The sequence below is a fragment of the Coturnix japonica genome, chromosome 2 (genome assembly GCF_054131305.1).
Source record: "Coturnix japonica strain WE chromosome 2, WE-NBRP24, whole genome shotgun sequence".
Classification (NCBI taxonomy): Eukaryota; Metazoa; Chordata; class Aves; order Galliformes; family Phasianidae; genus Coturnix; species Coturnix japonica.
This window is the reverse complement of record NC_140664.1, coordinates 39,471,622-39,543,710: the sequence shown is the minus strand read 5'-3', so window position 1 is coordinate 39,543,710 and position 72,089 is coordinate 39,471,622. Positions and strand designations below refer to the sequence as shown.

The following is a 72,089-nucleotide window of genomic DNA, read 5'->3' as shown; positions in this document are numbered from 1 at the left end:
GCTTGCCTATTTTCAAAACCATTACTCCAACACAAATAAACTCTTATTAAGTATAATTTTGTATGTTTAATTTTATAAGCAAGCTGATTCAAAATTGCATGATTTTATCTTCAACCATTAATGTTTCCCTTATTTTGCAAAAGAGCTTATATAAGTCATGCAAAAATAACAAAATAAAAATGGTCCACTAAGAGTATTGTGTCTACACATGGAAAAAGTTCATGAGGTTGTCCTTCCTTCAGGCACAAAAAAATGCACAAAATCCATAAGCACTGGCTTCTGTGGGAGAGTGGAGTAACATGAAGTAACTTCTGTGTATTTTAAAGGCACTGCTTGTTTTAGTTCCCAGGCACCAGCACTTCCCAAAGGCTGTTAAATAGCACAGCAACATTTTTATCTTTCAATAATCTTATTTTTTGTCTATAAAAAAGTGAAACAAAATATACCTTCCAATCATAGAGATTAAACTTTCTTTGCTTATATAGTGTTCCCTACCTCAAATGCTGCATAATTCAGATTGTCTATCAACATTCATAAAACTCATTCTTGACAAAAGTAATTATGGAAGACAATGGGAAAAGGGTTCTTGTTTTGTTATTGCTTTTTTTGGTGTTTTTGTTTCATTTTGCTTTGTTTCTGAGAGGGAAGGTTACGAGAAGAAAAGCTTTTTGTATTCATTTTTTTGAGCTGATGGCAGCCATGTGACAGTTCAGTACAACCCTGGACTAATAATCACTGTTAAAAAAGTCAGATGTGTTGGCTCTGTACCATATGCATGTGGCTCTATAGCTTCTGATGGGCACAGGGCACAAGCCTTTCTGTGAACAACTAAGCAGACACATGTTAAATAGCATTACCTGGTAACATCTGCCATACTAATTAGGTCCTGCCTGAAGACTAGCAATGTCTCTAACAACAGCTGCTCTGGTTCTGTTCACCCAGGATGGCATTAATGTGAAAGAAAAGGTTACCTGCTTTCTTTTACAGGTTGTCAGGGGATAGCAGGTTTCACTAAAGGGAGCCAGGGTCTATAAAAGCTTTCTTTCATAAATCTGTACTGGCCCCCTGTAATTAGTTGCCTAGCAGCCTCCACAGCAGGTAAGTGAGCATCTGGCTCCTAAAAGGTTACTTGTTGTTTAGATCTGATCCTGGAAAGCACAGCATCAATGAAACAGAGCTGGACAGCCTTAAGAAATGATTCAGCAATGAAGCATGATTGTAGGAAGAAAAGCAAAAGGATGTAAGTGCTTGCAGATAAAATGTACATATATTAATCGGGAAGCCAGATAGAAGTTCTTTCCTTGGTCTGCTGAACCCTTAGTGGGATTCTTGGGAAGGAAGTATGGGGATTCGTGACTGTTTCTGGCTAGGAGAGGAGAGTTATCAGTCAGAGAGAGGAAAGAAAAGGTTTCTGCCAAACAGAAAGCAACTGAACCTACCTCTCTGAAGCGATGCAGAAATATTTGGTTAAGATTTTCTCCAAGAAATCTGCAGATATACATTCTCCATTGACTTCCTAATAGGGCACAGAGCTGCTCAGTTTCTCTCAAGGCATAGCCCTTTTTGAAAATGTATTTACCAGATATATAAAGTAAGCTGGCATGGGGCCCACAGATTTTGAGACACTGTAAAGGATAAAGGTGGATGTTCAGCTGTGTCTGTTGTGCTAGTTCTTGCATATGTTTGTCTGCATTGTATTATTCATAGGTGTACATATATTTAATTACTTCTCAATTCCTCAAAGCTTATTTTTTTTTAAATACCTTATCTCTCTTTTCAGATCTTCTGCTGAAGTTATTTCTTTTAAATTAAGCCCCAGCCATATTAGTGCTCCAGCATGTTGACCTTTTACTGTCTAAAATAATGGTAGTGAATGGATCAGCATTGCCACTCACAAGAAACCACTGCTATGGGAACAAGAAATCTTTAATTTTCCATCTGAAGGAAGCAAGGTTTAGGGTTTTTTTTTTGTTGGGTTTTTGTTGGTGGTCATAGTTTTAATCATAAAAGCAGAAGTAACAGCCCTCCGGTTACAAGCTGGGAGGTACTAGCTAATGTCTTATCATACCATTTGCCTTATTGCCTTTGGTTGTCTGATTACAACAAAACTGAGTGAAAAATGTCAGCATATGACAGTGTACAAGGGAGAGGAAACACAAGTGACAGAATACACCAAGACAAAAAAAAATTAGAAGTCAACTTGGTGCTTCTTGGTCTATTCTTCTCATCTCTCCATGAGGCTAATAAATGTGCCTGAGGTACACTACTGTGCACAGTGAGTCCCACAGCAAGTGATTGTGCCTTCTCCTGTTAAATTACAGGAACAGCTTTTGTTTCTTGACCTTAAATTCTAAGTGGAGCTAGTGAAAGCCAAAAAAAGAAACTATACTTCAAACTGAAATTCAGACATATTCCAGGTTCCAGTTAGAACATGATTTTGTATGCAGCTTGGAAAGGAATGACTTAAACTTTCATTTTGAAATTCTTTAGGAAAACAATTTCTGGATACCAAAGCTGTTCTTCTCTTGACCTGGTCTAAAAAGGTAACAGTGCTTGAATTCCCAGTTTTCTGCAGCTTTTGTGTTATCTGCTCCAATTAATTTCCACTGAAAACAAATTCATGGGCTTAATACAACAAAAATAACACCTATTTTGTTTTTAATTTAAGTAAAGGGAATTAGAAGATGATGATTATTTTCAGCCTTTAAGAAATTGTTTCTCCTCTTGACATGCTGGCAAAAACAGCAGTTGCATTGCTAGTAGATGAACTGTTGTGCTTTGACTAGCATCTCACAGTCTTGGCAGAGTCAGTAAATGTGACAGCAAGAGATTCTAGTTACAGTTGTGTAGTGCTAAATGTCGGAGGGATGAAAGAGCACACATTAAAGTTCCCTGCTGATACACTGGATCTTATCTAGCACATACTCTTTAATAAAACGAGCACAGAGTAGGAAACTTCTTTGATACACAGTGCACAGAATCTAGGCTTTTTTCTTGCTCATTCCACCAAATGGCAGATCTTGGAGTATTATTTGAAAAAGGCTAATCTACTCTCATTGTGATATATATTGGGAACAAAAGACTTTGCAGTAAAATTTAGTCTATAATAGACAATTAACTACATTGCTGTTTTATTTCCCTGAGATGCATGTTTATGAGTAAATACGTATGCTATTTTCTGGGTTGGTTTTTTTTGCTAAACTTCTGTTTACAATTTGATTTTTAATACTGAGTGTTCAAATAGGTCTTCCTTCAACAAAAGCTCCTATTAACCTTAGTCCCAGCCTCTACTTCAGCAGCAGCTTGCCTTGTGAGACTAAATACTAAGCTGTGGAAAGCAATGTATTTTATGATGAGTTATGATTGATGCCTGCAGACTTGGGCTTTTGTTTTGTAGTATTTTGTGCATTTGGTGATTTTGTGGTGTTTTTGTTGGTGTTTTTTGTTGATGTTGTTTTGTTTTTAAGTATTTTATTTCTTAACAAGAAACAGAAGTGCTGAATTCCAGTCTTTCAATTACTAAGAATCTGGGTTTCTGAAGTAGATTTATTTATTTTTTTTTTTAGTTTAGTACATGATGAAAGATTGGAAAGAGCTTCCTTGCTACTATTTATCTAATTTCTGTGTGCAGCTCGGCTTGCTTGTCAACCAATGCAAAGAGAGACTACCCCACAGTTTTCTTGAGAAAGCTAGATACTTTTAAAAAGCAATTTGTTCTCTACAAAATTTCTACTTCAGTGGATGAAAAGAGCAGAAGTGAGTAGAAAGAACTTGGCCACCTCAATGTCGCTGTTAGGCAGTGGAAAAGCCTGCATCAACATAAAAGTACAGCAGCAAAAAAAGAACATCCCATCATTTGAATTTGAGACTGTCATTGTATAAAGGGGAAAAAAAATAATACAATAAATTTAAATCATGATGATACATTGTGAAGTGTCTTGCTTAGTTTTTGAGCTACTAATATTAATAATGACATATGATATCAGTATTTTTGGTACTGTACTGTTGCAGTATAATCTGTCTGAAGCTGTGTTGGGGTTCCATGATACCACCTTATTTAAACAAAGTAGATTTTTGTTTGGTCTTGCTGATCTAATTTTCAATGTTGTTACCAGGTAGGTTGCAAATTAAAGGTTATTTTTTACTCTGCATGTGATAACCCGACTAGCAAAATAAAGCATTACTTTTTACTGTCATAGCAGTTGTAAATAGGTCTATGTCCAGAGCCAATAACCTCATTTCAAGCCATGGAAGTGTCTGTCCAAGTTAATCATGCCTTTATGCTTATCATTTGTTTGAAACAACTTGGATGCTGTCAAGGATGAGCTGTTTGATATATAGCTGCATTTCTTACTTTGCCACAAGGATTCACTCCAACAGACCAGGGCTCTAGAAAAAAATCATAAATTCTTCGAAAGGGCTGATAATACCAAGTCAAGGGGAAATGGATTTAAGTTGAAAGAGGGTAGATTTAAGTTGGATGTTAGGGGGAAGTTCTTTACTAGGAGGGTAGAGAGGTCCTGGAACAGGCTGCCCAGGGAGGTTGTGGACGCCCCAACCTTGGAGGTGTTCAAGGCCAGGTTGGATGGGGCCCTGGGCAACCTGATCTAGTAATTGTGGAAGTTTAGTGGCCCTGCCAAGCATGGGGGTTGGAATTTCATTATCTTTGAGGTCCCTTCCAACCCAGGTCATTCTATGAATCAGAATATTATTTCATTTTGTGTGGTTTTGTCTCCTGACTGCTAGGTTCTCATAGCTGCATGATGATGTGGCTTCAAGATTATTTGTGTAAGAACAAGCTGTACAGGAAGAGAGGTAAGTAAGACATAGCCATCCTATTATTGTTATGAGGTGGTTATAAATCCTGTCTTGTTGTTCTGGACAGTTCATCTGTTTTCTAACTTGTTCAACAGACTAAATTTTATTGAATAATACTAATCACTTCTTCCTATTATAAATATGAGGCATTTTTATATGCTTTTTATTTCTGCTACCAAAACCTTCTAACAAGTAATAAAATGGGAGACTGACAAAACACAGCTCCTACAGAGGCACTGATTTATTTATTTATGATCATTCCTCCTTTAACATGAACATGCAAAACCAAATTGAAGACAGATGACCTCTAAAGCGAAAAGGCATAGGGAGGAAAAGGTTATTTATATAAGAGAGATCTGAGTTTAGTTTTGTCTTCACATCAGGATTATTTATTTTATAGTTTGGTGTGTGCCAATAGAAATGTTTGTCTTTGCTGCAGAATTGTCTACATCTCTGTAAATAACTTAATTGGGCTGTGAATATTCAGTGATTGAAACCTAATTACTTTGTGGCTTAATTTGAGTACTGCCTGACTGCGCTGGAACTGCAGGCAATTTAACAATATAGACAGTATGTGAACACAGAATGTTAAACAGTGACTGAGATAGAGTTAAAAATTAAGAAATAACTCTTGTACTGTTTAAAAGTATACATCTGACTGGGCTATTTGTACTGTCCAAGGGCTTTATGCAGACAGTTTTATGCACAGTACTTTTCAAAATATCTACGGGGATATTTTTATACATCATTAAGTAATTGCTTTCCCCTCCCCATAGAATTTTATAATCATTTTGCTCATAAAGATTAATGACGTAGCACAATGAATCACATTTACTCCTGTGAACTTCAGCTTTCAGTTTTAATAGCAGGTTAGGTATCATGCAGTTTTTCTTCCTATGAAATTCTTTAAATATTTCCACCAACAGTCTCATTGTTTCTGGAGGGAATGTGAAGTCTGTGCTGTTCCTGAAGAGGGATTTCAATCATGTTGAATTGTACAACATGCAGTGCTTCTGTGGGGTGTGCTACTGATACAAGCAAAATGCAGTCATCATTGAATATTCTTCCTGTTTAACTTTAATCTCTGTCTTCCTCGGTCATGCTAATGATAGAGCAAAATCGTTGTTCTTTTTATACACAATTCCATACCTGTAGTTTTCATCTGACTAGTAATAGACTGTTAATATGACTACTGTTAAATTATATATAGAATTAATATTTAGCTGCCTATAAAATGATGTACTCCTAAAGAAGTCTGCATTTTAAATTGCATTCTCATTTTTAGAAGTGATTAGGTAAAGTTCAAGATGGAGGGGGGAAGTACATTTGGAAAAAAAAATTACATAATATTCTCCAGTGAAAAGCAAGGGAAATGAGAATAATGTAAAAACAGAAGCACATGAATAAAGATGATACACAACACTTGTATTGTTCAGCTATTACTCTGTGAACTAGTCATCAACAGTGATGCAGTCAATAATTTACTAGCAGTTACTGACATGAATAAATAAGGATTTCCATTAATTTATCAGTTTATTAGCTAAGATTCTGCTCTACTTTCATGCCTCTCCTGGAAGATGTGTAAGAATTGTCAGAAGAATGGATTTAAGCACCATCTGGGCTTCACGACTCTGCTTACCAATTATGTTAGTTACATACTAGTTTACACAATTTGCTAACTAACTTGTTTTCTTTAGCCTAACAAAAATATTCCAGGAGGTTTCTTAAATCTCTCCTGCAGACTGTGCCATAACTGTATCTTTCTTCTTCTTCTAAGCAATATGACAAAATAAACAGTACATTCCTTTGGATTTTCAGCATGTACTTAGAAGGCTATCGTCTCCCAGGAACTTTGCAAAAATCAAAAAGAGCAAAAAATTAACTCTGGGTCCAAAGTAGCCCTTGTGACACTGCTCTTCAGTTAATATTCTTTTCTAAGATTTCAGCTTTATTAGGATTAATATGTACTGTTTAATACCTCAAACATTGTTCCTGTAATGTGTTGAAATACTTTTAGTGGTATAACTTGCAGATTTTATGGTTGTGATTTAAGTACTGTGTGGTGATAATGCCTGAGGAGATTTTTGCTCTGTTTTGTTTAATTTTATTTTGGTTTATGCAGCCTGTTATTTTCCTGCAAAGAAAGGGACAAAGCTGAATTTTCTCCTCTGGCATAGCCCAGTGCATGGAACTGGTGCTTAAACTCGCCTTACTGCAATGAAAGTTATGCAATTGTATATTTGCAATTAACTGAGATCCAGATGGCTGTAGTTGCTACTCAAGCTATGTCTAAGTTCAGGACCTCAAATTTTCCTTCTTAAAATTTTTAGGTTGGAGCTATTCTGTGAAAGGTAAAATAGGGACAGAGCATTCAGTTTGTCCACAAGACAGAGAAAAGAATCATTCATTTCCTAATGTAATGTATAAGTCCCCCAAAGAATGGTGATATTTCACTATAATATTATAAATAATAAATAAATAAATAAATAAATAAATAAATAAAAAATAAATAAATAAAGCTGCTCTTAGATCAAAGGTCTAACAACTAATTTTGTAATCTTCTATTACTTCTCCATCTTACCAGCTTTCCAATATGTCACAATATATAGTATGATAATCTCAGACCCCTCAAATCCTAAAACATAAACACTCTACTCCTGACAAAATTCTCTGTACTTCAAAGCATGTGAGTATCATCTTTCTGTGGTTGATCCATCCTTCCTTACTTCCTCCCTCCCTTGTTCCCCACAAAACTCACTGCTGCGTGGGTTGATAAGAAATGTCTCTGATACAAGTACGTGATCTCAAGCTCTTTTGGGTTTTGTTGCAAATGTTTAAATCCCTTTGTAATGCATACTTCAGCTTCAAAGTGAAACTGAGAGGTGCCTTGGATGTAATTTCTGATTCCAGTTGCCCCCTCTAGGGCTGCCTTTGACCCCAGGGAGATTTTTCAGAAGCTGTGAATAGCCAGAATGTGTCCCTTTCCAATTCTATATGGGAAACGCAACAGAAAATTTTAAACATCAGCCCAGCAGCTTTTTCTTATAGTACTTCGTAACCCTTGAGACACAAGAAGACAAGATTAAATGTTGGGTTTTTTTGCACTATGAGACCTCATAAGAAAGAAAGAACTTTTTGAAGGCAGTCAAAGCAATGAACATTCTCAGCAATTTTTTTCTTAAATCTGTAAATGCTTTTCCAATGGATACTAAAAAAGTAGTCCAGAAATTCCAAGCTTCCAGGAAATATTTCTTCAAGTTATTCATATCTCAAATCCAGATAAGGCTATGACCAAGGCTTTTGTTCCTCTGTATTAAAAAAGATGAAAGGAAGAATTGTAAATAAATGACTACGTGTTTCAGATGCTTTTTAGAGAAAGACAAAATTCTTTTCCAATGCAGCTTGATATTCAGCTTCACCACCAGCAGTGGGACAGGAGCTTTGAAACGAAGACACAGTGAATTCTATGCACACCTGCTCATGTGAATAACTGAGAGATTAATGTGTGTTGGTGTGCTCAAAGTGACATTCCTTTTCATTTACACAGCAAAATGCAAAGGTTTTGAGAAGTGACTCAAATAATTTCCATCTTCCCAAAAAGCTACGAGTTAAACATCAGAGGTTTATTCTGCTCTTGAAAAGACAATTATTCAGAGAAAATCCTAATGTAGTAATTGGGAGCATCACAGTGGTTTTGTGTCAGCTGAAACATTTGTGATCATCAAAACAAGTCAGTGAGTTACCACCACGTGTGCCCTTATGCTAAGTTGTGTCACTAAGTGAAGTTCGGGAATCTTCAGACTTCCTGCTGATTATCACTTATTTCTTTAATTAAGCTAATTGTCCTAACTATAATGTTAGTAATTGTATAATGTCAAATGTAGAGAGTGAAGTCCAGGTGGCCATTTGTTTAATGAGAATGGAAGCTGTGAAAATGAATGTGCTACAGGACTCAGTGTTAACACCACCTGATGAGAATGGGAAGTATTCTGTGCTTTTATCAGTTTCGCTGGAAAAAAAATAGTTTGGAAAGGACCTCCAATCAAAGCAAGTGTACCTTCAAAGTTACACCAGGTTGCTCAGTCTAAACATAAATCAAAGAGCATTCTAGAAAGTGAAAAAGCTTCACATATGCTTTTTATGTTTTTTTCCCATGATCCTGAGGACTCAGACTATTTCATTCATAATGTCTTAAGGGTTTTGGTCAGCTGCTTTATAATAAAAGAGTAAAATGCGTAACAAACCTGAAACATTACATGTTCCATTTCTGCTCTCACTGTTCCCTGGGTCTTTTATCCTTGATGTGCTTCTGTATAACACAGTGCAAGTAACAAGAAAAGGCAGCGGTATTCTCACAGGGAAACTACAGGTATTTGAAATTAACCTGAGCTCCTTGTATTCTCCATGAAGAGAGCTTCTACAGAGTACTAGAGGTGAATTCCTGACCCGAGTTGTCCTCTGGAACTCTCCATCTCTTTTGAGTAGAACATAAATTTTCCAATTTAGGCCACTGTGAAAAATGTACATGCCTCTCAGGGTGCCAGCTGGTGTTACAACAGAATCCCAAAAGGCCGAGGTGGCCTTGCCACACAAGAGGTCATGTATTTATAGCGAATATTCCACATGTTTTCAGTGTTTATTTGTTTGTGTATTAACAGAGTAATGCAAAGATTATTCAGGTACATACAAGAAATGTGGATTTCCCAGCAATCAACAAATTATATAAAAAGTTTTGAGTAATTTTTTTTTTTTGCCATTTGTAAAACAAGTGACCATTTTTTGAATCTATTGCACACCCACCTCAGACAGAGAAAAGCAATGGATGAGTCTAGAAATTATGCTTATTCTTATCCATTTGATCTACCCTTACCACTTTTGCAGCAATTGTGGGGTAACCTGTGAGTGATTAGCTGTTTCTTTCAAGTGTAATGACAATGTCTGTCTCTGTTCATAGCCACAGATTGCACAGCACCTTTACATGACACTAATTCCTCTTCCTCTAGGATCGAAAAACTACAGTCATGCTGTTTTACAAGAAAAATGTTTGAGCATGAGTGAAAGAGTGTTTGAACATGAGTGAAAGAAATGTCCACAAGTTATCCATAATGCAGGTAAAAATGGGTGATAAATATATTCAGTTTTTGCCCTAAGGTTGGCTGACAGCAGACTAATTGTAGTATGCTGAAGGAGACCTTTCCTACATGTCCAGTTCCTGAGTTCCTGCTGTCAGGTGAAGGGAATTTAAACCATTTTATTTCTCAGAGGGCTGCTTTCCCACCAAAGAGCAAGGAAGGAGTCTGTTTTGTACATGGAGGTTGGAGGATAAATGTTTTATTCCCTGAACTTCAACTAAGTTTGCAATTGATTAAATTGTACTTTACATTTCTTTATGCAGAATATTTCATCCAAGGCTCCCAAAGCTTTTTCTAGCTTAGGCTACCTTGAATGTCCATGGAAGCCAGTGAGCCTAAGTTAGTTGTTTCTTATCTCTGAAAGAAATTCAAAGTTCGGATTATAGCACTGTTCCATTCACTGTAATCTATTTAATCACTAAAAATTATCTACAAGCATATGCCAAAGGATATTTTACTAGAAAAACTTATTTTCCTTATCACTACTTTAACACCAGAACTAACTCTTAAACTCTGATAAAACAATCACTGCTAGGAACTGTAAGGTCGCTGGCATTTATAGTCAAACCTATGCAACACTAAACGGAATAATATTTCTTTATTATTCTGAACTATATAAGGTAACTATCAAAAGTTTATTAGCATACAGTTTGGTTTAAGGTAAAATGACTTAGAGACAGCTTCCTTCACTAGGCAAATTCAGAAACAAGGTCTGTTATTTATAGTGTGTTTCAGTGCAGCTATTTCTGTTCTCAATTACTTTTTTCTTTTCTGATTTGCCAGTTTGCAGTTAATCTATAAAGCACTGCTATATGTAATCATTTTCTTCCTTTCAAAACACAGATACTATCAATTGCTTAGGTTATTCTCACAGTGCTAGGGGAAAGAAATGCAATACTTTATCATTCTGAGTGCCATAAATAAGTAGCATAAGATAGTGAAAAAGAGAACACCAGTACTTCTGGGAGTAAAAAAATCAGAAACCACAAGATGCTTGTCTGCTATTACTGTCATTTTTTACCTTGTTCCCTAGTCTTTCCTTTTAACTTGATTATGCCTGAGATTGCTATGGGAAGTTATGCATCTTTACCTTCAGTTTTCATTTATAGACTGCAAAAAGTAGCAGTTCTCTGAAGCACTGTAGCAGTTCTGAAATAGGAGTTTCTCTTTTTTTTTTTATCTTCATACATATTCCAAAGGATTGCATGGTGTTTTTCATAAGCTGTTTTAAGAGGTGTCTACTAAGACCTTTGTCTCAGCCATGCAGAACATTCTAATATAGCCAGTGAAGGAACAGCATTAATATTACATACAGCATTAACATTGTAATATTCTACCCTGAGACAATATTTGGCAACATTTGGACTTAACATTTTTTGTTCAATTTCTTTTTCTAATATCTTTTAGCAATCAAGAAAAAGATACAGTTTTATTTATGGGAAATCTTCCTTAAAGAGAAAAACATTTATACTATTTATTTCTGTTATCTTCCAAGCATGCATCTTTTATAAATAAACATACTAACATTGCAGCAAGCCCTCTATCAAAGTACATTGGATTGTTAGTTTGTTTGGTTTTTTTTTACAGAGGCAGTCTAAGATTATTCAAATACTGTTCAAAAGAAACATAGATTTTCTTTAAAATTAAGTTCTCAAAGGGTGACTGAAGAGCTCAAATTGACACTTATTAGGAACCTTGAGCACAAGGACAAGTAGATAAAGTTTTTGGTTATTCTCCCTTCAGTGGTCATTATGAGCAAGTCCAGAAGTCACAAATATGATGTGACTGCTTTTGAGAAGATTTTTCAAATTTTCCACAGTTTTTTTTCATATATGTAATATGTTTCTCAGCATTTATTGGTGGACCTTTTGTTACCTTAAGGGTGTTTTTTTGTTACCCTATAGGGTGTGCAGTAATTTTTCTTCCTCTTTGCCAGAATAACTAGGGATGAGAAGTTCAGATACACTGATGTATTTGCCAACTTGGAAGTAGGAGTGGAATTTAGCCAATTTATGGTTGTAGAAAAAAAAGGTTGTGATTCTACACCCTCCCACAAGACCAGAAGAGGGAGAAAGCAGCATGGATAGGGACAGCAATGCCAACAGCCTTGTCAATAACACAGAGACTTTTAGACTCTTTTTTTCCATTTACTTTTATTTTTTCTCAAAGCATCAGGCTGAAGTAGACGTTGCCAGAGCCATGCTCTGATGGTAATGGGGTGATGGCCTAGTAACACTTCGAGGGCCGCCCTCTCTGGGGGGCCCAAGAGCCCCCCATGTAAACTGTTTCTGCCCTGTTTGGAGGGGCCTGCTGCTGCCACCTGCTCCGGTTCCTCCTGCAGCTCCTCTGCTGAAGATGCAGTGGTGGTGCTGGGGTGTGCAAGTCCCCCAGTAGAGCTGCCAAGCAGCTCCTCAGTGCCCAGGAAGATCCTGATGGGAGGCACTGGGGATGGGGCTGGCTGCAGAGCTGTCCTCTCACCCACCCGCAGCATCGCCATCCCGGTGGTCTAGCTGTTGGTAGATTTTGGGGCCATACAGGGCTGCGGCAGTGCTGATGAGGTGCCTTACAAAGGATATCACGTCACCATTGGTGATCAGTGCAGTTCCCTCACCAAAGCTACCTGGTCAAGCCCATGCTGACAAAGGAAGTTCACAGTGGCCCACTGTCCCACTTATACTTCCAACCAGTCATCGCTGTTCACCTCCTGGATCTCTTCCTGCAGCCACTGGAGCAGGGGTGCAAGGTCTTCTGGATGTTCATCAAAAAAGGCAGCCCAGACCTTGGCCGGGAAATTGTGTTCAGGTGGACTAGATGATCTTGTAGGTCCTTTCCAACCTCATGATTCTCTCCATATGATTCTATGATTCTACTCATCCATTACAATTTCCTCCCAGAAATAAAGATGAGATCTGTGATTCCATAACATCCAAACTGCTTCCACCAAGAGGAACACCATCAAAAGCCATGCTACTAAGATTTCTTTTTTTCCTGTATCTGTTGATAGAAGAACTGACACAGACTGTGAGGAAGGCTGTGCCATAGCCCACATTCAGGAATTCAGTACCTTAAAGAAACAACTGGTGCCAGTACAATATTTAAAATACTCAGACTCCCCAGCAGTAATACCCCAGTGTCAAAGATATGGACAAGAAACACCTGATACATTAACTATGTACACACCGAGAGTCAATTACATTGCAGTTCTTTAGAAAGGTATGCAGTGAGTACTTTAAAACTATCCCTCACTGTAACCACTTTGTTACTACCCAATTTAATCATCTTTAAGAGTTTCCTATAATTTTTAAGAATCTTCCATTTTGGTTTATTTATTTATTTTTTTCCTTGCTTTCAGCATTTGAGATGTAAGACCCTCAGCATTTTTAAACTTTACACGGGACTCTCGTGTTCAGTTCAAGCTCTGGGTAGCCTTCTGTTTGCTCATCTTCATTTTATTTCCCACAGCAGCCACAGATAATCCCTGTATTTAATTCTGCTGCCTTGTTACTCTTAGTAGACTTTGCCTTACAGAACTTCTCCAAATCTATGGCTGTTTTTCAACATCTTAATTACACATTTGTTTAGAACCTTAAAGGCTTTTTGAACTCTGTTGCTTAATCTTCCAGCTGTCCACTGACACCCACAAAACCAGGAAGCCACGATGTCCAGTTCTGTTGTTTTCCTGGTACAGACAATATCTTACAGCATGCTCATATCAGTTATCATGGTATGACTCATGCAGAAAACCAGTATTTCCCAACTTCTTGGAGAAATTTATTCCTATAATGACAATAAATCAGAATTTCTTTTCCCACCTTCACAGAAAGTCTGAATGTATCATATCTGTATCTTCCAATCAGGTAATTCCTTCCTTGCAATACCACGAAGAAAGGCATTCATGAAATTTATCAGTATTAATAATATGAACTGGTCACTGCTCACCACATTTAAAATGAAGCATTCGTCTCTGAAAATAATAATCCACAATGAGAAATGTATAAGATGCAAAGTTACATCATCACCAACTGACTTATTCATTCTCTGCTGTTTTATGTGGGGGAAAAAAAGTAAGAAATTTACTAGAATTCATGAAGATTTCAGAGAGAGAAAAATAAATTTAAATTAATTTCATGATATATTATTCCTATACAATATTTAGCCACTTTGATTTATAATAAAACTTTAAATGAAGTATCCTTCTAACAAAAAGCAGACAGACTGGTTCCTAATTACATTGTACATTCCGAAGCCATTTAGTCTTTGGGGTTTTGTCTGTATCTCTTCTCTGAGAAGAGACATCCATACAAAACAGCTGCAGCTCCAAAAGGACTTTGAGTGGTAAATTGATTTGATTGATTCAATTTTGATTACATACTGGAAACACATTTAGTTCAAGTTAAGCACATTAGCACACATAAGCCAGAATAAAATTCCAATTGCTTCTTTGTTATTCATTAATGGAACTTAATGACTCCAACAAAACATTAATGAAGAAAAATATTGGCTTGCATAATTCATTTGGAAAAAATAAATAATTGTTGTATTAAGGGCAGCCTCCTTCATATAATAATTACTGCAGCTTCAGTGGGGAATTGGTTCACGATGTTTATTCTGCAAGCTGTTGTTTACTCCTTTTCACATTATTTTCTTTATGCAGAATGTACATTTTTCTTGCAGAAGGAAATTAAAAATATTTCAAAATGATGATCATATCTAAGTATTTGTAGTTGATAGGGTGACTGCATTTTTACACTCAGTCTGTCAACACGATGTTTACTACAGTCAACATCTATTGGGGAGATGAGAAAATTTGTCCAGATACTGTTAAGAGATCTTAATATTAAGGCAAAGCATCTTATAGAAAAAGGGTGAGGATAAGGCTATATCTAAAATTAAAACAGCAGTTACTACAAGATTCAGGTAGTGAAAGTTGCAGTCCAGTGCCCCCTTCTTCACATATATTTTCATCCTATGGATTTTCTGGGTCTGGTGGAAACTAAATGCAATATAGGTGTGACACTGGAGTGATTTTTGTCTTTTGGTTTGGTTTGATTTGAGGGATTATTTTTCTGTTTATTTGAGGGTTTTTTTCCCTTCCAGCATGGAGAACTGTGCACTGATCAAGGTCTTTATCTCTAGAATTACACTCATATGGGCTGAAGTTTTCATATTGTTGATGTTTCCTTAGGATGAAAATCAGATCACCACAGTAAGGCAAGGAGGAGACTTTGAGGAGAAGTGCTGTGAAATTCCACCTATCCATGGACAGTTCCAGTGTCCACCCCATAAGTTAAACATAACTGGGCACAAAAATGCAAGGTAGGCTGTACCAAGGAAAATGCTGCACAGAAAATTTTCTCTCCTTTTTATTCTAGGTATAAGGTTAGGCATGCAGATTCTCTTCCTTTATGTTCATAATTAATAAGCTTAAGAGGAAAATATAAGCCAAGAAACCATTCACAGAATCACAGGGGGTGGAAGGAACCTCAAGAGATTGAGTTCAACCCCTCTGCTAAAGGAGGTTCCCTGCAATAGATTACACAGGTAGGTGTCCAGATGGGTCTTGAATATCTCCATAGAAGGAGATGCCACAACCTCTCCAGGCAGCCTTTTCCAGTGCTCTGTCACCCTTAACATAAAGAAATTCTTCTCATGTTAGTATGAAAACTTCCTATACAAGTTTTAGGCCATTACTCCTTGTCCTATTACTACACACCACCAAGAATATCCTGGCCTCATCCATTCAACTCTCCTTCTCCCCAGGTGAATACTGCATGCTGTTTCCTTGTGCAATCACAGGTCCCATTCTGTGGACAAGGCAAATAGAAGCTCAGCGTGTAATTCCTACATGCACAAGAAGCTCCGTTATTTACTGGTGATAACCCTCAGCTGATAAAATTCATTTTTAAGTACAACCAAAAATAAAAATGATTTTGAGCTAAATAGCAGTTGGTATCATTATGGATAGCAAAAACAAAGTTAATTAGGAGGGATACAGATGACTAGAGCCATTTGAGTAAGTGTCACTCACCTATCAATTGACAGCCAGCAGAAAAAAATAATGAAGGAAAAAAAGGTAAGGGAAAGGACTTCTTTTAGTTGTTTCCCTGAGAGGAGCAGGGTTTTTGTTTTGTGATTTGTTCCCGTATCTGGAAAATAAACGTTGTTTTTTACCACTGTCAAGTGAGAAGGAAATGTGTGAGTAACATTACGGACTTCTAACCAGTTTCCCAGAAGAGTCGGTTCATTGAGCACTCTGCAGGCTCTAGATGTAAAGAGGAACCATATGTTACCAAACTGATGAAACTGCGCAAAATAAATAAATCAGAGTTTTGTTCTATAGTTGGCTTCTCATTGCTGCATAGAAATTGGGTGGTTTGGATTTTTGTTTGTTTGGATGAACAGTGTTCGTTTATGTAATTAATGCTTTAATCAAAATGCAAAAGCTGCTTGTAACTCTTTTTTCATTTTGATCATAGGGCATGCACCATTTATGTCTTGGGTTCTCTATTTTCCCATTTAAATTAATTTGGAAACTCCTACTGCCTAACCAGCAATGAAACTACCAGACCACAGAAGATATGACCCAAAGCTGTCCATGATTAATGTGATATTCTCATTATGTTAAATGGGACTTGCATTAAAATCTTCACTTATCAGTACACATGAAATATAGCAGAATAGAAAACAGATATTGGAAATTGTTAAAATTCTCTAGAAATAGATTTTTAGGCACCTAGCTTCTTACAAATGTACAGTTGTCTTGTTTCACTGCTGAAGCATGAGATAAAATACAGTAGGTTTGAGGGGATTCAGGATCATTTTTTCCAATTTCTCCTGTGTTAATAGTGAAATGGATATATTGTTTATACAGAGTGAGGTAGAGAGTGAAACTTTACTACCAAATAAAGACACGTATTTCCTTTCGGGTGACAAGGAAACAATTAATAGAAGACATATTTTCATTAGCTTCTGGTCACTAGTATATAGATTTTTTTTCCAGTGAAGCTGAGAACAATAAGCAATATCAAACATTCAGTCATCTCTGATTTTTTGTGACTGACAAAGGTTGACCTGCATGACATGGTGAAATTTCTGCTACTCCTGGAAGCAAAAGACAAAACTGGGAATGTTTCCAAGAAACTGAAAGGTGTTAAAGGGGATTCTTGTCTCCAGTCTCTCCTGAAAAGCAATACTACAGCTGCCCGCAGCAAGAAGGAGAGGAAAGAAATAGTGGAAAACAGATGAAATATTTTATCCGTTTTCCATGAGTGAACACTTAATATACCACACGATGGCAGCACAGGCAGAAAAAAAAGATCAGAGAAGCCATGGTGCATTGTAACAGAGGTAAGCAGATAGATAACTTTGAATCTTCATCCTTGCAGACTTTGCTGATTTTTTTGCAAAGCACAAACCTAACCTTTTCCTAACACTATTGCTCTACTGAGAGTAGTTTTTTCAATAAAGACCTTAATCTCGAGATCCTATAGATAGATCTGCTTAGAAGTACAAAGAGTTATCTTTTTTTTTTTTTTTTTAGTGACTATCTTCTATTTTCTTGCAACCCTCAGTTTTCCTTACTTTCTTTAAACTTTAATTCCTCTGTCTCAAGATGCACTTGTAGCACTCTGGGATCTGCTCCACCTACACAAGCTTGAGGTTATGGTTTAGCAGGGCAGAGCTCATTTGCAGGCCAAGTCAGCTCTTAAGAGAAATCTTTACTTTCCACATGCAGCTGCTTCTTACATCTGTCCTGCTAAAAGAAGGAAAGCAGGCTACAACAAGGGAAGGCTTTTAACATCTGTTTTGTTTCTGGGTTTCCTTTAAACCCAAGCTTAATTCTGAATATCCAACCCTATGCTCTTTTCTCATTTGCAGATGATTAAGAAGTACACAGCAGACAAACTATAAACTGAACTATCAAAACAATAATCTTTGCAAATTTAGGAGGGTAAAAAAAAAAAAAAAAAAAAAAAAAAAAAGCCTAGAAATGAATGAAAACTGACTCATCATTTTATCCTATGTTGTGATACTTTGGCCTTTTCATTCTATCAAATTCTAACATGATTTGTAGGTTTTTGCATCTTAAGACCTACCACAGAGTGTGAGCTATTTTTTATTTGGTATGTTTACAGTACACCAAAAAGCAGTTTGGTGTTGGAACAGGTCTTTTCTTACTCTTGTTTTACGTCGTTTGCTGCCATCCTGAGGCAGATTCTTGCAGCACATATTAACAGTACAAGTCAGCCAAATTCAAAGTTCTGCACTTCACTCTTCAGTGAAGTATAACCCTGGATTACCATTTAAATCTGTTTACAGTCATTGAAATTTCAGAAGTAGCTCAGGAAAGCCTTCACTGTCATTGAAAGCAGATAATTTAAATACTGTTTTTAAAAAACATGCTATCTAGTAGCTAGCTAGTTACTTATTCATGCACCTGTTCTACTTTCTTCCCTTTTTTCCCCTTCTTTCTCAAGGATATCAGTAAAATTTTTTGCTGAGTAGAAACAGAGTGCCACATATTTGTAGCACAGCCCATCAAGTCAGAACTGGTGAAAGTCTGGTTGGAAGGTGTGATTTGCTGCTCTGGTTTAGTCTGTGGGTCAGGCAGATCCTCTGCTTTGGCCTGATTGGTAGGCTGGGAGTCAGAAATGTCAGCTAAGTTTTGTCATATGCTAGACTGGTAATTGATTTAGTCCTCTATCATGTTGCTAAAGTTGACAAGAAATTTCTTAACTAAGCATAAAACTCCCTGTTATTAGTTATGAAATTGCTTGCTTTCAACTAGTGTTGATCTTGTGGTCTGAAACAGAATAGTTTTAGATGTTGCCTCTGTTATCCTCTGTAGAATCATAGAATCACAAGTTTGCAAAGGACCTACAAAATCATCCAGTCCAAATTTCCTCCCACTTTACCATTGCTACCTCAAACTACTAAGCCTTACCTCCTAGCTGACACCTCTTGACCATCACCGGGGACACTTACTCCATCACATCCCTGGGCAGCCATTGCAGTGCCTGACCACTCTCTGAGAGAAAAAGTTTTTCCTTATGTCTAATTTAAACCTCTTCTGGTACAACTTGTGGCCATTCCCTCATGTCCTGTTTGTTGCATGGGAGAAAAGGCCAAAGCCCCTCCTCATCACAACCTCCCTTCAGGAAGCTGTAGAGTGCAGGGAGGTCTCCCCTGAGCCTACTCTTCTCCAGACTAAACAATCCCAGCTCCCTCAGCCACTCCTCATAAGACTGTGCTCCAGACCCCTCACCGGTTTCACTGACCTTCTCTGGACACCCAAGTTTCCCAAGCTCTCTTTCAAACTGAAATAGTTGCTATTAGAACCTTAAAAAACACTGAAATGCTCAGCAGAACATCTTGCCAGGGAGAGAGAAATATAGGAGTAGGAGACTCAGGGGCAGGAGAAGGAAAGCTTCCAAGCTCTTCCTTTTCATAAGGTTTAACTATTTTTACCTGAGGCAAGAATTTGCTCCCAAGACACTTCTGCTTCTGGGAGAACTTAACCCGTTCTTTAATCTGCTTAAGCAGAGATTCTCTTGGCAGGAAAAAAATAGCATAAAAAGAGTGATAGGGTATTAATTAATTTTATCTGCAACTTTGGCGGGCACAGATTATTCAGGCATTGCTCACTCATGGGCTTCATCATCACCCCAGTGTTACTTTACTTCTAAGGTAGTGACCCACCCACAGGGTCTAGTAAGTATTCTCAGCTGTTTCTCTGGGTTTCATGAGTGCTGTAGACAACATTCTGTATTGCTCTTAAGGAAAATATGTGTGGGGAGACGTCTTTTCATATTTGTTCCCACTGAAGTGCAAATAAAATTTAGTGGAGCTCACAAATGACTTGACAAGGAAATGGAAGAGGGGACAGAAAAAGAACTCAGAGCATGTAAAGTGATTAATAAGGAATTACATTGTAAACTAATAGTCTAATATGTTACTATTGAAAGTGAATTTCTCTTTTTTTGGCAGTTTTTTTAATTGTAATAAATGAATGTGAAGGCTTCCGTTCATTAATTCAGAGAATGAGAAAGAGGTAAATATTGGAAAGAAGTGCCTCCCTCTTGCAAGAGGTATTCTTACTCTATTCTTATTGTTCTGTATTTTGCATGCAACCATGACACTTCTGTATTTATTGTTCAGGAAGGAGTAAAATTTGAAGGAGAGAAAAAATGATTTAATATCTTTTGCGATCTGTGTTTTAATCCTTAATGGTTTGTTCTGAGGTGGTTTTGTCATTGTAAGGCTTCTGGAGCAAGCATTCATTCTGTGATACCACACATTACAAAATATATTGAGTAATATAAAGGAGCAAAGATGGTTCCAGTGACGGGTATACTTGTAGTTTGAATGCAGTTACTTCCTGGTTGCATCGTAAAGGAGTTTTTGACTAAAAAAAGGCCAAGCCACTTATAAATAGTGCTGTTTATGAGATTTATTAGATGCTGTTTATGAGATTTATTGGGAATCAGCACAGGGATTTAAACACTGTTAAAAATACACAGACCTCATTTATAGATTTAATGTAGACGTTCTTGGTCATTGAGTTAGTAAATCACTCCAAGGAGCCTTTGCTCTGGTGATGCATTTGCATTAATGCTTTAATATGCAACTGAAGTTTAAAGGAATCCTGTAAAAAGTTTTGTTAATTATCAATTTGCATTAGCCTCCTGGTCTTACTGTTGCTAGCAGCTTCTATTAGTGTATGTTTCAATTCAGCTTTTTGTTAAAGATTATCGATTTCTTTGACTTATAGTGAAAAAAATAAGAGAGTATTGACTAAAAGGGCAATGAACTCAATATATGAGCTACATCACAGCCTGTGGATTGTATAGAAAAAAATCCAGGTTTACCTGTAGCATTACCCTGCACTGGTTCCCTCGCTAAACATTTTTCTTTCCATATTACTTACAACATAATTTGATAGTTATGCATTCTTCTACCTTCAGCCACACATTACTCCTAGTTGCTTAATTACTCCTATTACATTAGACCTCAAACAAATGAGCTATTTATCACCTTCAAGTATCCCATTGCTACATATCATTATCATAAAGCAAAGCTATTTCTCCTACTAGTGTTCAGAAATAAAGTGATTTCTTCATGCTAGCAGTCACATACTTTAATTAACCTGTTTATTGACTTTTCCTGAAATACTTTTTCTTTTCAGGCTTATGTATTTCCTCAGCCATACAAACAGAGACCAGTAAGATGATGTCAGCATATAAAAGACATCCCTGTCATAAGACCAGTTTCTCACACCAGCGCCTTATCCTGTAATATGTCTCCAAATTATTTAAATGAATCTGTTACAAATGGAACTGCAGATGTCTCTAGATGTTTTCTCCACCTTTTCTTCCAGCGTTTTTAGTCAGTGTACTCTGTGACGGTGGGGACACTGCAATGGCTATGAGTCCATTTCAAGTTAAATGCTACAGCCCAGCAATTTTATTTGCTTTCAAAATGCAATAGCACAAATGTAAAAGCAACATAAGTGACATTAGGTATGTGGGGGAAGATGTAACTGCGAGCAAGTCACCAAAGAGCTTTGATAGACCTTATCACTCTGAAACCCCAGAAAACCAGAGTGTGGGACAAAGAGCAAGCAGTGTTCGTTTGTGTCCAAGGGAGGACAGGAGGTTCCTTTTGATAGGCAATGTTAATCCTGTTACTTTTAAGAAACCTTTCTTCCTTTATCAATGTTGTTTGGGAGAAGCTGGGACCAATTAACTGATTAGAAAAATTGTTAGTAAGACAGGGTTTTCTTGTTTGAAGTGAATGGTATATAAGATGTGTGTTGAACACAATAAAGGAGAACTACTCTGATGCTACAAGAAACTAAGAGAGCTCTCTAACTCAATTGAGTGCCAACAGTCTATTTCCTCTGTTGTGTTCTAGTGCTCTGGGAGCAAGATTGTTCCTTAGACACAAACTAACTAGAAATGATTTATCTGGAAATGCAATTTGATTTCAGACTACAACTCATGAGGAAAAAAAAAAAAAAAAGAAAGAAAGAAAGAAAATGAAAAATTCATTATGATTGCTAATAATGAGTAGCTTTGATTTTGAGAAATTCTCAATATCTGCATTATTAGATAGAGGCATAAGTTCTGGGATGCAAAAAGTACACCACATTTGATATGGTGTTGTAGATAATTTCAGCCAACAGGCTTGCTGCTTCCCTGATTCAAGTACCATCACCTCAAATAGACGAGATTTATTGCTTTGTCAAGTTTTTTTCAAGAAAAAGAGACAAAAAAATAATTTATTATACTGCGTTTCAGTAATACAATTTAGATGCATCATTCTAGCTTTCTCTCTCTATGTGGTGAGTTATAGTGTTGTTTCTCATAATTCTGTCCATGGAGCAAAAGAAAAAATAGAAAGTGGTGTTTTTATCTGATACTTTTTTTTCTTCTTCTCCTTATAAATGATCAAACATCCCACAATATTTGACAGCTTTGCTTTGTTCTTAATGTGAATACTTCAACAAACAAAATGCTTTTTGTTGTTTTTATAACATTCAATTTAATCGTTTTTAGCTACAGTACATCATGCCAACTCAAAAGAACTACCTTTAAAGATTCTGTGAACTTGAAATACATTATATAAATGTTATCCATTGTATTCAGTGTTTAACTGCTGGGGCCTAATGAAATTGATGTTGTATCTTAATTTACTTAGGTTTTAATACCTGGAGTATCAATTAAATTACTTTAAGTTGCTTAAAATAATTATTTCTAGATGTGATAGGTACTAAATTAATAAATACTAGATAGCAACTGTTTATGGTGCAGTACAGGCTAATAGACTATTAGTAGCAGAATTTGAAACAAGGCTTAAGCCTGGTTCAAGACTACGATGACTACGAAATGGAGCTTCAAATATAGCAACCTACATATAAATTTGGAATGAATGCATAGCAAAATCCTAATTATGCTCCTGCAAAATGGCATCTGACACAGAAGTACATATGGAGCAAAGGTATGTCATTGAATTCCTCCATGAGGAAAAAATGGTGCCCACTGACATTCATCAGTGCCTGCTAAGCATTCCTGCAGACAAAACAGTGGGTATGAGCACAGTGAATTGGTGAGTGGTGCGTTTCACAGCAGTGGTAACAGGTAATGTGAAAGACAAGCCTTGTCCCAGAAAGCCATTCATTTACATGCAGGTTCTTGTTAGCTGATGAACGTGCATAGCTAATGGTGGCAACTAAGTTGAAAAATAGTGTTTTGTAGCAGAGAATTTGTTCTAGTAAATGTAATAACATATGTTGTTGTACAATTGTAACTGTACAATAGTAAATTTCATGGATAACCAGAGGTTACATTGTAGAAAAGAAGATAAATGACAAATGCTCACCAATGTTGAGGCTTACTGCAAAACTCCACACAGGAGCAATCTCCAGAAAGAGATCCTGCCTTAGTGGTGGTCAGCTCTTTAATGAGATCTCAGAGAGGTGGAGCCAAGCTCCACCCCTTCCGGGAGCTCAGCTGAATTACCTTCACCTGTGCTCCTGCAACTGACTCATCGTTCACATCAGGTAGTTAATCAGAGGTTCAGGCTATGATCAACAGTTTCCCATACAGTTGTATTCTGTCTCTGTTGTAGTTTCCACAAAAAAAAAAAAAAAAAAAAGAAAAAAAAAAAGGCATTGCTTTCAGAGCAAACTATGTGTAAATCTATTTAATAGAGTATTATTTATTAGTACAAAAATTAAGGACTCATACTGGTCCTTTTTTTTCAGGAGGTTCCTTCATAAGCAATACAGATTTTGTACCTTAATTAAATACCAAATCTAACATTTTCCATATGGTGAAACACATATAGACACAAGAAACTATGGAAAATACTTTCCATTTCTTTACAGTTCAGTGTGTAGATTCTCTGCTTCAGACTGAATTATCAAGTCCTACATTAGAAAAAAAAAAATGTATTTAATCATGTTATTTTCATTTCTCAGGTTACCACATCGAATCATGGTACTAGAAAAGGAGCTGTTGTTTATTTCTCTAGTAATACCTTTGTGTGGTGATACAATGATCTCTTATGTATTCTAGCATGTCCTGTATTTAATCAATTTGACCTTGTGTCCTTCCAGAAAAGGAAGAAATGATTGATATTTTCTTCTTGTGGTCATTTATTATTAAACAGCATCTTAAAAAGACTTGACAGTGCCTTAATGTAGTGATTAGAGTAACATAAATTTTGGACCTTTACTTATAGGAATTACTACAAGTGAGAGTAGTACAAGTACTAAACTTTGTATATGAACAGTCATAACATAGACAGTTTACTCCCTTTCCTTAAATCCCAGTTTTTTCTGCTTTTTATAAAACTGTCATTTTTAATAGGTTTCAGAAATAGCTAGGCTTCAATAATGACACACAAAATAATGTTTGAGTTTTGTAAGTTGCCTTGGGGTCCCATAAATGAAAGATATTAAAAATGTCAGATTCTAATATCTATTTGGTATTCCAAGAGTAATAGGACTTTATTTAATATTTGTGCAATATTGTTCAGTATAAAACAATTTTTAGTTTTCTATTTTTATCTTAATTTCTTCTTAAAAATAGTGTTTATAAGCTTATGATAGGGATTTTTCTACCCCTTTTCACCCCAAAGCACTATTAAAATTACCCATTAGGGAAACAGTAATATCCTATGTAATCTACTAGTCAGCAGAAGAAATGGCCAGCTGTGATCAGATTAGAGACACCCCATGAAATAAATGTCATTAAGATGCAAACAGGATTTTTTTTTGTTACAATGATAAGAATTGCAATGCAATATAATAATATGTAATTACTACAAATGATTATATTTATAAAAAATAGTTTGCACAACTGGATAATTCTAATATTGTTGTGATAAAAAATGTTAAGTATAGTAGCTCTGAAATGTATTCCAGAATCCTTTGAAGATACATGTATACTTTTTGTTTGTAAGACTTTTGTCTAGACTAGAAGGGGAGGCATTAAAATATTTTAAATATATTTTGATTGAGAGCTGTATGTAACACGATAAATGTTGAAATCTGCTAAATCAATTTTGCTCTCTACTTTTTATAGATGAAGGAGACCATTCATTTTGCCCACCACAGTGTGCAAAATGAAAATGCTAGGATTCATGGTCACTGCTAATCTTTTCAGTAGTGAAAGTTGACAACACAGAAAGTTCTGCCTTGTACAAATACGGAGGTTGAGAACTCCTTGGTACCATGGTGTATAACTAGTGTTTGAGTCCATAAACAGGCACAGTTAGGTGGTTTCCAAATAGCTTGCCAAGAATGACTTTGTAAATTAGGCCTTGGAATTCAACACTGAGAGAAGAAAGCTGAGAACTAGTGAATATTTGCTTGATAGGTTGCTCTGCTGAGTCAATGGACTGCCATGCTCAGCACAAATATGTGTTTGGTTTTGTTTTGTTTTTTTTAACTTAGTATTTTCAGATTTTCCTGCAGAGAATTAGAATATTTGAACCTGGAGGTGGCAAATGAATGAACTTCTGTTGCTAGTTTCAAACTTTAAAAACTGTATAGTCTCTAGGTATATTTTGATAAGAAACCTGAGTTATGTGAAAACCTTAGGAATAATCTGAAGCTTTTCCTCTTCTAGCTGTGTTGTATGAGATATTTGTATACACAGGTGTTAGACTTGGCACTGAAACAACTGCCAAGACGAAGCCAAGAAGGCAGCATACTCTCACTCACTCCTCCAATGCACCTTATCATGCTCACTTTCTTCTCCCTCATCTCTCCTATAATAGGCAGCATAGCCATATTACTGGGTCAGTACTGCAGATTTGCAATCAAATTCAGCTGTCTTAATCTATCCTATGATGATGAATTTCAAAAATCTGTGTTTTTGGAGAGTTTTCTAACCAGCTAAAATGATTGAAATCTGCATATAACTAAACAAATAAATAAATAAATAAAATCCTAGGTAATTAAGATAATCATTCATCTATTCAGCACAGACAGACTTCATGCACTTTTTTCAAAATATATCCAAAATGAGTCCCAGATAAGCCTGGCCTGAAGTGAGTCAAGGGTCTGAGAGTCTGAAGGATAGAGACCCAGTTCTTTGGGGGATGATTAGGAGGAAAGAGACCCCTTTAGAGGTGTTCTTTTCTATGTTCTAGTGATGTCACTCGACTGAGTGGTGTGGCAGAAGGTCTTTAGTCTTGACTGGAACACTATTCTGGATGGATCTCAGTTGACAATATAGTCAGAGCTATTGTCATCATTTTGTGTCCTTTGTGTGAGGAATCAAAAGATGTAGGCTAGGATGAGGACAGTGTTGGCAGTTCACAGATGTATACGCATACTTGCCCTCATGCAAAAAGAACACCTCTTAAAATTAAAATAGATCAACGCAGAGAAGAATTATCATTGTACTTCTTGCAAGAGACAAAAAATGGTGCACCTTTCATTGTGTTAATTTACTTCAGATATTTAGTTGAGCTCTGCCTTAACAAAACCTGTTTATCTGAAGTAAAAAAGGATTGTCTGGGCTTTCATTTTTTTAAATTTATTCAAAACTAATGGATTACTTCAGATAAGCTTTTGTCATCAGGTTGCATTTCCTTGTAATAGAATTGTCATTCATGTAGAAAAAAATTACTTTGTTATACTACTGGTAACCCGGGGAAAATATTGCAGAGCAGGTGTATATGCAACCTCCATATATGAGAAATGCTCTAGAATTTTTCAATGGACTACGGCTACAAAATTTTGCCAGTAAAGGCGACGAACAGAGTGTGCTGTAGCAGTATGGAGAGGAGTTATAACTCAATGCAAGCCCAAAGCCAAATTTTACACAGGAGAAAATGTACACTGATCTTTATCTATATTACACAGAGTCTGCATGAAAATAAATAAGCTTTCAGTTCTCAGCCTTTTTAAAAGTATTATATGAAATGGTCTACCTATACTTGTTTTGACCTGTTGTTCAATCTCTAAAAACATTACATACACACCAGAAATCTTTGGTAGAACTTGCAAGTTTCCTTCTATACAAAAGTTAAAAAAAGAGGAACAGTTCTAGCAATTACTAGAGATCATATTCTACCAAAGAGTTCATTACCTGAGGCAACTGCAACCTGAACTTGTAGATGTCATTGAGCTTAATCACATGACTTCAAACGAAAAGAAAGAAAAATAAGAAAAAAGAAAAAAAAAGAGATGAAAGTAAGAATTTGTGTGTATGAGGATTTACTTCTGCATCATTATATGTAATAAAACATAGAAATCTTCTTCTAGACTTCTGAAAGTCTGTAATTTAGAACAAGCAAATTATATTCTATAGCATGTTATTTCCAGAATTTGTGAATTCTTAGAAAATTCTTAGAAAATGATCAGAGATGTTATGTATAGAACACAGCCTGGTCTAGTATTAGATATGGAGGTTGGTGGCCCTGCCTGAAACAGGAGGGTTGGAGCTTGATGATCCTTGAGGTCCCATCCAACCCAAGCCATTCTATTATTCTATGAAATATGAACTTGAAGGGTTCTGTTGATGTCTGGCTGAACTGTAAGCGTATTTTTGTAAAGAAATTATATTTCAGGAAAACTTTAATACATCTGTAATAAAAGGAAAATAAAAAGATAATCAGTTCACTGCTGGTTATCTACAGATATGCATCCAGATATTTAGGATTCATATATTTTTTATACTACTTAAAGTAGTATAAAAAAAACACCAAAAGTTGCCAGTTGTAGAGGGGTCGATAGCCTAGCCACAAAACATGGGTTCTACTGTTGGATATGTTTGAGATGATCCACAGGTGTATACTCAGGAAATGTAACTTCAAACTAAGATGACAGAAACACTAAATTTAATAAGGAATGCTATAATCATATTTCTGCATCAAAGTTTTCTTCTTACTCCCTGCCCCTTCTGTGTTTAATATATATATATATATATATTAAAAAAAAAAAAGAAGAAAAAAAAAAAAGAATGGTGAAGTAAAATTGCCTTCTTCCATACATGAGAACCTCCCCTATGAGGACAGGCTGAGGAAGTTGGGTTTGTTCAGCCTGGAGAAGAGAAGGTTGCGGGGTGACCTCATTGCAGCCTTTCAGTACCTGAAGGGAACTTACTCCCAGGAGGGGAGTAAACTCTTTGAAAGGGCTGATAATAGCAGGACTAGGGGAAATGGTTTTAAGTTGAAGGAGGGAAGATTTAGGTTGGATGTTAGGGGAAAGTTCTTTACTAGAAGAGTGGTTAGGTCCTGGAACAGGCTGCCCAGTGAGGTTGTGGATGCCCCGTCCTTGGAGGTGTTCAAGACCAGGTTGGACGGGGCCCTGGGCAACCTGGTCTAGTAAAGGCGTATGTTTGGTGGCCCTGCTAGGCAGGGGGGTTGGAACTACATGATCCTTGAGGTCCCTTCCAACCCGGGTAATTCTGTGATTCTGTGATTCTGTGATTCTATGAGAACGCTATGAGATCTCTAAGATCATAGCTTGTTATGAACGTATAATTACTCAAAGTGAAGCCTAAGTAAACCATAGATAATCTATAAAATATATGCTTACACCACAGAATAATGTGTGATTTTGATGTTTAAGATAGGTGTGTGCCTGTAAAGAGGTGATTGACAGCTGTAAAGCTGAACATAGCTTACCACTGAATCCATGCAGCAGGTGAGGTTCCAGGAACCTTAGGGCAAAACAACCCACATTATTTAGTCTCTGAAAAAAAGGCCTTTGTCCATAGCTGACATCAAAACTGACAACTATCGGATCTGAGGTGGAATCTGTGGTCTGCAACAAGTGAATGAGCTCTTGGTTCTTTAGCCTCCTATTCTTGATGCAACTTGATGGGAAATCAGCCCAGAGGTGAATGCTGCAAATCTCAAATGTCACAAAACTTAAAGTAATACTCACAACTTGCCCTTGCCTGCATTTTTATCTTAGATCTTAAAATCATAGAATCACCATCATTAAGGTTGGAAAGACCACTAAGATCATTTAGTCTAACCATCAGCCCATGTCTGTGACAGCTTTAAACCAGGTCACTCACTGAGATATTCACCCTTTCCTTGAAAAAATCCAAGAGGCATCTCTACTGCCTCCCTGGACAGTCCATTCCCAATACCTCACCATGTTCTGAGAAGATTTTTTTTTAATAACCAACGCAAACCTCCCCTGTCACAACTTGAAACAACTGCCTCCTTCAAGACGAAAATGAGGTCTGTGCTGTCCATCCTGCCTCACTTTTCCTGTGAAACTCAAGAGTTATTATTTAGCTCCAAGGACTGTTTGTGACAGTGTTTCTTTTACTTCTAGTCTTTGCTTCCTCTGATAGCTACCATACAACAGTGATATTTTTCATGAATATCATAAATCATTTGAGAATGCAGTGGATAGGAGTAACAATGGAAAGAAAAATATGTGATACAGCAGCTCCATTTGCATTGCACAGTACAGAGGAATAGTAACAGGGGTAGGAACAGGTTTGCATAGCAAACCAATTGATGCTGATGACCCAGCGTACAATCTGTGTGTATTTCAAGGAAGTTTATACTGAATTACGGAATACCTATTCCAATCCAATGGGCTGTGTGTTCCTGTGTGTCTCACTCTCCAACGTAAGCAGCAAAAACAGGATGATGAAAAGAAAGATTCAGTAGAAGAACAAAGCTCTTTCACAAGCATGAAACAGATTATGTTGATGACATGTAGCTAAGCAAGTTAAAATAAAGATCCACGCCTGTTTCTGAACTCCTGCTTCCAGGCTTTCACTGATCACATTTGAAGAGTTTAATCTTCCCTATAGTTTAATCTTCCTTTCAAATATCATTTTCTGATTACTGCGCTGGCCCAGTTACCTGACAGGGCTTTGTATTTTAATGTTACTTTCCAGGAGAGTTAAACTAAGGAGTCTTTCCTCTTCTGTCAAAATAGCTTTACTGAGTGTCTCATATGGCAGGAGTCAGCTTTACTTGCTCAATATCTACCTTCTACTGTTTGAGCTTGTCCATGCCTGAGTCACTGGTGAGAAAAATGTTGCAATCATTGTTCTTTGAGAATTGTTATTGTCATCCTCATTTTGATGAGAATCAATTAAACCGTGTTGGTAAGACATGTTTGGACAGTCGGAGACTGCCGTGTAGAAGAGTAATATTCAGTAAGGGCAATAATAATTCACATCAAGCAAGAAACCTCATGAACAGCTTTGTGAAGTTGTCTCCTTCTAAAAACAGACTACATTACTAAAATAGAGACAGTGTACCTAAAATATTTGTACATCTTCTGAATCTTCTGATGGTGGAAGAAATATTTCTAAATTTTCTCTTCTCTGCTCTTCCTGTTTTCTTTTTTTTTTTTCCCCTTTTTTAGGTTTTTTTTTTGGGTTTTTTGTTTTGTTTTTTTTTTTATTGCTCAATGAGGAATTTTAGCATTTTAAAGGGCTTGCTGGAATATATGTTCTCTGATCATTCCCTGTTAGTCTTTCTTTGTCCTGTGTTCCTGTGTTTGCCTGGAATGGAAAGTGGAGTCACCTGAAAATCTCAAAGATGAGCAAATTGGCAATACTGTTTCAAGAAACTGAAAAAGTTTATTTCACAACACCAAGACTACTATATTCCTTCTGTAATTGTGGAGGTGAACCTTCTAAAAGCATTTTAATTGTAAGGATATTTTACATAAATTCAAGACTGTGGACCGTGTAATACTGTTTGTTTTTTTAAATTTGCTTTGAAAGTTTCATGGAACGACGCATATTCACATGGCCATTACCTACATTTAAGCTAACCAGTTTTGATATGAGTCTTCTGCCTTGATGTTAACTACTTTTCATATTCTCTTTATTCTTAGTATTATGCTATCAGTTGTCCCAGATTCTGCATCTACTATGTCATCAAAAGTTTTCTGTGCTTCCATTTTAATATGTATACCAGTTATTACAGAGCCATAGACTTACAAGTTGATCCAGACAAACAAATTCTATTTTCCTTATGTATTTGAGCTTCATAGCCTGAGGTGCATATGACCTTGACTTGAATGCTATCAACAATTTGTCACTTGGTGATTTTGCACTATTAAACCTGTTTGCATTGTGCTTTTATTGCAAAATACCCGTCTTTCTCTGTGGAGCATCACAGATAAATACGGTAGTTGCTAATGAAGGCAACTGGAAGATATTAACTTGTGTAGCCTTTCCACATTAGTGAAATATAATAATTTCATAAAGAACTGGTCCTCTCTTGGAGACCAGTGACAAGCAGTGTTCGTAAGATACTGGGAGCATCACAGTTTAATGTCTTTGTCAATGGCATGGACAGTGGGATTGAATGCACCCTTGGGTAGATGTGCGGTGCATTCTACATGCTGGAGGGAAAGGCTGACATTCAGAGGGACCTTGAGAAATGTAAGAGTTTTGAACTTCATGAAGGTCAACAAGTGAAGTGCTAGGTCCTTCACTTGGATCGGGGCAATCTCAAGTATGAATACAAGTGAGGCAAAGAGTACACTGAGGAGGACTTGAGAGTGTTGGTTGTTGATGAATTGGATGTGAGCCAATAATGTATGCCTGCAGTCCAGAAAGCCAACTGTATCTTGGACTGCATCAAAAGTGTGACTAATAGGGCAAGGGATGAAATTGTCCCCCTCTACTTCACTCTTGTGAGGCTCCACCTGCACTACTGGGTTCAGCTCTGGAGCTCATAGCATAAGTAGGACATACATAAGCCTGTTGGACCAAATCCAGAAAAGGACCACAAGAATGATCAGAGGTCTGGAAATACAAAAACAGTCTGAAAGAACTGGGGTTGTTCAGCTTGGAGTAGAAAAGGCTCCAAGGAGACCCTAGGATCAGATTCTCATAACAATAGGAGGCCTACAAGAAAACTGGAAAGGGATTCTTTATCGGGGATTGTAAGCATAGGACAAGGGGCAATGGCTTTATTTTAATGGCTTTAAACTAAAAGAGGACAGATTTACACAAGCTATTAGGAAGAAATTATTTTTGTATGAGGGTGGTAAGGCACAGGAGGAGGTTGCCCATGGAAACTACAGATGTCTCATCCCTGGAAATGTTCAAAGCCAGACTGGATGGGGGCTTTGGAAAACCTTGTCTAGTGGAAGATGCCCCTGACAAGGCAGAGTGGTTGAAAATAGATATTTATGGTTCCCTCCTATCCAAGCTGCTCTATGATTCTTCAGTTCCATGAAATATTCATTTAGGGATAACTTCTTGCTGCATCAGTCAGAAGAGAGAGATTTATAGCAGACCTCAGATCATGCATTCTTTGACAAGCTGCTGGGTCATAGAGTTCCTGCATTGGGCAACAATGGCCCAGTCATAGAAGCAGTATTTACACTGACGTTTTGCTCTGAAGCATTTTTAAATGAATGTCCCAGTCATAGTCATCCCCACTTACTGCATGCTCATGCAGTTCTCCAACTAGTTTTGGGACAAACAAATGATTTATTTAGGAAAGAGGAAACTCAGTCAAAAGCTCTGCCTTGTGTTTCTTTCAAATAAGCTCATTACTCCTAATGGAGATAGAAAGCTTCAAACAGTGAGTAACCCTTTGAATAATATCTAATCACATGGATGGAGATGTGCAGGTCAAGCAATTAGGCTAAATTTTTACTGAGGACACCTGAAATCACCCTAACCATTTTCTATGCATAAGCAGAGGCTTTGCCACCAAGTGCTTCAACCTTGTGATTAAGTATTAGTGTACCACATTATTTAGTAATATAAATGTATTCTGAGACTGCTGCAGTCCCTGCTGGATTAAACTTTGAGGCTCTGATCAGCCAGTTGCAATAGAACCAGGGGAAATGGCTTTCAATGGCTCCTGGGGAGGTTCAGGTTGGAAGTCAGGAAAAAGTTTTTCTCCAAAAGAGTTGTAAAGTATTGGAACAGACTGCCCAGGGAGGGAGGTGGTGGATTCACCGTCCCTGGAGGTTTTCGAGAATACAGTAGATGTCGCACTGAATGACGTGGTCTAGAGCAGTCACAGGCAAGGACTGGTGATTGGACTAGGTGATCTTATCCATCTTACAAACCTTAATGAGTCTATGATTCTAAATTTGCATGCATCATAGTGTATTTTTATTCTATGACTTGACCAGTGGCTAAACAATGTTATGTTCCCATTCTTGTTGATTGGCTTTTGCGATGTCTGTTTCTATCCTAATTGTATTCCCAGCATTAATCAAACAAGCCATCTGTCAAAGCTGTTGTCCTTGTTAACAGTAGCAATGTTGCACTAATAACTCCAAGCGCAAATCACGGTCAGATGAGTTTGTCAGTCAGTCAGATCTTTGTAGATCTTCACATACATAAATGGGTGTGAAACTGAATCACTGCATGACATCTTATTACAAGTCTGCAGTTGGAAACATAACCACTGCTCCATGGATCAGCTGCTGAGACAGACTATCTTCTGTCTAAATCAAGTCATGCTTTTCCACAGCAATTAAAACTAATAAAATTGTAGTTTATTTTATTAAAATCCCTATGCTGTTCCGGCAGATTGAAATATCCCTTATCATCCTAACACAAGTAAAGGCACGGAGGTCCATCCACCACGCTAAACTCACATCAGACATGTTCTTCACCCTGTCTACCTATTTTCATCTTCTTTTATTTGTTTATTAATACTTGTATATGTGTATTCCCTCAAAAATAGGAAGGCGTCAAAAAGACCTCCAAAATTTATATTTGCCACAATGGTGGCATTGTGGTTTACTCCAGCAAAAAGTAAAAGGAGACTTTAGAATCATGGAATCATGAAGGCTGGAAAGGAGTTTTTAAGATCATCTAGTTCAGCCATGAACCTACCACCAATATGGCCTACTAAACCATGTCCCTTAGTAATATATCTACCTTTTCCTTAGACACCTCCACGGACAGTGGTTCCCTGGGCAGCCTCTTTCAATACCTCACCACACCTTAGGAGAAGAAAATTTTCACTTCTATTAAGGTCTGTTCTCCAGACCCCTCACCAGCTTTGCTGCCCTTCTCTGGACACGGTGCAGGACCTTGATGTCTTTCATGCAGTTGGGGGACTAAAATTTAGTGCAGTACTTCAGGTGTGGCCTCACCAGTACTGAGTACAGAGGGATGATCACCTCTGTAGTCCTCATGGTTACATTATTTCTGTTACAAGCCAGGATGCTGTTGGCCTTCATGGCCACCTGGACACACTGTTGGCTCATGTTCAGCCACGGTAAAATGATATTCAGATATGACTCCCATCTTCCTGAAACTTTATCAAGTGTCAGAAAATATATAGTGCTGCATTTCTGACAGTCATACAGAGCATTCCAGGCTGGACTGTGCTCTCCCATGGATACTATTGCTCTTCTATGCAGACCCTGCTGTGGCTCAGCAGCAATGGATAGATTACCAGGACACAGAGCTGAGAATGATGTAGAGATGCACACCCTTGCTGCAGGGAAGGATGAAAGAAATGAACCAGATATTCCTGCCAGAAACTCTAATTCCTGCCAAGAGGTCAGATTTGAATAAGAGTTTAAATTGCCCTGTCTTCTCATGCACTTCCTATTTGAATGGATGAGTACTACTAAAGGAGTTCTTGAAGCAGAAGTCACTTTTCTTAAGTGTTCAGTGGGATGCTTAGTAAGAAATGCATCTTCCTCTTAAATCAGTGGCTCAGAGATCTTATTCTGATACAGGAAAATAAAGTAACAAAAGAGGGGTGTAAATCCAAGCATCTAACAGAAATCAGAATAGACTTTGGCAAAATGAAATAATTTTAATGAGAATTGTTAGGTATCAATCAGTATTTACACTTGACTTCATTCAAAGACGAGGAAGGGTCATAGTGAACAAAGAAGACAATTGTATTTTTAATATTGTTCTATGACAGTTTTTCCAGTAAGAACGAACCAAGCTTTCTTTTTCTCCTGTTAATCATGTTACAGAGCAGTGTGACAATCCATGCTATTCTGTCAGCAGTATGAAAGCAACAGATTGAATCCAACCATCTTAGGAAATGATCTCCTTAGGAAGAAGAACATCATTAGAACTAGTTATTTTTTTCAGTCCTGAATCTATTCTGAACATAGGGCTAAATCAAACAACTTTTACCATACAATTTCTATAGCATAGAAAAAAAGCTAATAGAGCCAACATGGATATTTCATTATACCGTCTCACACAGTGCCATAATCTTCACATTTTTGTTTTGATATTGTTAATTTCTCCATTCAGTATTAAATGTAAAAGATTATGTATTATGCAAATGCTTGCTGGTTCTCTAAAGTGCTGTGACCCAGCAGTTCTACCTGTCAACCTGTTATTTCAAGGTAGGTGGAAAAATTAACTTGCAGAGACATAGTCACTGGTCATCAGCAAAGGCTCTTGTGATAGGAGAGAACTTAATAGTGCTGTGAGAAAATTGTGTATCTTCTGAATATTGCCTAAAGGATTTCTGTGTTTGCTGAGTTTTTTCCTTTTTGTTACTGAGGTAGTGACAGTGTGAGCTGTGTACAAAACAAAACCAAGTTATGAGGTGATCTAAGGGTGATGTTAGAGTGGTAAGGAAGTGTTGCCAGCTGCTTTTGTGTTCCAGAGCAGAGGTGGAGCATAACTCCATACTCCTTGATCTGCTCAAATTATAGCCTCCTCAAAGTAGGAAGAAAGACTTTGGTCTTTATGGGTCTATTTGATCTGTTAAAGCATTTATGTGATAAGTTTGTAGTGGCTTGATTGTAGTTATTTGGAATGTTTTAATTACAGGTTAACCCGGCAAAATTACCTGCATTTAAAATGTTGCACAATGTTTCCTTGTTTGCCCAAGACTGCTTTCAGTTACTCGGAATAATTTCAACAGATTAAGATCAAAAGACTAAATTGTTGGGGATCAGGCGGAGGCTGACTTTTTCTCCCCCCAGTTGATTTCTTACTTTTAGCTCAAAAGTATAATGCTTCCATAGAAAGTGATAATAAAAATATAAAATCATCTCCTCGCACCCACTGCTGACCTGCTTAAGAGTTCTGGTACCTGTCACTTGTAACTTTCTTTAAACAATGATCTTTATGAAGAATAATTCACCTAAAAGTGTTCAAGGTTGACCAGGACTTTCAGTTGTCAGAGTAACCATTGCTCCTGGAACCAAAGATACACAGGTGAGACTCATCCAATCAACCAGAGGCCTTTATCTCCAGTTTAAAATTCACACGACCAAAACTCTAAACAGATGCTATGAGAAACCAGAACAAGTTGCTCAGTGTGGCTGTGGATGCCCCCTCCATGGAAGCAATCAAGGCCAGGCTGGATGGGGCTTTGAGCAACCTGGTATAGAGGGAGGTGTCCCTGCCTACAGCAGGGGGTTGGAAGTGGATGACCTTGAAGGTCCCTTTCAACCCAAACCATTCTATGGTTCTAAGATTCTAAATTTTTGCTAATCATGAATTCACTGCAGGATAATTACCTCACTTAAGCATTTTAGATGCTCACTGCTAAGTTCTTTGCTTCTTCCTTACACTCTCTGCATTGCCTTTCCTGGTGTGCAGGCAGCCCACTCAGATGCAGTTGGCACAGGGGCCAGACTGGAATTCAAGAAAAAGAGAGGATAAACTGCAACAGGGAAGCTTAACATATGAAAATAAATAAATAAGTATAAAACAAAACTTCAGGGAGTGATGATGCTTACACAGAGACATGTCCTGGGGCAAGGACTGAGAACAAAGCAAGAGAGAAGGGAAAACTAGGATAAGAGAGGAACATGGAGGATAGAGCTAAAGAGGCCAAGTTTTAAATTAGTGGGAGGAAGCTGTGCTCAGAGAGCAGAACAAATTGTTCTCAGAACTTGAACATAAATTCCAGTGTCAGTTCCAAGCCATCTGAAGATGGTAGTTACAGCTTACAGATTTCTTTAAGATACTTACTGACAGAAAGCCATCATGTATAGTGCTTTTTACATGTTCCACCCAACACAAGACAAAGGCTTGAGAACTGTGCAAAATGATACATTGCTTCCGTAGATCTACTTGCATTGGGTTGCTCACCTGGCAAATCTGACTTCAACCCATAATCCTGCTCTATGTGTCTGATATTTAATGTCATACATTTATCTGAAGCCCTTAGAGATTATTAGAGAGGTTTGTGTTAATACTCATGTAGTTCCACTTAAAGTTTCACATAATGCCTACTCCAATGGATGCACTAAAGAATAATAGTCAATTAATACTTGAGTAGAAATCAACCACACTTCACTGGAAAGCAGACACATCTCCTCCTAGAAACACATATCTATTAATGCTTTAAGGCTAAAGAAAGAACCATGACACAAGACAGACTTCATTTTCCATGTAAGTCTAACTATGTTAGACAAGTTGGTGCCCTTTTCATCTGAAGTACATTGCTGTTCTAGTAATGTGTTTTTAATTATTTATTATTTATTAATTATTTATTTAACAATAAATAAAACTTCAGAGAATGCTGTATAGAATTAAAAGAACAAGAATAGCATATTCTGATAAAGGAATTGTTTGTCCCCTTCGCATTCCCATAGGAAAATCATTAAATCTGGGAGGAAAAACAAGAACCAGCTATCAGTAGAAAACTTTGAACTCCATTTGCATTGAGAAGCTTAAGTATAGACCCAGGATCACTGATTAACTCAGTTAACTCAGTTTCGGGCTCATTTTCTTTAGTAGATCCCAAGGTTTTCCCAAGTTCAAGTGTACCAGCATGGTGTATTCAGCACCATGAATGTAACAGCTTCCCTTTTGTGAGTATGACCAGCATTGCTCAGTGATGCACAGAGACCCTATAATGCTGCTCCTCCCAATAAAATCAATAGCACTGGATGACCCAGAGCTGGAAGAAGGAGCAACAGAAGCATGAAGACGATCTGAAACTCATCAACTGCCTGAATACTGAGAGCAGATGAGTACTGAGGCAAGCTCACTGCCTCAGTAAGTATACTTTCTCACTGGAGAAAACAGGGTATACTTTCAGGTCAAGTATAGTCTTGACAGACCTTTAGCCATACAGGAGAACCTGGAAGAAAAAATAACAGTAATGGGAAACTTCCTGCTGCAGTGGATGAAAGTACCCATCTGCCAACCCAAACTCCTGTCTTGCTTAATGCTGTCAATTGAGAACTTGTGATTAAGAATTAAAGAGTAGATGCTATGGGAGATTATGCAGTGGGTGCCTGGTGAGGGTCACTGAGCTGGGAATAAGTGGATGAGACCTTCTACAGATAGCTTAAAAGCAGCTTCACAGACACTGATCTGGTGCACATGGTATTTGACCACCTTGATAAGGAGCTAGAGGGCAACAGAAAGCAAGACAGAAGCAATGTGGAAAATTCCTGGAGGAATCAATTACAACTTCCTGACAAAAGAGATCGAGATGACAGTGAGGTGCTTTGCCGAATTTCATTTTCACAAGCAAGACGATGCTCACTGCGTATGTGAAAATCACAGACACCCTTAGCTGCAGTGATAAGATGGCACAGTTCAGGATCCTGATAATAGGGTGAAAAACAACAGACCTACACTTCAGGAGAGCAGACTTTGGCCGCTTCAAAGATGTTCCCGGTAGAGCCTAATGGAATAAGGCCCACAAGACAACTGGCCAGCTTATGATATAAAACAGCATAAGAAATGAACTCTTTCTGTGGAAGTTCCTTTTATTTTGCAAAAATTTACTGCTCACTGTTGTACAAAATAGTAAAACAATGTCATTGCTTGCACAACTAGGTAGTTTGGGTGTGATCTAGTTGAATAAAACAAATTTTCATAATTTTTAATGTGATCCAAGACAATAACAACCAGTGGATTTATACAGTTTAAAATATTTCATTTGTACGTTTTATACAAATATTATTTGGTAAATCAGGATTTGTAAACGTTAATGCAACATACTAAGTCTGGATGATTACTATATAGTATATGATACTATAATCATATACTACTATGATTAAAACATTCACCGAAAACATTTTACAGCTAACATTCTGAGGCATCTCAATTACCTTTCTACACTTTGTTTTACAGAAACAGTCTGTTCAGTTTAGTAATTCACTTGGAATAACCTATTACATTTGTTGAAATGTAAAAGAAAAAACATATATATCTTTAATGTAAATTAGAGTAGAACACATTGTTTTACTTTCAATAAGTTATTACTTTAACTCTGAAGTTAGCAATCATGGAAGTCAATTCAAGTTCAGATAAATTTGGTCCATTCTTTTCAAGTAACACTACTAGTATATTTTATGAGAACAGAAATTATTTCTAGGTTTCTCTGTCCCACCCCAAAAGTAATTTTCAAAGAGTGTATTTCTTTATTTATCCTAGGTCACATCCTGAATTATAGGATGCATATATAATGAAAAAATAATAAAAATAACAATAAAAGGGGAGAAAGGGAAGGATATTAACATCACCTTAAGTGTATAGCTAATAAATGAAGACGCAAGACAGAAAGTGAGAACATCACTAGGAGATAAGATCTTCACCAGGAATCAATCAACACAGCTCCACTGACATCAGCAGTGCTATCCTGACTTATACCAGCCACAGATCTGCCTAACCATAGATAACGTATAGCAAAACCCATTTATATTACTGATAAGGAAAAGTAATGTTTGCATGAGTAACGTTAACTTTTTTTTTTTTCCTTTTTTAATCAAGTTCTGGACATCATGGTTCTCATCTAAAATTCTGCTGTTGGTGACTGTCACTCCTATCACTCACTGGCAGCGGTTGTAGTTCATCTCCAATTTGAAATAACACTGAAATATATTTAATGTAATTAACAAGCTCATTCTCACCAGAAATTGCCTGAAGCCCCTTTAGAGCATGAGACAGAATTTAAAAGTATTATTTTAGAACTTTATTAACTTATATTATTATGGGTTTTCACTGACCATAATCTGAGGAACAAACCACAATCACTCAAAATCAGCAGCAGCTGCACACTGAAATTCATAGCAATGTGACTGTTGGTACAAAGTAATTCCTTCTTAGATAATAAACTATAGTAAATTTTTAAAAGTATCTAAGACATTTGTTTATGGAGCAAATGCTAAAAGCAGAATTACAAAAAAAGAGATAAATAATTGCATGAAGTTTGTCTTACTCATAGACAGGAAGACATTCTTTCACGGCACAAAAGAATTCCCAGAGTGCAGAGGACATATAACTTAACCAGGAGTGCAAATATTAAGAATTTACAAAACCTAGGAAGCAGGAATTCCAGAAATAGCTTATGACAACACTTAGATTACTGTCATTTACCATACGTATTACAAATTCAAGATACAAGTACATGCAAAACATATCACTTATTTGTATGCATATTTCTTAAAAAAACGAGTGGGATTCAGATGATCTCTGCCAGAGAATTGTAAGAATGCACACCTCTACAACCACCACATAATGCACTTTGAACAGACTATCGCAGTATACCTTTACATCTGAAATAGTGCTTCTCTAAAACACATTATTATCAAGTACATGTTCAGACCACTCGGGCTGGATCTTCTGCCAGTTCTATTTACACAAAGAGAGTCTCATGATGTCCACAACTAGAGGAGTAAAGAAGGTAGTGGTAACTATGCTGGACAAAACTCTTGGCAATGTTCATTTCTGTAATGATACATTAAAACTCACAAGAAACTGAGGTACAAACTTCTATCAAGTAAACATGAGAATTGTCTTGCATTCATTTAAAGTACAATAGTTACCCCTTGTTTTCTGATTATTATTTTTTTTAAATTTCTTATTTCCTTAAAAGAAAAATATATATGCGCATACAATGCTGATATCCTATGTGTTGTTGCCATCAATCCCTTGGGATAGCACGTTTGATGGGTAGTAACCCATTAGGAGAAAAATATATTTTTGAATATTATTTTACATATATACAATATATATATTTAACTTTCAATCAAAATATAAAATTTTCCAGTGTAGTCATCGGTATTTTTTTATTTTAACATGAGAAAGTGTTTTGTAGCTCACATATGATTGGTTCATACGTTAAAAATTAACAAGGCACTTGATATCCACCAGTAATGCTTTTGGTTTTATTTCTACAGATCTATAAGAAAACAAAGAAACAGAGATAAAAGTTTTCCTTCTCCAAAGCAGGAAAAAAAACCAAAAAAAAAATAAAATCCAGGATGAAACAATCATTAACAGCACTAAGTTTTGTATTTCAAGCACCCACAAAGAATAGGAAGTATAAACTAAATAGAAAACAGTATTACTCTATGCACGTAATCTAAAGAAAAAATGTTCTGAATCCCTTACTTTTGATGTCTTGTAGGTATAAAAAAAAAAAAAAAAAAAAAAGTCGTACATTTAATGTGTTACTTACATTCTCACTGCTAAATTAATTTTGATAAACCTTTGCCCCAGAAAGCAAGAGGCGAAAGAATCTGTTGCATTCAATTCCAAAGCACCTAATATCACAAAAGTAGGACAGCCACTTATTTACAATTTTTTTCAGCACCATGGAAGACTTGTTTATCTTTTTATACATGTTTCTGCCAATGTCCTAAACTTGGGCTCCAGCTGATCTAAGAAGTCAAGTGCCTCTTCTTCATGCTGATCACTGCAGCAGCCTACAGAGCCAGCCAAGGATCCTTTTCCTTCATAGTTATATGAAAGGAGATAATCTTCAGAATGTTTCTGTTCTTCATCCTGTCTGCATAGATGCACCTTCTGCATAGGAAGAGAACACATTATTATTTTCTTAAATTGTTATTCTAAAAAGATTGCAGAAAAATAATTTTTCTTTTGATTTACCTTTCATTGATTAATTTTTAATCAGAGTGTGTCCTCTAATGGATTCCTACATACAAAAAATGCACATGAATGGTCTATATCATTAAGATTATAAAATATAAATATTAATAAAGAAATCATTTCTACTATTTACGTATGCAACAAGACAAGAGGAAGAACCTGTTTAAATAACCAGTCAGACAAATAAAATCCGATCAAAACTGAACAACTGATACACAGAAGTAGTTAGTCTAGTAGTGAGTTTTTGATCCCCAAAGCACGGAGTAACTACATTTTGAATGTTGTACATACATTCCTACACCACTGCTAAGATAAATATCATGGCTTAAGTTAGCACAAGCAAGTTAGAATCAAAGCAAACAAATTAACAAAAATAAACTCATAAAAGGTTAAGTAATATAATCAGTGAAGTTGAATGATCTAATTGAAAAACAGCATGCTTCTTACAATTTAAGCCAAGAAAAGAAAGTCATTCATGCTTATGTCTCAAAATATATAAGAGAGCAATATTCTAAAACAGTACTCAGACAAGCAAAAGAAAAGAAAAGCAAGGAAGCAAAACAAAACAAAACCAAAGAGCTTCCTAGCCCAAATGCCTTTTCTGAGAAGACTACATGCACTGATCACAAACTGCACTCTAGGAAACCAGTGTTGGAATACTTACTTCTCCTAAACGAGGATGTGTGAAATTATGCCATTCTGAGTAGGAGTATCTACATGTGTCCACCATAGCCTGTCCTCCTCCTTCTTTGACTGACCCCAGCGTCTGATGTCCACCTCCTCCTCTGACTGATTCCAGGGTATGCCCTCTTCCTTTTACCATTTCGAATGTTTGTTGATCTCCTGTTTTTATTCCACATCCTACTTGATCAGTAGTTTGTAGAGGAATTATGTTGTGATCCTAATAAAAGATATTAATAGTGGAGAAACCTTTGTTTTATAATCATTTTTACTGTATTTTTTAAACTCAAAAGACAAGACAGCAATCAGAAACTCTCTATGCTAAAAACTGAAGTGCTCAATTTTGCACAGTGACATTTTGAACAATAAGCTACCATTAGAAGTCTATAAAGATCAATAAGTGGTCTTCACAGAAAGATCTTAAGATAGGAGGGAAATCTGTAGTTAAGTATGATACTGGACCCCACAAATCAATTTTTATCCTGATGAAAGATGCACTATAACCCAAATGCTAGTTTCTTACAATATTACATTAAATGTTTGGTTTGCAAAGTCAACCACCTGTAATTCATTGGATCAGGTATACAGTCATATAAAGAAGTTCATTCTGTTTTATTTATAAAGTTCTATACCACACACAAAAGAAAGAAACAACTAGTGCGTAATCACAGAAATTATACACTATGTTGTATTTTTTAAGCAGTAGCAGAATTATCATCTGTCATCGTTAGGAGAGATTTTCTTGGTTTTCATGTTAAGTAAGCTCAGTGGTTTTTAAAGAAATCTTTTCATTGGTGGGGGACAGAAGAGAAGGGAGATGATTACTCACAATGACTACACGATAAATTTAAAATTCCTTTTCCAAGGAACAGCAACAATGTTTTGCATACATTCAACATGGACAAAAGAGTAAATTCCTATCTAATCTCGTTTTTGCAAGTGACAGATGATAATATTCACCTGTAACTTCCAACCCAACAGTTAAAGTTTGGAAGAAACGTTTAGTGGTCATGAAGTAGTTTCTGCAATAAAACCCAGTATTTATCTTAAATGTATACGGTGCTAATAACTCTGCCTGAAGTAAGAATTTACAAGTTTTTGTAAAATATCAAAGCATATGAATGATCCCTGTGTTCATTACTTATTTTCCATTATTAAATCACTTATTTGCTAATAGGTCTTTACTCAGACTGAAATACAATGGCATCATTACATGTTTCTACATTGAAGTAAATAGACAGCTTACCATCACTTCTTCTCCTGGAGCTTCTGTATTTGAAATAATTAAGTTGTGATTAGCGCAATCATCAGTCACTTGCCTGTGCATTACACCAGCACCACAGCAGCCACAAATTGTAATTAGGATTACTGCAAAGAAGTAAGTGAGAAAGATGCTATGAAGTTTACCTCAAAACAGTTATTTACTTCTGTTTGAAAGCAAATTTTGTTGTGTTAGCCTAAATGCTTATGTATCATGAATCACTGAAAAATAATATTGTGTTTGAAAAGACCTAGACTCAAAAGTATACAAATACACACTGTTTTTCAAGTATTACATAAATTTTTCAGCATAGCATTGAACTGCAAAATGTATTTTGGTTTCCCCAGAATAAATGCTAGCTTTACGTAAACAGTCCGCAACATTTCACATTAGTATAATACAAAAACAAAATCTAGTTGAAAAATCATGTCTTATGCCTCTATGAGAACATTGTACAGAACACAATTCTTGTGTATGTCAAATTATGTCATAAGGAAATACATAGGCTGAAGGTCCCAGTATCAGAAAGTTCAGCTTCACAGAAAGGATGACAGGAATCCTGAAAGATTCCAAGTATGCTACAGTGATCAGTATAAGAGCGATCTTACTTGATACCTTGAATTCAGCTTACTATTCTTATAGAAATATTATGTGTAAGACTCAGACTAAAATAATTCTGTACAGATGAATTGTGAGCAACTAAATCTCCCTCAAAACAAAGACCTAAATATTTCATTCAGAAGGCACCTCTTTTCAGTTTTTAGCTTAAGAATAAGGAAAACCATGAAGAATAAATCAGTTCTGCCTAACTGTTCACAGAGCAATCCTCTCTAAATGTATAAGCTTCTATGGAAATTGCCCAGGAGCCACTTTGAAGCTCATATAGCAGTTGCAGCTATCAGCAAGATCTGCACCAGTGATTCTAGTGGGTCACCTCCTAGTGTTGGCAGATGTGAAGATAAGTATAAAATCACAGAGCGCAGGCTACACTGGGTAAAATCTAACCACAATAAAACAAGTACTTCTTGGCAGTGTGCAGTCAAGGGGCAATGACAAAAAGTAAGTCAACATCTCATGCTGTTCCCCTACTCTGCATCCTAACATCTGACAATTCACTCCTGGCTGAGTCATGAGTTCAGGAGTTTGACCTGAATGATAAAACATGGAACTATCTGACCTCAAACAAGTGGGCAGGTCCAAGTGTTGTATCTAAGTAAGAACAGCTAGCTGAAATTGAGAAGGGTCAAGGCAAGCTGTCCACTAATGGGAAAAAAAAATGCACTTTGAGTCATTTGGTACTATAGCATGTCCCCACATCATTAAAAGTGAGATGATGCCAGTTGGCCTACACCAGAATCTGGTAAAAAGAAAAAAACCAAGAACTTTGTGACAGCAATATGTAACAGTGAGGCCATCTCAGTGGTTAACAACAATACCGACTTCCTCAGAATCTTCATCCATAAGCAACTTCAGTAACACAAAACATACTCAAGGGTTTAGTGTGCTATGGAAATACCTAATTTGTCCTTCAACATTACGCTGGCTCCTGTAAAACTTCTTGTTAAGCAGTGTCTCAGACTCTATGATTTAATCCAGGATGCATTAACGACTACTAAAAAAGGTAGGAAATTGATTTCAGAATTCCTACAAATAGAAACGTACATGCCAAAGTCAGCTGTAAACCTTCACATGAACAAACTGCAATACTCACCTGACAGCAGGATACGGTAATTGATAGAAACCCCACCCCCTTTTGGTTAAAATGTTGTTTTTTGATCTTGCTAACATGAACACATAGAACATCATGCACAAGGTGTACTTTAAAGAATAGTAAGCAAAAATACACACACATGAACTACAAGATGAGAGCTAGAAGTCTTTGGTATTGATATAGACAAAGCACATGCAGTAAAATACTGCTTAGAGTTACACAAGAGACATGTAAAGATGCCTGAATCAGGTCTGAGCAGACAAAGTGTTTTGCATTTGGTAAAATAAAAAGAGTACTTACACAGCAATAGCAGTGATCCCAAGATCATTGCAAGGATGGCCCATACACCAAGAGTAACACTCCCAGCACTACGAGCAGCTCCGCAATCACTTGGAGTAACACAGTCACAGTAGTTAACTGTAATTTCACTGATTCCCGACCTTCCTGAACTATCAGACACGCTGACAGGAATAGTGTATGTTCCAAAAGGAATATCACCCCTTGGTGAAAGATACACCGACTTTTCTGCAAAAATAAACAAACAAACAAATAAATGCAAAACAAGATACAGTTTTAACAGTATTTGAAATCCCACTGCCGCATCCAGGCTGCAAACACAAAAAGCCAGTGCCAAATCCATATTAATTAGTTTAAAGCTAGCTTTGATGTATTGACACTGAACTACATGCAGAATGTGATATTCTGAAGAATTTATACTTTCCACACCTTCTAAATGTTAGAATTGAAAAGCAAAACCTTATATATCCTCCTAAAAACATTTAACTTAAAACTGTGAAGTTAACCCAGTTCACTAAGATAAATGATGTTGTTTAGGTTTGCTAGCAAACACTGTCAGCAGATCAAACATTTATTAAAAGGACATCCAGTAATTGGAAAAAGTTAACTCAAATCTCAGTTAATATCCCCTCCATTCTTTGATTTTGTTGCTATATCCCATGAGAATAACCATATTCAGTGGTAAGTAAAATCCATCTAGTCTGCTGCTCTGCTTAGCAAAATAAGTGGCCAGTGGCCACAGCTGAAGGACAAAATAAAACTGAGAAAAAAGGCCCAACATACCATTGTGCCGTGTTATCTTCCACATGGAACCCAAGCTACGGTCAGTCATGCGATAGACTAAGGGCATGCTGTAAGAAGTCTCATCTCCATCCCCTGCACTGAGGCAGATTGGTTTTCTGTCTCTGCACATTATATAGTCAGTTGTAATAATTCGTGGATAACTCCTGTCACAAGGCTGGATGACAACTTGAAGGGTTCCAGTGCCTGTTTTGCCATCTAAGAGATAAAAATAATTATTTTACTATTTAATATTAATATTCAGTCCTTTCTTTATTTCTAGTCCTAATCTGCACAACGAAGTATCATTAACTGTAACAGCCAAGCTAAGAAGTAAAGTGGAAAGCAGATACAGATTTGGTCTAAAGCAGAGAGGGCTTTCTCATAGCTTTTTTTTGGCCACTTCACATCTTTGCTTGGCTGATCATACAACGGATCATTCTGCTGAAAACTGCTAAATGGAATAAACCAAGGTGTCAGGATTAGCAAAGAACTTGTATTTTCTGGTTACAGAGAAAAAAACTGACACAGTCAGTGTCATTTGTGTGCTATCCTCCAGTGGGTAAAGAAAAAGTAAAGATGGAACATGTAGAAAAAGGTCTGCAACTGCAAGTTTGTCCTCTCTCGTGGATGAGTAAGACAGGACAATTTTTCAAGTCAAGTCTGCACTGGAAAAATATAAAAATAAAAATCTGAATTATAGACTCCTTTAAGATGAAGCGCATCATTTTATATAGTTTAGGATCCCATACAGAAGTTTCTTGACTTGCTTTGAAAATTGCTTATCTTCAGCTGTGTAATCTGGTCATAGTTAATTGCACCAGTGTGTATTGGTACAAACAGAAAGAGTATTACCAAATTAAAATGTCCTAAAGTTCCATGTTTTGTGTGTGTGAATTTATTTCATTGTTCACAGGCATCTTATGTGAGCAAATATATTGCTATAACAGGAAGATGAGAAAAGAAGGGTGAAAGAAACAAAGAAAAGGAGGCTATGGCAAATTGGGAGACAAAAGCAGAAAGGGAAGGCTTCCAGTATTTTTGCTCCTGGAAGGAAAATATGCTTCCCTACAACTGAATTCTCCCTCCCCTGGAAAAACACTTTCAGAAACAGTATGCTTCTTTCAGCTATGATGTGCACTTTATCAACAAAACCTACATGTAAGAACTGAATCTATCCATCCTAATCTGATTTCTTTCTAACCTAAGATTAGTCAGTGCTTGTACAAGTGTTACAGAAATTATATCAATACATTATATATTATATTATACATTATATAATACAGAAATTATATCAAATTTACTTCTTAAAAGTTTTGCTTACTTTACATACAATAGAATCCCAAAGCAATTTAAATTGCTGTAGTTCACATGTAATTTTAAGATCCAAGCTTTAGGGAAAGTTATGATACCTAGCTGTAAAGCAACTTCTCAAAGTACGTTTTTTATTCTAGCTGATGTTTTAGCACAGAAAGGCTAAAAAATAAATCCTGCCATTGGATGTATAAAGGTTATAATATTACCTAAGCATTTGATAAAACCATCCCAAAAGTAAGAAAACTAAGTGCACATCTGGTCTGAGTCACTGTAGCTGTAGCTATGTTAAATTTGCACAATAAATTCTTCTACAAACTACAAATGAAGATGACAACGTTCAGTACTCACTTCTGTCTATTGCGAGGACTGTGATATTGCATTCACCACGTTTCACTTCTCCTAGATCTCGGTCCAAGACTCTAACAGTTCTGACTTCACCTGATTTTTCATCAATATTGACCCAGTTACACTGTCCAGGTGGTATTTTGTAGCTGTTAAGAATAATTTTCATGTTTAGCTGAAGATCTCAAATACACACGTGTGTATATTTACATATACACACATGCCTACACAAATGCATGTACTTATATACACAGACATGTGAATATTCCCCCTTCCCACAGCCCTCCTTGCTTTACTCCAAATAAACTAGCAGACAACACTGTTTCATACCAGATGCCTTCACTATTTCCAGTTTCTGGATCTTCTGCTAGATATTTCCCAATACTTGTCCCAATGTCATCACATTCACTAGCGTCCATGCGGAAGAAGCAGGGTTTAAACACTGGCCCCTCATCTATGTCTAGGACATTCACTGTAACAGTGCAGGTGCTCTGAACAACTTGTTGTGAATGTGGTGCCAGCATGTAGGGTGCCTCATTGTTGACTGCAATCACAAGGATCCTTTGCTTGGCACTTTCATAATCCAGCCCCTGAAACACAGATACACATGTACACACGTATATATATATATACAAACACACGCACACACTTTTTCTCCCTCCTCCCTCCCACTTCAAACCAATATAAAACTTGGAATTCTTTTCTCATAATTATTATTAAGTAAAATTCTGCCATTCTTATTTACAAAAGAAATCAGGTATCACTCTGGAACATCCAGCTTGAGACACAGTAAACAGACAAGATATCAACAATTAACCATAAAACAAGACATGTTCTGAGTTTATCAAAGAAAAGAACATGCAAAACAGTCCCTAATAAGGAAATCGGCATCACTGTACATATGTAGATGAATATTCTGCTAGAGAATTAACAACAGAATTGAAATATGAACAAGATATGTGGAAGGACTTTCTCCTCCTACACCTAACTGGCCATATTTTCATACCAGCACAAGTCAATCACGCTTTATACCAGCACCTACATTCGTTTCCCAGTAAGACATCATATGCTGCAAATATGCCTTAATTTGTAGGGCTGATAAGTAAGTATCTACAAATGTAATTCTTCAGATACATTCACCAAGAACATCTTATGCTGCTAATAAAGTTATTTATATCCTGAAGTTATAATACACTCTGGTCTACTACAGAACTATACTACATACAAGAAATTACAGGCATGGCTTTATCATAGATTCATAGAATTGCTAGGTTGGAAAAGACCTCAAAGATCAAAGTCCAACTGCAACCTAATGATAGTACCATAACTCTAACAACCCAAATGATAAACTTTAATGGTTATCAGCAACAAAAAAAAGCACAATAGCTTCTCTACTCTTACCACTTACACCTTCAAATATTAATATTAGCTCTCTTTGCTCCTTAGATGTTACCTGTCATTGCACAGCTCTTACAGACGACAGACACTAAAAGCCAAAGGGAGTACAGGCAGAGCAAAACTTCTCACATCTGCACCCCAGGAAAGCAGACCTATACTTACTACTCCGAAAAAGAAGGCCTGGAAAATTTTAACTAAAGAGAGTAAATTTGATCAGCTCCCAGAAGGAAGATGGCTGGAGGAGGTGTTCCTTACTCCCCTGATCACACACACTCTCACTTCTGTTAAAACCCTGTCCATGAAACATTCCTCAGTTACACTCCTTCGTCTCAACAGCTGAAACCGCGGGACCAGGAAAAGTCACTATGCTCTGCTAGATGGTGAAACACAGAATTCTGCATACACACAAGTATTCTGAGTTATACATTACTGATTTTAAAAGCAACACCTGAAAATTAAAATGATACTTTACAAGTCCCATTTTTACTTACCTTAACAACACACAAAATTCCTTCATTTGTGTTTCTGTCTGTCGTAATTTCAAAGGTGTGGTCATCATTTCCTCTTATAATTTCATACACAGCTGTGGAGCCAGGTGCTCCAAACTCATCAGCATCAACAGCAGAAATTCTCAGGATGTCTACATTCACTCTGTTTTCTTCCACTTGCGTTTCATACTTGCAGTTATCAAAAGAAAAACAGTTAAATTTAAATCATAGAACACCACCCCACAATTCAGGAGTGAACAACACTGTATTTAAAACTTTAGACCACAATACTGCACTTAAACTTAAAGAGCCAATTTACCACGCTGGTGCAATGGCTTATTTCACTTCAGTGCATTAATGTACTTCCCCCACACCTCCCTCACACGCTGACCGAAACAGGAATCCTTTCCTGCCAGCATAGCTCCTCTCTTACTCCCAGCTATCAATGGTGTAAAGTCTGGAATTCTCCTTCCAGGAAAAGGAATATGAGCACAGTTCTCAAGTTACATCAGCTACAGATGCTCATCTCTGTACGGTGTAATTAAGAATGGCATTTTAAAAATGCCACAGGTTAAATAATTTTTATATATGTGTATACACACATATATATATTATGCATATATATCTATATATATACTATACATGGATATATATATAAACTAATCATAAGAACTTGAAAGGCAAAATACATCTCTACTCAAAATTGTTTATGTTAAAATGTGAATGAAGAAGGGAAGACAATGAAATGACATCTACTTCATTGACATTAACACGAGTAGTCATTTAGAGGCTGGTCAATGGTAACGGAGTCATGAAAATGCTCAGGGGTTAATCTGTACCTCCACCCCTTAAAAAAAAAAACAACAACAAACAAACAAACAAAAAAAAAAACACAAAACCATAGTATGATTAAATTACAAGATTTCTGTGATCGTTCATTACAGAAGTGAATTAGTCATGTCAGCTTTCTCCCAGTGGTCATATAAGACCACTAACTCACAAAAACTAATACAGCAGCAGGTCTAATTACCAAACAATGTAACAACCAATATGGCATTCACAAAGGTCCATGCTGCATACTTGAAGAAGCATTCACTGGGAAAATCAGAAAGGTGATAAAAATAACTTCTTCACCCTTTACAGTCACTTAATTTATGAAGACTTACTTGCAACTGTTTAAAAGTTGGCGCATTGTCATTTGTATCTTCAATCTTTATGACAGCTGTTCCTGTTGTGCACAAACCAAAAGGTTCACCTCCCATATCTCTCACTTCAATTAATAAAGTGTACGTGGATACCAGCTGAAAAGTAAACAGAAGTTTGATTATTATTATTTTAACAGCTACACACAACAGAAATTAATGTTTTATTCCTGTTCCGCAACTCAGCTCCAGTGTACACTGCTATATTTTGCAGGGGACAGGGCTGTGTCTAGAGCATTTTCCCTACTGTTCCAGAAGGAAAATAAGTAAAATAGTACTGAGCAGCACTGAGTTCAACATCTGTTAGAAAGTGTAAGCCATATCTTGTATCAAATAAAGCTCTCCAGAACATCCACAAATGCCTTTGCTTTCCAGTGTCTGATAACTTGTAGAACTCAAATAATGTGCCCTTATCTGTTTCACTCTCCCCTGCAGAGTGTTCACCCACATTTCCAGCGCTTTCAGTCTGTGGTTACTTTTCATTAAGCTTATTTCTCTCAAATCGGTCACAACAACAAAAGGGGTTTTTCCTTTGTTTGTTGTCGGGAAACACTGCATTACTGTTTAGATTTTTCAAATTGGAGATGTTTCTGTTGAGTGCAAGATGACAGGCTACATGCAGTAAAATTAGTTCATCTTCCCTGTAAAGAAGCAGGGAGTGTCCCACGTGGAGCTTCACTAGGAGGAAAGAGCAGTCATGCAATTCGCAAACAGAGAAAGAGTAAGAATCCAGTCAGCTCTTCAGTGTTGGAGAGCAGTAGAAGACTTAGATAGAAACTTGTAGACAAAGAAAAAGGTAACATAAATACTTTATCTGTTCGTTCTCATGCTAGGGACTGAAGCAAAATGTGTGCACTACTTCAGGAAACATCACCTCTCTGTCCAGCTGCGACGATGACACAGTAATGACACCTGTGTCACCATGCAAAGAAAATGCTGAAGTTACTGAAGGAGTCTGTGACACAATACGGTATTTCAAAGTAGTATGCAAAGTATATGGCTCATCTCTGTCCTCTGCGGTCACTGTTCCAACAATTACACCTGTGAACACAATATAGCAATTTTAATTTACAGAAGAAAAAAAAAAATCTACAATTAGGCAAACATTGCTTGAAGAGGTATTTCTATTTTAGATTGGTAAAAACAGCTATTGTCTGTTAGGTTTAAATATAAGTGGTGTTGAAAACAGTGTAAATAGTATGGAAAATATGATAATAGTGTAAAATGGTCTATTTTAATCTTTTATTTCTTTTTCCTGCTCAAACAATGTTGCCATTATTGACAAAAGAACAATCAAAAGAAATGTAAACAGTCTAGATTTCAGCTACTTCTAACTGAACATCCCATATACAGCTGAAGAGGAAGTTCAGCAATTTCTGACAGTCCAAACTGCAGTTCTGCCCCTTGGGGTATGTTGCTTCCCCAGTTCGTGTGCTTCTGGACTTCACTGTTAACCCATAACTCACGCAGCTGAAAGCAGAAGAGCTCAGAGAATTAAATATCACTGATGAATGTGAAGATACTGCCTTCTCTGTGAATTAAGTCAGACACTCCTCACTCTATACACCCAGTCTAGGATATAGCAGGGAATGGCAAAGCACTTCTTTCCCATTCCTTCTCTGTGGCCTGCTTTTTTTCTTGCTTTTCTTCTCTGTAACATCTGAATTCAGCAACAGGCAAAACCCTGCCCTTCTATGAGTATGGGTGCAAACAAGCCTTTAATGTGTTTCCAAGAAACATTCAGATGTGGTACTAAGAGACAGGGTTTAGTAAGGAAATATTTATGGTAGGTGGGCAGCTGGACTAGGTGATCTTGCAGGTCTTTTCCAATCTTGGTAATTCTATGATTCTTTGATCTTCTGCTGCCCAGACAGAAAGTGCCCTACTTTAATTCAAAACTTTGGACACATGTTGTAATCTTAAACAAAAGGATTCCACACCTTAGAATACCACCAACTTAGTTGTTTAAAATTGTCTTTTAAAATTGTTGCACTGCTCTGGTCTTCACAATCAAAGTGCTTAAAAGAGGCAGTTTATTGTGGATACATTTTAAAGATGTCTTCTGAATTTATTATACTGTTTAAAGAATACTGAATTATCTCACTTAAAAAAAAAAAAAATCTTTGACACGTTACTTTTCACTTTTTTTTTTTTTTTTTAATGGTATTTTGGAATTTCTGATCATTAAAAAAATTTTGAGGTGCACTTTGAAAATTCAGTCTTTGCTGTAAAGATACTAAGAAATCCCACTGAACTGGACTAAACAGTGCATTACTATGTATTTGACTGATGCTTTGTTGATCAGTTTGAAGCAATTCTTACCAGGCTTGGAGTTTTCAGGAACACAAAACTCAAAAACATCCTGTGTAAAATACGGAGCATTATCATTGTCATCCTCTATTTTGATTGTATGAACGAGGGGTACCTCCGGTGAATAACCATCTGGAGTGCTTGCAAAGCAAATGATCTGTAAGACAGAAATTCAGTAATTCAGCTTAAGCACCATGAAGCAGTATTACACTTTCAGCTCATTGCAGGAGTCAACAAAAAGAAATGCAGCATTCCAAATGTGCCCTCAAGACCAGCCACCTGGAAGGGGAAGTGACAGCAACACAAAAACTTGAACAATTTCCCCATCTTTCCATTTTTAATTTCCCTCACTAGCAATATTTGAGTCACTTTCCCCACCCCAAATTTGTCAAGCATCTCTTCCAAGTCTTTTCAACACAATTTTTCAGGTATCATTGAAACAACTTCAGCATTTCTAAAAATTCAGATATAATTATTGCTATTTAGAACACAATCAAGAAAAGCAGCAAAACTATCTGTCCACTACAACATATTTTAGTTGCACTGTTATTTCTACTAGCTGCCTTCTTACACTTCTCAGCCAGTAGAGAGAGCACTCTACCCTGTTAATGAAACAGTGAGCTCAAAAACAGAGCCGTCTGGAATTTGTCACAATTTGTTTTCTATGCAGACCTTTTCAACTCTCCTTGAAAAACTCCGGGATGACTTCAAACTTCCTAGAAGCAATGCAAATCCAATAGCTCACTGCAACTATGCTGTAATTAGAGCCTAGGCAGTGAAAAGCAAAGCTACTCTCAAGATCTGAATAACCAGCTATTTCTGTGTTTGTCATCTGTTTCATCTCTCCAACACTAGACACACCACTCTGAACAGACAGCTGATTATAGATCCTGTCTTCTCCATGTCTCCCCTGTAACCCAGCTTTCAAACACACACTATAGAAATAAAAGATGTAACTGTATTTACATTCTGGAGCCCAGTACCTGAAAACTTGGATATTGCTCACGGTCTACTGCACGAGTAGCAAAGATGTTTCCAGTTTCTCTTTCTATGTAAAACAAGCCCTTTGGATCTTGATCAATTCCCGGTCCACTTGCAGAATAATAAATGGTGTAGTTCTGAGCCGTATCTGACTGGACCTACAAAGAACACATTTTTAAGCGCAGGGTAAAACAGCAGCAGCACTCTAATACTTTCTTCCCCTTTCTACAATCACATTTGCAGAAGGAGAAGTTTTCAGTGACAAAAATAAAACTCAGTTTATTTATTTTCTTTAGCAGCTTAGGCTTTTCTGACTAGGGAAACAGACTGACTTGTAACTGCCTTCCTTTATAAGGGGTGTGCATGGGGACAGGTAGTTAATCCAAACTCAAACATTTATCATCATCGAACAATTAAAGAAATAGGAGCATGAGTAGAAAAAAATTGAATTCTGACAATTACTATTTCTATGCATTTATATACATTCATACGTAGCTGGCTTCTTATTTCTGTCTCTGCTCTAAAGATTTTAGTTTCAGTGCATTCACTGAGAATATGACTTTTAATTAGTGAAGAAAAAGCGAAGAAAAAGGAAAAAGAAAGCAACCAAAAGCTTAGTCCAGGAACACGCCAAATTAAATAGCTTCTGCGCTTCATACTAGAAGCAGAAAGGATGTAACATCAGCAGTTCTCTATTTACAAACAACCCCCTCCCCAAATACTTCCCTTATCTACTGAAAGCCAGAAGTTAGGCAGATAAGATTAGTAGAATGATAGCTCTCTCTGTACAGACTCTGTTATTACACTCATATGTAACTGCTACCAGTCATTCTGTAATCTAGAGAAGGCTAGATGCATTAATGATAACTATAGTGCTTGTATTTCTCTTTCATGTCTACTTGTTTTCATACTGTCTGTTCCTTTCCTAATAACACACAGCCCACAGTCTTAAATTCTACAGACATTTTCTCCAAACTCCAGAAAATATAAAATCGGACAAAATTTTATCTTCCCTGCATCTACTAAATCTTCTAAGCAACGTTATAGGATTTTTGTGGAGTTTTTCCTGTTTAAATTACACACTTCATAGATAAATTGATTTCCAAGCAGAAGCGCTCTCCTGTCATAATATGCCCCCCTGCTTTTTACAACTGTAGCACGCCTTCAGTTACTACTACAGCCACAAGTTATTTCAGCTACAGGATCTCAAGAAACATAAAACAAAGCAAGACTGAGAAGGAAGAGGAATAGTCTCAGTGGACAATACAAGAGTGCTCGCTTCTGTTCTTCATGCATCACAATAAACACATAAAAGGAAGTTGCACTGTAAAATTAAGATCTGTATAAAATGTACCTGCTGAATTTGTAGTGGGAAAGGTCCAAGTGAATTCTCTATCATAACAGAAGGAATTGGGCCCCATCGTCTCTTGGTTCGCTTGAGAATTGTATCTCTAGCATGCCTAGACTTCTGCGCGCAGGTCAAAATGACAAGTAAGAATGTATCCATATAACTGTACACTTTTGCTTAACTTTCATAACACTTTTCCTACACATCCACCCCATTTTTCCACACTGGCTATCCATTTTTCTAAGATCTCTATTTCTGATTATATGTGTGACAGTAATCCAAGAGGATTTTCTTTCACTGCAAACAGGATCTGCCGGAACGCCTCAAACACGGCTTTTAAGATTCTTGACATTCCTTTTTAAGCTCCTTGTTAGCATCCTCTCTTTCAAGCAGGATGTCTGCAGATTTAATCGACAACTGCCACAAATACACACCATAGTGTAGAGTGTGTTGCCTGATTATTTGAATTCTGAAATTCTAATTACAGCTACCCAACACAAAACCATTCTTTGTACAATCACACCCAAACAAGGCAGGTACCTTGGAATTAGAGGCCCACCTTTTTTTCATCTGTCTCCAAGTCAATAAGTATTTTCTTTTCTATGTGTTCTTGAAGATCTTTAAGTAATACAGTAAAAGTCCTTTTCTCATCAGATAAAGAAACAGCAGATGTTGTATACACGGAACCATCTTCCAGGACTTTGAAACTCTCATCACTGGAACTGATGTGTTCTGCAGACTGAAGGCACTCATTTAAATTAACTGCAAGAAAAAAAAGATTCAGACAATAACTCAAACAGGGAAACAATCTCAAAGAGAAAAATCATTCCCTAATTAAAATTTACTGACACACATTCTCTTTAAAAATTACATCATTTGGCATTTAAGCAGTACAAATATAGACTCTAGAACGCATCCATGCACTTCTCTTTGAATGTGTTCACACAAATTTCCACTACTGTGCTTATGAAAGTACTCTGTAAAGGAAATGGGTGATTCATGCCCACCTCTCAAAAAGATACTACTACACTGGTGGGATTCTTGAAGCAACAAGAGACAAACTAATACATTCAAATGCAACAAACACTGCAGACATGTTCATTAGTGGATCAGTGGGTATTACATTTCTCTTGTGCTCCATCCCCCACATAATCAGTGAAGATATTAACTAATGCAAATTCCCATCAGAGATATTATTCCTTGGAAGATTTGCCCTCAGGAGGAAAGCACTGACTGGGTCTATGTGATTTAGACGCCTTGGGAGGACAAAGGTCTTTAAATTATGAGGCAGACTGATGAGAGAGATACACGCTAACTCTAGAACAAATGATGGATGAACAGTTTATTAATATTTACAAGACAGAATCCCATGCAGTTGACAGGAAGCGTCAGGTAATCTTAGCACGCTTCTCAGGTACGCTTAAAGCATTTGCTGTAAATTTGTGGCTTAAAGTGTAATACACTTCACTAAAATCGGTTCACCAGATAGTAATTCTTCACAACAGTTGGGGGGTGGAAGGCAAAATCAGGATAGCCATAATTAACCTAAATAACATCAAAGCACTAAGTAAGATTGATTTGGCACACTGAAAAAGGATATAGGGCAGAGACCTAAGTGCTAGATAAAGCAACTTTGTAACACACATGGAGGTGTTAGTGTTATGTTTTAGAATCAAATACTTTTTCCCTCTTAGCAAGTGCCAAAATAAAATAGTTTGGGTTTGGTGGGGCTTTGTTTTGTTTTGACCAAAAAGTTTTAAGATGGAGAGAACTATGTATCAGCATGCCTCAATAAATCTTCAACTGTATCACAGTGGACTGAATTTTTTTTACAGCTATAAAATTCTAAGACTAGACCAAATTCAAAATTTCACCCTACATACATAGGCGATATTTTAAATAAAATTAATTTCATGGAAAGCATACTTTTAAACACGTCTCTTTTCCTCCTTCCTTACCAAGTCCTTCATTTAACTACTTATTTAAACGTTTCATAGCGTTTCTACGGTGTTGCAACATAACTCCACTCCCTTGTAAATCTATAAAGAGAAAATTTAGTTCTGAACAGAATTATCACCACCTTGTTTAAAGTGCATCATAGTGCTGCTTACTGCAAAGAAAATAACAGAATGGGTATTTTGTTTATGATGATTATATGAAACAGCATTATGTTCAGCATGCTGTTGCCTTGTGGGATCTTTCCTTTATAGTGTCTCATATATATAGCTTAAGTCAGAAAGATACAAAACCTTCTTTTCAATGAAGAAAATCCTGACTTAATTTATTGTCATGCTACAATGCTACAATTACCCTCCCAATAAACGTACAAAGAATGCCATTCAAGCATTCCACTCCTAGTTTGGGGGGGGGGGGGAAATAGTTTAAGGTCAATGTTACACAATTTCTTTCACAGCACTGTAACAATGTGAAGCTTACTTTTAAATCAAGTTTAATTTATTTAAATATAAACACCAAAAACATAGAAAACATTTAAACTGTCTCATCCTTTCATTGTATAATCTAACAGTAAGGTCAATGTACTTTCACTTTTAAAACTAGATTTTCTAAGCAGCGGCACTGAGACGAATTACAAGTGTACTGCATTTGATCCTACTGTAGAATATGGATGGGGGTTGCAGGTTTGGAGCATGCACCTCTGTTACCCTGGGACTGACACAGAGCACCTCTGAAGCCCCAAATTCAGTCTCAATCAGCAATGAATGTAGCAGCTGCCAAGACACACCTTCAAAAGCTGCCTGTTGAATACTGAATAAAAAGGAGAGTGGTGTATTGTTCAGTCTCCTCTATGAATCACCATCCCCTGCACACTGTCCTAAACCAAGACCAGGCGCACCATCCCAATGGAGTGTACATGCAGGATTCCTCCGCAACACATTTCCTCATGTGCCCTGAGCAGCCCAGCAGAGTTGAGATGTCACAGCCCTATTTCACTCTAGTCACACACAAGCGGCTTTGGAACTCTTGGGTTGTGTGGGTTTTGTTCTCTTTTCTCCCTTCCTATTATCCAAATAATTACTGTCTTCTTCAAACGACTCTGTGGGTTATGGGTGCACTGTGGAACATTAAGCCAGAGATCTGAATACTAAGCCTCAGAATTCTGAAAGCACTAAATGTCATTTTAGTTTTAAAATGCACGCTGAAAGCTGACAAGAGCTATTTAAGCACAAGTCAAATGGGTGCCCAGAGCTAGTGTTCAAACCCGTAACAAATACAGGGCGTATCCTCCACAAAAACGGCTGATCCAGCTGTTCAACTGGCTGTGCAGTCAGCCATTCATTCCATTAAATAAAAGACACACTCCTGCAGTATTAACAGCATCACTAGAAAAGAGGCCATGTTGCACTGCTACGATGGACGCCTGCAGCTTCTCACCTCTGCCAACCAACGTGTCAGCCTCAAGCATGGAGGGAACATGAAAAGTGACTTTCTTGCAAGCATCACAGCACAAGCTCAATACCTAAAATAAAAACAAATTAAAAATTAGGGGGGAAAAAACTACATGATATTTTGAATAATAACTACTGTTGCTCAAGTTGTGTTTGTTTCATCTGTTGTCACTTTGTTTTTTGAAAGACAAGCAGTTAAGATGGTCCAGAAAGCAGCCCTCAGTCGCCAGGCAGCACAGCATGCAGAGCACTGGAACAAGACCAGGCTCTGCATCTGTCCACCATTGGTGGTGTTTTCCCAAAAAACACGGCACTGACATCAACAGCAAAGCTTCCCTTAAGACTAGGAGACGTCGCCTATGCAATCAATTTCCTGTAAATATAAAATACAGCTCTGCAATACACTTTCCCCAGCAGCACTCTCGGTCAATTTAGGGCCAAAGCCTCTGAGCATTAAAGGTGAACCAGCCCTAACTCAGTGGAGTCATGGTGATGCCGAACATTAAAGGGAGAAGCGTCTTATTAAGCCCACATGACAACACATCTCGTTTTGCATCTTCAAAGCGCATTCTCAGCTGGTTAAATCTCGCTTCAGCAATTAGATACGACATAAATAAAATGCTGTGGATGACAGCAGACCACTCCCATATAACCTGTTACAAAATGGGGTCCTCCTCAAAATTCAAATGGCTTGCTGTTAACCAAGGAGCAGATAACCAGAACTCCTTACCGGGATCATATCAAAGTACAAAGATATTCCTCAGCACAGAGTAATTCAGCCCCAACTTCACATTTTTATATACATATATATAAATGATCTAGTTTTTATCCACGCTTAAAGTTGTAATAAAAAATAAAATAAAATAAAATAAATAAAATTACATAGCCTTTTAAATAGAAGAATGTAAATAAATGTATTCTGCCTTTAAAGTACATTCTTTCTTTCAGGATGAAAGTGTGGTAAAAAGGAGAGTCTACCAAAAAGATCTTTAGGATTAAAAGTATAGAGAAGAAAACAGCCAATGGTAATTCTGAAAACGACTTCTTTCTTATTAGTATTTAAATAAAAATACTTGAAAAATCTTTAAGGCATTAGCAAACCTTAGAAAAACTAAGATTAGCTGAAAAATTAAATTGAAATGGGGAGTGCAAGCATTGCATTAAAGCAATTTAAACGCTGCATCTGCATCATAAAGTTGTTCGTGCTGTTTCATATATATATATATGTGTGTGTGTGTACACACATATATACATACACACATGTGTATACACACGTATACACAAAGACATAAAAATATGCATATATAAAACACTCTTAGTTGGCATTTTCCTTATTAAGAAATATTTGGTAAAACTCCGTCCCAACAGACACCGCACTAATTTTTACATCACTAAAGTCACATAACCTTATTACATTGTTTTAAGATATTTTCAGAATCAGTGATACGTAACATTTAAACTGTAACGCTGGGACAGTCTGACACTCATCCAAAGAGCTACCAAAGGGCTAAACAAGTTGAAATGATAAGACAGATAGGAAATACAAGTACAAAACAGCTACCACGTCCTTTCACTTCATACAAAGAAGACACTTCAGCAGCTTTTGGGGTTAGGGTGTGTGCAGCCTTTCTCTCCCCTATGTGACAGGCGAATTTTGTTTTCTTTCTAATTAGCAGGATGAGTAAAACTCACCCACATTTCAGTGAGATTTAATATGAATATTGCAGCAAAAGCAGGAACGCACAGCACGTCTGCAATAGTAGCACTCCCATTGAAATATACATATCTAATGACACAAAAGTAATAAATTCAGTGCTCTGGTGCTACCGAATATCTTTTTTCCAGGCTCAAAGTATTAATGCCTGCTTCTGGCCACAGCAGTGATGCGTGGTAAGGGAAAAAATAAAAGGAAATTAAAAGAAAAAGAGCAACTCCTCGATTATCCCCGACAAAGGCCTTATTATTTGTATTAGCAGTGCGCTAATATAAATACAATTAATCCAAGGTACAGGAAACTCGGCACCAGCCCAACGGACCACTCCGAGGGGCTCAATGCGCCCCACGGCAGCGGGACAACAGCTCAGGATATTGGCAATCAAACGAAGCGCCGTTTTCCACCGCCTGCCCGCAACCGGCACCTCGACCGCGCACAGATCCGCACCCTGCGCCCCTCTCCCACCCCTTACACGCTTCGCTTCGCTGCGCACCCGCGGAAAGACGCGGAGCGACTCCGGGCCACCGCACTCACCAAGAGGCCGAGGACGAAGCGGGGGTCTGTGCGGGCCATGCTGCGCGGCGGGGCAGCGGCGAGGAGTGCGTGTCCCAGCGGCGGGCCGTCTCCCTCTGTCCCCTCCCGTCTGCCCGAGGAGTCGGCCGGTGGGGAGGGTGGGACCGCGGGCGGCAACGGCGACTTTAATTACTTTTTTTTTTTTTTTCCTCTCCTCCTTCCCTTTTCGGTAATGCCCGGCCCGGGAACGACGCTGGGACACCCCGCCCGGCCCCGCCCGCCTACCTGCGCCGCTCCGTCCCGCCCCTCCGCTTCCAACCCCTCCCGCTGTGCCTCAGCGGCGCCGGCTGCGAGCCGAGCCGCACCCGGGGAGAGGCCGGGAGGAGCCCCACGGTGCGCGCAGGTTCCGCGCAGATTCCGCGCACGCGGCTCCCAGCGGGATGATCGATCCCCGTTTCAACCTTTTTATTTGTTTGTTTGTTTTCTGTTTGCTTTCTTTTTGATCTACCCATAATAAAGCACTTCATGAGGATATCATGTAGATCCATAGATACATCTAAATACATATATTTTTTTCCATTCAAACACACAGTTGAGCAGCAAAAATTCCTCAAAACCTCTACACAGCGTTTGCACCTTAAAGCTCCTTGTGCTTTCAAGCTCAGTAAGGAGCGCTGATGGCCTAGTTGTGTCTGGAAACACAAGAGGCCACCAGTGTAGTAGGTGGCAAGAAGACAGGGGAGATGTTCCATCAGGCAGAAGCACGCTTGCACATCTGTGTAGGCATAAAGAATGCTGGAATAGCTGAAAGCACAGCAGTGCCCCTCACTAGCCCTGTAGGCCACCCACATGGTTGCATATGTGCAAGCAAGTGCATCACAGGCCTCAGTGAACAGGGGAAGTGTGAGGTGGACTGCAATAGTTCTTTGGGTATGGAGTGCAGTGCTGAGCAGTGTGTGATGCTTACAACCATGTGCTGCAGTACCCTGTGGCACGTTCAAGTGGCAGCCTGGCTCTGCTGATGGTTACACCATAAACACGTAGCATTGCACCAGACTCCATCGTATGGACTCAGGGGAAGAGGAAAAAATGGCTGCAGTATGCAATTGGTTTATTTTTTGTGAGGCCTGGTAATGCCTGATTTGTCTTGAGAAGCAGCCCAGGCCGTGAAAGGTGCTAAATATTTTAATTCATTATGCTCCATTGAAGTAATTGTGGATATTGAAAGGGAATGAATTTGTCTGGACCTGCAATTGTTTCCACACATAATAATCTGGAATACTAACCTTGCGGTCAGAAATTAGTTTCTAAAGCTTTTGAATTCTTTATTTGGGGCCAGTGTGAGACAAACCCACATCTGTCAGAATAGGTGCCTGGAGTCAGATGACCCAGACTGTCTATTCCAAAAGCCTTAATTAAAAACGTTAAACCTCTGGCCTGGCTCTGTACCACTCTTGTTTTCTTCTGCCGCAGAAAGTCCAGTTCACAGAAACACACTGGACGTGTGGCTCCTGCTACTGCTGTTGGAGTTTAAGAGAAAAAGTGGTAAATGCTGTTAGAAGAGATACATGTCGGACTAGCAATGAAGTGTGTCATGACATCCTCAATCCAGAGCTGTTGGAAGTGTCAGATGACTGCCTTACTCTTCCATTTTCTTGCTGCATGGGCTTATGGGCACTGATGGAAAAAGACCAACTGGACCTTGTAGGCCTCTGGTTCTGACAAATGTTTCTCTGTTCCTGTGTTTCTCTGAGCTTCTTCCAGAAAAATGAAGGCCTTTCGCGATGTCAGAGTTGCTCTGCTGTTCAAAAATCCAGTTGGAAAATCCACCTGAGTGAGTAAATGCCTTTTGTCATAGCAGTTTAAGAGTTGGTCATGCCTTTTTCATCTCCAGGAAGTGTTTGCGTATTAGAAAGGTTATTTGAAAATGGGCTGACCTGCCCATCAGAAGAGTTGCATTGCATAACTGCAGTAAATTCCTGCCCCATTTGATGTGTCTTTGAGTTTATAGATGCATTTTGAGGCTTTGGTTTGAACGTGAGAAATCTGGCATAACTGAGATTTGGATTACCCTTCTTTCTTTGCAGGGCTCTTAACCATGGATGTGCATGGATATGTTTATATTTGATGTTCCTTGAGGGAAATTTTAGCCTTCTTAGGGCTAGAGTGAAAGAACAAGGACAAGAGGGAAAAAGTAGTCATCATTTCAAGCTACTTTGGGTTCACAGTCACTACAGATACTTGTGACAGGATCATGTTACTGCAGGATGACTCCCCCAGTCATATTGAACTTTAGCACTTTGATAGCATTCTGAGTCATAGACTTGGAGAAAAAAACAGTGATATAAAAGAGTAAGCAACAAGACATAACTTGTAATTCAGCTTAGAGTCCCCTTTGATATACAGAATTATTAAAGGGTGGACTTAGTAGGCACATGGGCCTATATGAAATACTGGACAACGATTAGCATGACTTGCTGTATTTCATAAATCAGCCGCAATGTAATGCTGGAGCTAGTAAGAGCATTGCTAAGTTTTACTTAATCAGAGCTGGAGTGTTCAAAAAATTTCATAAATCCTATTGCCAAAAAAGGCAAATGAAAATCGCAATAAAAGGAAAGATCTTTCTGTAATTTATAGTTGGTTAAAATGAGGAAAATATATAAATTTATATAAAAAAATGTGAAACTCACTGAATGAAGATACAAAAGAATATTCCCGTATTGAGTGAGTAAATTGATAACTGAAATTTCAAATTAGTATAATGGAAAAATGAAGAGCCCCATTCCTGGAGGTGTTTGAGGCCAGGTTGGATGAGGTCCTGGGCATCCTGGTCTTGTATTATATATGGAGGTTGGTGGCCCTGCAAGTGTAAGGGGGGTTGGAGGTCCTTGAGGTCCATTCCAACCCAAGACATTCTATGATTCTGTGATTCTACAGAATTGCTAAGATGGCTATTGTTGTAAGCTAGCAGGGTGCGTGATGGGAAAGAATATTCAACATATCCTGATTTTTGCTCTTTCACTAAATACCATCTACTTTGTGCTGCTGAAGGCAGACCATTAGGCTCCTAGAGCAAGCTAGATCTTGTTAATTCCTTATGTAGTTCAGAAAACTTTCCTGGCTGGCTGTGTTTCGGTCCTCTAGATGCTTGGAAAAACGTAACATCATCACAGGATTAGGAAAGCATTAAGGCTATTTTTTCCCATGACAGTGGGATCGTAAACTGTTCTAGCCAAGTAAGCAAGGAGATGCAGCCAGACATTTATGGTGGAAGCATCCCTGGATATAATATTTCCTCCTAGGCAGACCACCTCTGGAGACAAAAGTCCAGCACATGTTTTGGTCAAGGGGTTCTGTTATTGTGCATCATCAACAAAACATATGAAGTGTTCTTAATTTAGGTCAGCCTAAATTACCCTAAAGGGGACTGAACAATAAACAACAATGACCATAACTAAGAAACTAATTAGCTTTAAAAACACAGATTTCTTAGTCACCAAAGAACACTGGATAAAGCGTATCCTTAATTTAGAGAATAATTATCATCAGTGGTCTGAAGCTTTACACATTAGTCACTTCCACATGAGGGCTGGATTTAGTAAGACTCTGGAGCCTACAGCCCCATGCTTTTGCACTTCTCTTTTTCTTATATTAGTACTCAAACACTCTGAAACTTCAGATGAAATCTCCTACTATGAAACTTCTTTCAGTTAAAATTTTGCCTAAATTTGAACTTACATCAGCTTTATATCTCAGAATAATTAAAGGTAACTTCTGCTCTTAACCTGTCTTTTTTTGTTTGGACTCAGAAATTCTCAGTTTCTCATGATTATTTGGAAATGACTATTTGCCAACAAAAGTCACACTTCTGATGATCTGATGTTGTCACAGCATAGTTTGATTTTCACCTGATCTTTTGGAAATGGAATATAATCAAATATTTCATTGTGCTATTTCAAACAAAAACTAAGTATTTTTTTTCTTTGCCATTTAATGATCTGTACTCCAAGATCTACACATAACAATCTTTTTAGAAATTGATACATTTATTAAATGCTTTGGCCTTTAATAGCATCCATTTATATAAAGACAATGCATGTTTACCTTAAATTGAAATAGTTTACTTAAAGTTGCATTGGTGTATCTTGGATTAAAAATGTCCCTTCAGGTGAAATGACAAAAAAAAATAAAATATAGTTTTGAATGTCATTTCAATTTGAAGTGAGGAATCAGAATTTTCTACCTCCAAGTGACAATAAAGAGAGTAATAAAGGGTTTGAGTTTTGAACAGATTTGCAATCCAGCAAATAACATATAGGGAAAAATAGGGAAGGATGAATTAGTCACAGCTTCTCTCAAGGTGAAAACGTGGAGGGTACCAAATGAAATAATCAGGCAGTCAAGAGAAAATGAATGAAAGCAGTCAATATTTTGCACAACAAATAAACAAAAAGTGCAGTTTGGTGATGTAACAAATAATGGAAAATGAAAACATAAATATGTCAAAAAAAGAATAAGGAGAAAATAACACAGCGTTTGCTCTTCAGTGGTTGCTCAAGACTTTGAAAGTCCCTAAATACTGATTGGCAGCACAGGAGAGCGTAGAGGGAGAAGACTGTGACACATATGCTTTGTTTTCTCCCTAAATATCAGTTTCTATCTGCTGCTGGAGCTGGGATGAGTTAGTTGGACTTTCAGTGGTATGCAGTAGAGCAATTTAATTTTATTCTCTTCTCATGAAATCTGTTTGCTGAACTTTCATGGAGATTTGACTTAAGATGAGGATGTTAAAAAACATGACATTTATTGCTTAAAAAAAATAATAATCTATGCCATGTATAAAGTATGTGCATCATTCTTTATTCTCCATTTGCCTAGTTAAACACTAAGAAAATTATTTAAGGAAGTAGTATATCAATATGTTAAAAAAAAAAAAAAGTTAAAATGAAATTAAAGAAGAATGAAAATGTCTTGGTAATGAATTTTTATTTTTTTTAATGATAATTATTTGTTCTGCATGTTTTTATTTTGTGTTACATCAAAGATGCATAGTAAAACTTCATAGGAGGAGATGATGGGAGTTGCTTGAGTATTTTTCATCCAGTATTTATTTAATGTCCTGTGCTTACTCATCTGATTACTGTATTTTACTCATGTCAGGTATCAGAATTGAAATAATGCAACTTAGCAGATGTTGAAGAGAAGATTAATCAAGAATTGAAACAAAACCAAATAAACGGAAAAAAAAATAGAAATTAAAGCAAGGAATATGGGATGATTCACATAGCTGAAAGAAAGACTACTATAAGATACATTGAAAAGAGAGCTGTCAGTTGGAGAAAGGAGAACAACGATATTTTCCAGTAAGCAACTGTGGAACCCATTTTGCTTAATATTGCTACTCATGACCCTACATTTAAAAATTAGATAGATGTTTACATTAATAATCTGTGGTATAGACAGTGCAGCACTTGAAAAATCATGCCACTGGTAATAGGAACAGGTGGGTCACACATTGATCTGGAATTAAAGAAGCAGGATATGGTGACACTGTAGAATGTAATACACATAGGAAAAAAATCCAGAATTGCTACTCTAAATTGAAGACTTATCAACTAAAGTTGGCACTCCAGGAGAGGGAATGAGATTTACTGGTTGGGCACAAAAAGAATAATCTGTCGTAATGGAAGGAGGACATTTTGAGATATTTTCAGTAATGATCAGAACAGTCTAGCACTATGGTACATAATATTAGAAAGATGTTCTTTAAAATGTCACTTCAAGACCTTATTGTCCATGCTTAAAGGATAATGTAAATTTGGACAGATACAGAGAAAGGCCAATACAATAATAGGATGAAGTGTTCTAGGAGATTCAAAGACTATTTAAGCTGTAAAAGTGGAAGTTTTAGAACAGTTATCATTTAAAAAAAAAAAAAAAATCATCTGGGTAAACACTGGAAATTGAGAGAAATTTGTAGCCATAGTAAACATACAGAAGGCATCGGATCTATAATGTCTGTAACTATCAAACAGCTAAAGACTGAAGGTGCTTTCCAAATGAACCAGGAAATAAAACTCAGTGGTATTTATATGATATTTATGAAGTTTATGAAGTGTTTTACAGGCTCATACTTGCTTTTAATGTTCTGGCAGTGTTTATTTCACTGAATTTTATTGTATTCAATTAACCCCATGGATCACATATTCAGTTAATTTGTATATGAGACAGGAAGGAATTCTTACAAGTTTTGATGCACTGAAGGTTTATAATTCTCTTCCTTAGAAGTGATATTGTGTCTAATCTTTTATTTCTTTTAGTCATTTAAGAATATGCCATGCTCTCAGCCCTTGTTATATCAGAGGCCAAAGGAAAATTTTCTCTGGGTGAAAAGAACATGTACTGAGACAGCTGTATCAAAATCTACATTTTTTTTAATAAGAAGTTCCATCAGATTTCTGAAAGAGCAAAGAAGAATAGATTAAATACAGCTTCTAACGGACTTTTCTTGAACTAACGTTGATTAGAGACTGTAATGTTCTTCACTGTGATACTGGAAAGCTAACTAGAGTTCACAACACAAATGGGTCTCTGCAGTGCTCTACTGAAAACTTCCTTGTGAATACTGGTTCTAAAACTTCTGATTACTTTAGCAAAGTTATTTAGGGATGACCAGACACTCCCATAAACACTTTTGCTGTGACAGTGTCTAAGAACATGCAGTTACATTTTTGTTCATAATTACATGAAGCAAAACTGATTCTCCTCTTTGATAACTGAGTAAAGATCAACGTAAATTTGCTGTGACTGTCAAACAAACCTAAGCAAGAGTGTTACTATCAGATCTGGGCAGAACTGAACCAGCAATTGGTACATTACTGGACTATCTGGGCATGTAAGAACTGTCACTGATATCAGTAGCACGAGAAGTCACCTTGGAGTTACAAAAAGGACTTCAGTGGCACCTGTGTCTTCCCCAGGTCATGAAGAAGCAAGTTAATAATGTCTGAAGGAACATACATGGAGAAGAACAAAACCACTTTGAGATTTATGCAGCTTTGCTTTGGATGTCAAAGACAGATTTTGCATAGTCTTAGCAACTTTTATAGTGCTTCAACCAAGTATGAATTATGAATGTCAGATATTAATAATATTTTATCTATCTCACATGTGATATTGTTAATTTTCCTTCCTAGTATCTCCTATTTAGTGCCGAAGTCCTGGATCTTGGAGATGAACACTGCTAAATTAGCATCCTATCTTACATAAATGACACTACATTGTTTCATTTATACAGTTATTAGTGAAAACCTGCTGATTTTGTGCAGAGAGACTTGGCAGTTTACAAGGATACTGTCATGTTGACTAGCTCCTGAGTAATCTGTCAATCTTATCCATGCTGATTTGGAAGGTATTTTTGCAGTCTTGCCCCTGGATGCTCAGAGCACCGCACGTAGCTGTGTTGACAGGCTGCGCTGTGACAGCAGGCCCGCAGGCTGACTATGGTGGCTGGTGGCAACTGTTCGTTTTGTTTTACTTTGTAGCACATCTTACTGCCCTTTATTTTAATTGTGCTAAAACTCCTGTCCCCTGTTGCTCCTCTTGAAGGAACTCCAGCATGTTTACCCCTTGTCTAGCTGGGAACAGCTGCAGTAGGCGGGAGGCAGGGACTGGGGAGATGCCATCATGGCGTGGGTTTGCTCCACGGCTGTGGTTGTAGAGAAGCCAAGGGGATGGCTGCCTAAGCTTTGAAGTCTGGCTGTGCAGGTCTCAATGGTTGAGACTCTGCATGCCTTCAGGTATGAAAACCTGTCCCTGCTGAAATCACTGGCAAAACCCCAGGATTTCACTTCTGGACTTTAACTGTAGCATTCATTTGGTAAAACACAGTGATAGGATGGAGCAATTCTGGGAGTTTGCTTAGCTCCCAAAACCTCAGAAAGCCAAGCCCTAACATGATAAATTGAGAAAATAACTAAGCAAAGGAATGGTGTGAATGCAATACTATGGCTGTAATGGAAGCATCGCTATCCTATTTTGTAACATGACACTGCAGATTATCCTTAAATTTTCCTTACTGACTAAATCTTACTCTTGCCTCCTCTCCTTTCTTTCCTTCTCTCTCCCATCCCTTCTCTTTTACCTTTACTTTCTTGCTGATTTAGTAGTGGCACCTCATCAGGCAGTCTATGCACTCAACCCACTAATTAGCAGAGTTTTGCTGACATTTTTGCAACTGGCATTTAAGAGTCTTGTATGCATTGCACTATATGTTTTCTGTACTTTGCTTAAAACATCATTGGATTCCTTAGAATAAAAAACTGAGTATTTAGTTCTTCTGTCTTTTAGTCTGGTGTAATTTCCAAGGCTTTAATTTTTTCATTGGTGAAAATTCATAAAATTTAAGAGTATCTGACATAAGCTTGTCCTAACATAAAGTTGGGAATACTTTTTAGGAGCACATAGTATATGTACATAAATAATATATATATATATATATATATAAATTAATTTAAGATTAGCAAGTATTGGGCAATTATTTGGACATAGATTTAATGATGTATTCCTAAGAGGTTTTAGAATGTGTGTTATAGAATACATGCCAGTTGAAGCATGAAAGTGAATACTGGGGCATTATTTTGAACAGGAAAAAAATGATTCACTAACAAACTTCTCTCAGAATACATTTTGGTTCCATTATATTTAGTGTAGTAATGGGATACTTAAGATAGTACATCAATAAAATAGTAGAGTGATAGTGCAGGCATAATAATATAAACAAAGAAGGTACTAGAATAGCAGAATTATGACATGGGCAATGTAGATCAAAGGCCAAAAGAATTTAATGTCGTGGGTCTATGTCTGAAAATTCATTTCAATGAGACATGGTTCGGATCAGAGCATATAAGACAAATACAAACAATGTGTAATGAAAGAACATTGTTAAAACACAATGTTCAACCAAAGGCTAAAATGGCAGTCTGATATCGAAAGCTTACCAAAACAACTATTGTTTAACTCCAATTAATGAATCAAATACAATTTGTTCAAGCAAATGAGAGATTCTAGTTCAAAGTTGTTTTATCGTTTTCCAGGTGAAAGATTTGGCTGTGCTCCTACTATATTAGTCTATCTCTGAGACTGGTTTGTGGGTTAAGACAACTATAATCTATGCGCATATCATTGAACTGTAGATGTGATCCCCAGTTCTCTTTCCTACAGCATCAGATCAAAACATTTATGGAAGGTGAATTTTCCTAGAATTCCCCACTAAAAGGAATTTCAGTATGTTTCTATTCATCAGTAAAAACCTCAGAAATTTCTAATGAGCATGGAAGACAGAACAAAAATGAGTCAGTACCATATGGAATTCTATTTGGAAACAGAAAATTGTCCAACAATGTTTTTCCCTACTATCCCTTTCTGTGGGAATTGATTATCATCTGATCAGTTGAGCAAAATCGGTCTTCAAATGTAAGTGTGAATTTCATAAACACAGGTATATGTTCAAACCTTATTTGTTTTTAACACTATTGAGAAAATAACCATTTGGAGGCATTTAATCATTGGTTAGAAAAAAAAAAGTAGTGAAGTTCTTGTGGCAGATGCTGGGAAATCTGTGTAATCTGACATACTTCTTCATTTTATTGTCACACATATATTTGCATTTAAAAGAGTTTCCAAGGACAGTGTCTAAAATGTCCTTGAATAAACCATCTCCTTCTTGGGAGCCATATAAATCCCAAGAATGTGGTTTGCTATTTTTTTTCTCTTTCCCAAAGAAGTAAAATAAGCAGATATAAAGGATGTCGAAGTATAACATTTGCACAAGTCTCTATGTAGGAAAATGGGAATTTGGAAGGGTCATGGAAAGAACAGTGAGGAAATGGATCATAGAGTCATAGAATCACCAAGCTTGGAAAAGACCCACAGGATCACCCAGTCCAAACATTCACCTGTTGTCAATAGTTTTTACTAAACCATGTCCCTCAACACAATATCCAAACATTCCTTGAACACCACCAGGGTTGATGACTCCACCACTTCCCCTGGCAGTCCATTCCACTGCCTGACCACTCTTTCAGAGAAGTAGTAGTACTGTTGAAGTGTAATAACTGTTGAGAAGTAGTAGCACTGTTGAGATGAAGAAGGTACAAGAAAGTAACAGATTTTTTGAGATGCAAATTCTGATGTTGGGCTACTGAAACATAGCATGGAACAGTTTTCTATCCCATTCTTTCTGTAGCAAAAGGTTTCACAAGCTCCTAAGCTGGTGATTTCTTGAAGCACTGGTTGTGTGAAAGACACAAAATAGTGGTTTAGACACACCTTCCATTTCAAAAATATGGTTTTTACATGTTACAAAACATTCCTAACTTTCTAACCTTCTTTTATTTTTTATTTTATTTCTTTTTACTTCTTGCTTGTATGAACTATTACTATCACTAGGACAACTCAGTTAGTGTAAATAGGAACATAGACAAAATGCCTGCGGCCAATGTGTTTTAATCAAATGGTATTTGGAGCTGCTGTAAGTACAGTTAAACAACATCATGTTACTAGTGCAGGTGTCAGCTTGAAATACTGCCAATTCTTAAGCTCTCTTAGTAT

The 72,089-nt window shown here is 37.2% G+C and overlaps 1 protein-coding gene and 1 long non-coding RNA gene across 4 annotated transcripts; one reads left to right on the top strand and one right to left on the bottom strand.

Moving 5' to 3' along the window:
- The first annotated feature begins 1,131 nt into the window (after positions 1 to 1,131).
- Positions 1,132 to 7,360, top strand: LOC146761782 (uncharacterized). The gene is made up of 2 exons (XR_014942592.1): positions 1,132 to 1,240; positions 4,747 to 7,360. It is a non-coding gene; the product is annotated as an uncharacterized LOC146761782 (long non-coding RNA).
- A 31,220-nt stretch (positions 7,361 to 38,580) lies between these two features.
- On the bottom strand, positions 38,581 to 61,791 carry LOC107310130 (desmocollin-2-like). Of its 3 annotated transcripts, XM_015855494.3 has the most exons (17): positions 61,497 to 61,791; positions 59,235 to 59,319; positions 56,401 to 56,603; positions 55,848 to 55,961; positions 54,496 to 54,651; positions 53,525 to 53,669; positions 52,077 to 52,243; positions 51,167 to 51,301; positions 50,004 to 50,189; positions 48,445 to 48,704; positions 48,121 to 48,263; positions 46,459 to 46,674; positions 45,679 to 45,903; positions 43,653 to 43,774; positions 42,390 to 42,626; positions 41,726 to 41,771; positions 40,982 to 41,641 (listed from the first exon to the last, which is right to left on the bottom strand). In XM_015855494.3, exons 1-16 carry the CDS (start codon positions 61,533 to 61,535, stop codon positions 41,736 to 41,738), a joined length of 2,469 nt encoding a protein of 822 aa, XP_015710980.2. In that variant the 5' UTR covers positions 61,536 to 61,791; the 3' UTR covers positions 40,982 to 41,641; positions 41,726 to 41,735. The 3 variants fall into 3 exon arrangements, with proteins under 3 accessions (XP_015710979.2, XP_085393604.1, XP_015710980.2); XM_015855493.3 differs by lacking the exon at positions 41,726 to 41,771 and having other exon boundaries at positions 38,581 to 41,641; XM_085537478.1 differs by lacking the exon at positions 41,726 to 41,771 and having other exon boundaries at positions 38,581 to 41,641; positions 55,848 to 55,958.
- Positions 61,792 to 72,089: the final 10,298 nt, after the last annotated feature.

Coding starts and splice junctions, on each gene's coding strand:
- LOC107310130 (XM_015855493.3), bottom strand. CDS start 61,535: ATGGCCCGCACAGACCCCCGCTTCGTCCTCGGCCTCTTG. Junction 59,320..61,496: donor GCTTCGTCCTCGGCCTCTTG/GTGAGTGCGGTG, acceptor TTTTTATTTTAG/GTATTGAGCTTGTGCTGTGA. Junction 54,652..55,847: donor TCCCACTACAAATTCAGCAG/GTACATTTTATA, acceptor TGTTCTTTGTAG/GTCCAGTCAGATACGGCTCA.